At 44.8% G+C, this 72089-nt stretch overlaps 2 protein-coding genes and 1 long non-coding RNA gene across 3 annotated transcripts in view; 1 reads left to right on the top strand and 2 right to left on the bottom strand.

Annotated features, from left to right (window-relative positions):
- Positions 1 to 15376, top strand: part of LOC146425271 (Golgi phosphoprotein 3-like) — a 49539-nt gene extending 34163 nt beyond the window's left edge. Inside the window, exon 3 of the mRNA XM_085041413.1 lies at positions 13745 to 15376. Coding sequence (XP_084897539.1) covers positions 13745 to 14169 — 425 coding nt within the window. The 3' untranslated portion in view covers positions 14170 to 15376. The remainder of the gene's footprint in view (positions 1 to 13744) is intronic.
- Positions 15377 to 35247: 19871 nt separating this feature from the next.
- Positions 35248 to 38006, bottom strand: LOC146425270 (uncharacterized). The gene is made up of 2 exons (XM_085041736.1): positions 36358 to 38006; positions 35248 to 35253 (listed from the first exon to the last, which is right to left on the bottom strand). Exons 1-2 carry the CDS (start codon positions 37951 to 37953, stop codon positions 35248 to 35250), a joined length of 1602 nt encoding a protein of 533 aa, XP_084897862.1. The 5' UTR covers positions 37954 to 38006.
- Positions 38007 to 46255: 8249 nt separating this feature from the next.
- On the bottom strand, positions 46256 to 46824 carry LOC146425269 (uncharacterized). The gene is made up of 3 exons (XR_014846563.1): positions 46737 to 46824; positions 46449 to 46538; positions 46256 to 46392 (listed from the first exon to the last, which is right to left on the bottom strand). It is a non-coding gene; the product is annotated as an uncharacterized LOC146425269 (long non-coding RNA).
- Positions 46825 to 72089: the final 25265 nt, after the last annotated feature.

Raw genomic sequence — 72089 nt, 5'->3', positions numbered from 1 at the left:
AGAACTCTATGCAGAGAAACAACATAATTATATACTGCCTGATCCCCTACCACATGCGGGTCTCCTTTTAAAATAGTTGCATGGTAAGGTTTTCCATATAGTATCTCATAGGGGCTCACGCCTAACCTTTCCCTTGGCTTAATTCTAATTCGGAGGAGAGCAAGTGGCAAAGCCTGAGGCCATTGTATTTTGGCTTCTTGACAGATTTTCTTAATTTGGCCCTTTAAAGTTTGATTCATTCTTTCTACTTGCCCACTAGATTGCGGTCTCCAAGGAGTATGGAGATTCCAAGCAATATCTAACATCCGTGCTACATCCTGCACAATATTAGCAATGAAGTGAGGACCCCTATCTGATGACAACCCCAAAGGTACTCCAAATCTAGGTATTATCTCTTTCAAGAGAGTTTTCACTACTTCTTTTGCCTGATTAGTCCTACACGGAAAGGCCTCTGGCCACCCTGAAAAGGTACACACATACACCAGGATATATTTATACCCTTGTGCTTTGGGTAATTCTGAAAAATCCACCTGCCAATAATCTCCCGGTTCTGGTCCTACTTGTAATTTTCCATCTGAATCTGTTTCCTGACAATAGGATTATTCTTTAAACAAACTGGGCACATTGCATTCACCCGTTTTGCCAACGTTAACATCTGATTGGAAATTATTTCATTCTTCAAAAATTTTACCAATGCTTCTGCTCCCCAATGACTTTTGTTATGTTCAGCTATGAGGATGGCTTTCATTATCTGTATGGGAACAACTACTTGTCCTGTATTGGTTATGTACCATCCTGTTGCTCCTTTCCGAGCTTTCAATAACATGGCTAGTTTCTCATCATCCTGTGAATACTTTGGAGCTTGTTGCATATAAGGTGTAACAGGGTTTACCTTAGTTGGTATGAGAGCCATCTGAGTCCATACTTGACGAGCTGCCTGCTTTGCAGTTACATCTGCTAAATGATTACCTTGGTAGATTTTTCCTTCTTCATTCCGATGTCCCCGGACATGCATAACGGCCACTCACTCTGGTCGGTGTACAGCATCCAACAATGCTAACACTTCTGTGCGATGTTTTATTACAGCCCCTTGGGAATTAAGAAGTCCTCTTTCTTTCCATAGTGCTCCGTGAACATGCACCACACCAAAGGCATACTTGGAATCAGTCCAAATATTTACCGTTTTCCCAGTGCTCAATATCAAGGCTCGAGTGAGTCCAATGATCTCAGCCTTTTGGGCTGATGTACCTGGTGGCAAGGCTTGTGCCTCCACAACTCGAGTAACTGTAACCACTGAATATCCCGCATACCTGGTACCGTTTTCCATAAAACTGGAACCATCGGTAAATAATTCCCAGTCTGGAGCATCCAGGGGTTCATCCTTCAAATCCGGTCGGCTCAAATAAACTTGTTCAATCACTTCCACACAGTCATAGGAGAGCTCATGTTCTTCCATCTCACTGTGGAGGAACTCTGCTGGATTAATATGATTAGTCGTTTGGAGTTCTATGTCATCTTGTTCTCTTAGAATAGCTTGATACTGCAGCATTCTACTGGAAGATAGCCAATGACCCCCCTTTTGCTCCAAGACAGCTAGTACCATGTGGGGAACATACACCGTCATTCTTTTTCCCATGGTAAGTTTCCTGGCTTCCTGAATGAGAAGTACCGTAGCCGCAACGGCCCGCAAGCATGACGGCCAACCGGTACTTACAGTGTCCAGTTGTTTGGAGAAATATCCCACAGGCCTCTTCCAGGATCCCAACTTCTGGGTTAGAACTCCCAATGCTAGTTTCTGCCTTTCATTCACATATAATTGAAAGTCTTTGTTTAAATCTGGCAACCCCAAGGCCGGGGCTTCTTTTAATGCTTGTTTCAAATCCTGGAATGCCTTCTCCCTGTTTGTATTCCATTTCAATTGGGATTCTTTTAGAGCCTCATATAGGGGTTTTGCTATCAGGCCGAAATTAGGAATCCATAGCCTGCACCATCCAACCATTCCCAGAAAGGATCTTAACTCCTGGTGATTTCTAGGGAGTGGAATGGAGCATATAGCTTCAATTCTATTAACCCCCAAACGTCTGAGGCCTTGTGTTAGCTCACATCCTAGGTACAGGACGCTTTCTCTGACCAGTTGTACTTTTTCCTTGGATACCTTGTATCCTGCTTGCCCCAACATATTCAATAATGCAACAGTTAATCGGAGGCATACCTTCTTGTCTTCTGTGGCCAAAAGAATACCATCTACATACTGCAATACTACATAAGAATATGGAGATTCTCTCACCTGAGTCGTTTTCCATTCTTCTAATTCCTTTGCCAATTGATTACCAAAGATGGTAGGGCTGTTTTTGAATCCTTGAGGCAGTCTGGTCCAGGTGAGCTGTTTCTTCCTTCCTGTCATTGGTTCTTCCCATTCAAAGGCAAAATACTTCATGCTCTCTATTGCCAGTGGGATGCAGAAGAAGGCATCCTTTAAATCAATCACAGTGAACCATTTAAATCGTTCCGATACAGATGTTAACGATGTGTAAGGGTTGGCAACCACGGGGTGAATGTCTTTAACTATCTCATTTATAGCCCTTAAATCTTGAACTAATCTATACTTACCATTTGGTTTCTTCACCAGGAATATAGGAGTATTATACTCTGATTCACATTCCTTTAATAATCCTTGCACTGTAAACTGTGCTATCAGCAGAGCTACTCCCTGCCGAGCCTCTGCTCTAATGGGATACTGTTTTATCCTAACCGGTTTAGCTCCTTCTTTTAGCTCAACTACCACCGGCTGGGCAACCTTTGATTTTCCCGGAGTTCCCGCCTCCCAAACCCAGGGTACCACTGCATGTTCAATCTCTGTTGGGATCGGTGCCGGGTCCATTTCCTTTATTGCAAATATTTTCCCGATTTCTTCATCCGGAATTTCCAATTTAACTCGACCCTGTTCAAATATAATTTTAGCATTTAATAGAGACAGCAAATCCCATCCAAACAGAGGCTGAGGGCAGTTTGGCATATACAAAAACTGATGATCCAGTTCCTTTCCTCCGAATTTTAAATTAAGGGGTTGTAGAAAAGGCCTTTCCTCCAATTGTCCTGTAGCTCCTATTACCTGTATAGTTGTGTCACTTATGGGTCCCAACCGTTTATTTAAAACTGAGTGAGTAGCCCCTGTATCAACCATAAATTCCTGCTCCTGTCCGCCTATTTCTATTATCACCTTCAGATCCCGGTCTAGTCTGCTTTGATTCTTATAGTTTCCTAACATCATTGCCTGTGCTTGTGTCTGGGCGCCATCTACCGGCGGTACGGGGAAACCTCCCATCAACCCTACATTACTCATCCCAATCCCGTTTCTTATCGGACATTCATTCTTCCAGTGTCCGAATTGACGACAAAATGCACACTGGTTAGAACCCAACTGTTCCTGTCTACCCTGGCTCATCCCTGCGACTAAAAATCCTCCTCTCCCCCGAGCGAATCCTCCCCTTCCCTGTCCAATTCCCCTTCCTCCCCTTCCCCGGCCCCTTAACCCCCCCCGAACCGCAGACTGCTGAATTACCGCAAGAATTCCGGCTTGTTGTCGTTTAGCCGTTTCCTTTTCTCTATTATTATAAACTTTCCAAGCTACCTCCAACAGCTTATCTAAGCGTCGTGTGTCTTCCCCTTCTAATTTCTGCAACTTTTTCCTAATATCCTCTTGTGACTGTCCCATAAACAACAATGCCAATTGTAACTGACCTTCTTCCTTCTCCACATCCAAACTAGTGAAACGCCGTGCTGCCTCTTTAAGTCTCTCTAAAAATGCTGAAGGGGATTCATTCTTTTCTTGTTTTATTGAGTATAGCTTAGACCAATTTAGAGTTTTAGGCATCCCAGTCCGGACACCTTCAATCAATAATTCCTGATACCTTTTTAACCTCTGTAAACCTTCTAACTCATTCGGATCCCACTCTGGATCATCCCCAGGGACCAATTGATCTATGGTTTCCCCCATTATCAATCGTAACCGGAGTTGTTCCCTAGCTCGTTCTTTGGTTGCTCGTAAGACCATCTCTTTTTCTGTAGAATCCATTAATGTATCTAATAACACTTGTAAATCATTCCAATCCGGATTCTGAGTTTTAATTATCATCTTCACCACCCTGGCTACCCGTTCTGGGTCCTCCCGATAACTCCCAGCTGATTGTTTCCAAATCACCAAATCCCCTGGAGAAAAAGGTACTTTAATAATAACTTTCTCACCACGGGGGCCCATGGCTTCCCTTAAGGGGGCTATCATTCGGGGGTTCCTCTTGATTCCGCCTTCCCTGTCTAGTCCGTGCCGCTATGGGGGTTCTTTGTATGCTTCGGGAGCTTGGGGAAGGAGTTTGGGGACAGAGGGTGACTGAGGTATGACTTACTCCAAGTCCTTCCGGGGATTGTATATTATTTTCCTCATTAGTCTCATCCTCATCAGTATCAGTATCATCTATGTCTCCCTCCCCACTTCTGCACGGCGGAGCAGAGGGAACAGGACAAGGGGGGGCAACCATTAAAGATAAATCTTCACCTTGACTAGAAAACCGTACTGCACATTTCACACAGGTTTCACGCGCTTTGCACCCAATACATTCATTTTCATCAGTCCCTGCTTGCAACAATAGCATACCACACTCCTTTTGCCATTCTGTTTTAGACCCCAAATAACGGAACAAATCCAAATAAGGTACCTCATCCCATTTCTCATTATCCCTTAGATAATACATCAATGAATTAATTATGTTCTCATCAACAGTACCATTGACAGGCCATTCCGGTCCACCCTCAGAAGCATAGAGGCCACACATGATTACAAAAATCTATCATTTTTCCTTTGCTTAAGTCTTGGTAAAACCCAGCACTTTTCCATCTTCCCAGCAAGCATCCTAATGGGGTGTTCCCCGGTACTTTACCATTAGCTTGCACCAATGCTTTAAAGGTTCTAAAAGGCATCATAGCAAAACAGAAAGTAACATGCAGAGAATAACAGGTAACATGCAGAGAATACAGATTTCAACAGCACCAAGTATAGAAAGAGGACAGCAACCAAACCAACCAACTTGCCACTTCTCGTCGCCGCGAGGGGCAAGTGCTGAACCTGTGTAGCTTTCGCTCCGTCTTATGGTCAGCGCCTAGGCATCCCCAAGACGTCTATAACCCAACCCTGCGAGGTTCGCCGCCTCGTCTTATGGGCAGGTACCCAGTATTAAACAAATAAAGCACCTTACGGGCTTACCTCCTGCAGTTGTCCGACAGGCGCGGGGGTCGGGCACGAACCGATGACTCCCCGAGAATCACCCAGTGCCGGCGTGGAGTAGATCAGGACGTGAACCGCCCCAGCCACCTTCGGAGTCCTGCCGCGGTCGCCAGAAAACTGTTGCCCGAACCGAGGAAACACAAAACAACCGAAGTTATTTTATGCGGTGCTTTATTGAGGGCCCTGGGGACCTGGGACTCGCGTCCAAAAGTCAGAGCCCCAACCTGCTACAAAATCACTGAGTATATATATGTTTTCTTTCCAAATTGCTTCATCTTAACGAATTTGATTTCTAGACACATCTACCTGATTTATGATTACATTGTGACTTTGTTTTTCGTTAACTGAACATTCTTTATCATCATTAATCTACTACACCCTATTAGATAAGTCACACACTTAGCAGATTACTTAAATAAACAAACTGTTCTATAGCTACATTCCTTAGACAAGTCTTTCTACCCTCATCAGTATGCTCTATTGATCCTTTTGATCGCTACTGGCAACTTCGCTACACAACAGTGTTTACACTCAGGCCTACTGATCCCTCCAAGCCTTAGCATGACTACTACTAAAGTTTTTATTCATGGTTTTGCAACAAAAGAAAACAGAACTAACAAAAAGATTATGCCATCCCTAGCATCCAGAGAGAACTCAATATCCTCAAAAATGGCTGTGCCTGACCTGAAAGGCTGGAAGAAACCGCTCTCTCCTCCTAGCCCCAGAGGGTGGGTGCGATTGCTGAGGAGGTCCCAGACGTAGTGGCTCAGATTAGGCCAGGCAGACAAAACTGAGTATATGTTCCGAATGGTATTCATCGCCTCACAGGTTATCATACAATAGGCATAATAAACCAATAAAGCAATTCTCATGCCATTCCCTGGTCGCAACAGGGCCAATACGACAGGCAGATAGTTTCCCATTTGAGGAAAAATATAGAGAGCGAGATACAGTACCCATGTAGATAAGCTGAGCATCATGGTGATAGGATTTCTGAGTTTCCCCAGGTCATGCCCCACACTGGGCGCCAAAATATGTGTTGGTTTGAAAACAAACTAGTGGGAGATCACAAGTCAGGATTGAAATTAAAAATAAGTGAAATAATACAAGGAAAAGCACTGACAAAGTCAGATACAAACTGACACCCGGTTAGGGTGGTAGTAGCAGTCCAACTGAAGTAGTCCAGTTGAAGTGGTGATCCTGTGAAGGTCTGGTCTCCAGCTGAAGATCCAGTGGTAGCTCTTGTCCTCTGGGAACCCAGTAGACAGGGCTAGCTCAGGCAGGTCCAAGGCCAGGTTATATCCAGGTGGGAACACCTGGCTCCTCCCTCCTGGGCAGAGCATCCCACAACGGGATGAGATAAGTTCATGAGTCACACAGTGGGTCCCTGATGGCCCATTGTCTGTCATCCAGAGTGGGTCATTAGCAGGTGATAGCAGCTAACGGCCCATAACGAGAAACGACGAGAGGGAACTCACGGCAGTCTCAATATGAGATATAAAGTAAGCTCCATTTTATTTCACCAAACGAGAGACATATACTGTTACAGAAGTTACTATTCATAGATACACACACACACCTGCAGTCTGTTCTCACACATTCAGGGATCCTCCCGGTGACTCCCTTTTTCTCTCTCATAACACTTCTGACTCCCTAATCTTTCTCATGACATTCTTCCCACAGAACATTCTCAGGCAAACAAACCACTGTAGCTTGTTGGATTTTTACTGAGGCCTGAGAATTCAGTTAGCATAAGTTTTGCTGGAAAACTGCGTTTTCCAACAGGCCCACAGCTGGTGGTAATAGAATACTTTACATCTATATTGCAACCTAGGACAAATAGGGAAAATACTAGAGTTAGCTAGGAACTATATAATTATTCAACAATGGTCTACAGAGCTACAAATATACATGAAGAATATATAAAAGCAAAAATCATTTTGGCATCACTACCATGTGGGGCACATATCAGCTTTTGTGCTTCCTGGATTCAAAACTCTGCAGCTACCACTGCTCTCAAGCATCTGGGACATCCTTTACTCGCATTTTCTAATTGTTTGGAAAAGTACCTCACAGGCTGCTTCCATGACCCCAAACACTGTGCCAGTACCCCTAGTGCCAGGTGCATCTTTTTGTGCACAAATAACTCAGATGGTTTGGTTCAGTCTGGGAGTCCCCGTGCAGAGATTGCCATTAAGGCTCTTTTTAGGGCTTTAAGGGCCCTCTGACTATCAGGAGTCCATACCAAGTATTTTTCGGTGGAGGATCATACAAGTGTTTCACCAGTACCCCACAGTTGGCAATCCATAACCGACGCCATCCAGCCATATCTAAGAAGGCTTGTAGAACTCTGATAGACCTTGGCTCCGGAGTGTGGCAAATGGCTTCTTTTCAGCTGCTTCCCGAGCTTTTTTTTCCCTGCAAGATCTCAAAACCAAGATATATTACTGCTTCTTTGCCTATTTGTGCCATTTGCTTTGACACCCTGTATCCAGATTGACTCGAAATTTAACAGACTTACAGTAGCACCAAGGCACTTTCAGTCTTGGTTGCTGGCAGAATATCATCTACACATTGTAGCAAAGTTCTGTGCAGATTTTCTTTTTCCAGCTTTCTAATTTATTTTGCCAACTGATTGCCAAATATAGTGGGGCTATTTTGAGGCCCTGGGGTAGCACAGTCCATGTTAGTTGCACCTTCTGCCCAGTGTTTGGATTCTCCCACTCAAAAGCAAAAAATTTCTATCTGGGTCAAGAAGTATTACAGAAAAAGACATCCTTAAGATCCAGCACTGTGAACCATTTGTATTCCCCTTTCAGTTCTGTCAAGGGTGTGTACGGATTAGCTACTACTGAATGAATATCAGGTACTATTTTATTAATGGCCCTTAAATCTTGTACGAAATCAATATTCCCCATTTCGTTTTTTTGCTTTTTAACTTTTAATATTGATGTGTTATATTCTGATTCACACTCTTTCTATAACCCATATTATAAAATTTTTTCCATAAGCTTCTCCAACTTTTCCCTTGCCTCCAAGGAAAAACAATAGGATATTGTTTTTGTGTTACCAGTCTGGATTCAGGTTTGAGAGTAATCCTCACCGGTTTGGCCACCTTTGATCATCCAGGCATCTCAGTTACTCATGCCAGTGGAGTGTGTTGGTTTTGCTTAGCCCAGAACATCAGCAAGGTATCTTTAGCATCTAAGAGAAATTTAAACCCTTCAAAAGCTATTGTGGTAGGCTTGAAGAAGTGTCAGAAGGGTTGGGAGAAAACGCACCATTGGGTTCATGAGTGGGTTTTGCTTAGCCCAGTTTTTGCTAGTGGGTGGGGAGGGTCACAAAGATGGCTCCTGTGTGTTTTGTGTGAATGTTCTAGAAGTTTTTCACCATGTTCAGCAAAGCCAATCTCTGATAGCTCTGAAGGTGATGGACATGCTGCTGGCCAAGCCTGGGTCAATTAGAGATGTTAGTTACACCTCTGTGAAAACATATTTAAGAAGAAATCAAAACAGTGTGAGCACGCACCTCTTTTTAGCCAGAGGAGGAGGAGGTGAGAATATGTGCGGGGAAAACAACATGGAGGTGCCAAGGTGTCGGGGTCTGACCCTCTCTCCTGCCACAGATGTGCGGGAGAGAGAAGAAAAAACTGTTAAACACACACACTGGACTCATGATTTGAGATAAAGCACTGGTGGGAGGAGATGCACCGAGGGGCAGAAACAAGCTGAAAACATAAAGATACAAAGTGATTTATCTACCTAACAGAGTCGGAGGATAAATGAGAAGTAAAAATAAGCTCTTCCGAAGCCGTTCCTTCACTCACTCCCCTCTCCCTCTTAAGACACCATTTCTCTGCTCACTCCCCTCCCTCCTTCCAACCAACAGCTTGGGTACGGGGCAGGGTATGGAGTATTTTCATAGTCCATACATTCATTCATCACTACAATTCTTCTACTACAAACACTCTTTCTCTGGTCACCCCTCTCCCTCTTTCCAACCAACAGCATGGGCAGGGGGCAGGGTAAGAGGTTTTTTCTCTGCTCAGTCCATCAGGGAGAGGGGTCCTCTACTTAGCCATGGGGTTCCTCCCACGAGAGACAGTCCTCTGCGAACTTCTTTGGCATGGGTCCAATCTCATGAGCAGCATCCCACCCAAATTTTTTGCAATGCCGAGTTTTTGCCCATAGGATGCAGACTTCCAAGCCGAGGCCAGGCTGCTTCCATCCCGGGAGCAAGGCCTTTCTCTCTCTTGCAAGGCCTTTGCAGCTTTAACTCTCTATATGGGACTCCCACTGGATCACAGCTTCTTCCAGGCATCCACCTGCTCCTCTGGTGTAGGCACCTCCCCACGGGCTGTGGGTGGATCTCTGCATCTCTGTGGACTCCATGGGCTGCAGGGGGACCTCCTGCTCCCCCCATGGTGTTCACCATAGCTAGCAGAGGTTTTTCAGCTCTGGCACCTGGAGCACCTCCTCCCCCACCTTTTCCACTGACCTTGTGTAAGGGTCAATCAAAGAATCGAGTTCTGTCTCAACATTTCTCATCAGAAACTACAGGTTCAGGACTTACGCAGAGAATGCTTTGTGCCTACCCAAAGCTGGTACGGAGCGAATGCTTTGCACCCGTCGCCCTGACACCCATTATTCACTATTGTGAAAAACCTGCCAACCATGCCTCGGACACTCCTCCCTTGGCCCTGCCAAGTGGAGTTTGGCATATCTCCACAAGAACTAAGGGGGAGCAAAGGCAGATTGCAAGGATGGACCTGGTGTATGGACTAGCATAAAAGACAGCTCTGGAGTGGCTGAACTCCGAAGATCTTCCCCACCGTGAGATCACATTGATCGATGCAGAGGCAAAGGAACGCCTACTGACCGGGACCCCAGGGACACCGGACATCTGTGGACCCGTGGTGGTAGCTATAGCCCCCTTTCCTTCCCTTTCCTCCTTATCTTTCCCCAATTCTCTCTCTCTATCGCAGGCTGCTTTATGGGCCAAATTAATAAAGTTCCTCTTTGGATTGAAATTTAACTCCCTTGACTTGTTGGATTTTTGTGCTTTCTTTTTGCACTCTGAGATCATAGCTGGTACAAACCATCATGCGTCTGCTTATGAGTGGACCATGACACCTTGGTGTCTCCATGTTGTTTTCCCTTCACATATTTTCACCTCCTCCGCCTGTACATAAAAAGAAATGTGTAACTACTTTGAGTTTTTCTTAAATATGTTTTCACAGAGGCGTCACTAGCACCTCTAATTGGCCCAGACTTGGCCAGCAGCATGTCCATCACTTTCAGAACCATCAGAGATTGTTTCTACTGGACATGGTGAAAAACTTCCAAAAGCTTCACATAGGACACACAGGAACCATATTTGTGCCTTTCTCCACCCCTCAGACACTACTTCATGCCTACTACAACAGCTTTTGAAGGGTTTAAATTTCTCTTAGATGTTAAAGATACCTTGCTGATATTCTGGGCTAAGCAAAACCACCACACAAGGTCAGTAGAGAAGGTGGGGGAGAAGGTGCTCTTGGCACCGGAGCCAACAATCCTCTGTCGGCCGTGGTGATGGCTATGGTGAAGCAGGTTGTCCCCCTGCAGCCCATGGGGTCCACGGGGGGTGCAGAGATCCACCCAAAGCCTGTGGCGAGGTGCCCACACCAGAGCGGGTGGATGCCTGGAGGAAGCTGTGATACAGGTCGAGTCCCAGTGGAGAGAAAGCCCTTGCTCCCAAGATGGAAACAGCCTGGCCTTGGCTCGGAGGTCTGCACCCCGTGGATGAGGGACTCATATTGCAGCAGATTCAGGCGAGCTGCTGCTCATGAAATTTGGACCCACAACAAAGAAGTTCACAGAGGACTGTCTCCCATGGGAGGGACCTATGGCAACATAGAGGACTCCTCCCCCTGAGGAGCAGAAGACATTTCGGTGATGGACTGACCAAAAACCCCTTTACTGGCCCCAGACCCCAAGCTGTTGGTGGGAAGGAGGGAGGGTGGTGAGCATAGAAATGGTGTCTTAAGAGATTATTTTACTTCTCATTATCTTCCTCTGACTCTGTCTAGGTTAATAAATCACTTTGCAACTTTAATTTTTCAGCCTGTTTTTCCCTTAGTGCGTCTTTCCTGGTTTCTTATCTCAACTCATGAGGCCTGTGTGTTAACTTTTTTCCTCTCCTCTGCACAGCTGTGGCAGGAGAGAGAGAGAGTGAGCAGATGTCGTAGGTGCCTGGCATTTGGTCAGGGTCAAAGCATGACATGGGGTTACAGCATTGTCTACCTCCTCTGGCATTTCTTCCACCTCATTTAATTCCTGTAACAAAAAAAGTCTTTGCTTCAACAGCTTTTGATTTGGGTATTTGAATTTGTATTTTCCCATCCTGGAAAGTTATTTGAGCATTCAATTTTCCCCATAAATCTCTCCCCAACAAGGGGATTGGACATTCAGGCATATACAAGAATTGGTGCATCCCCCACCATTTTCTTAATTTAAATATTAATGTTTGTATAAAAGGCCTGTTCTCTTTCCTCCATGTCGCACCCACAACACTTACAGGTTCCAAGCTAAGTTTTCTTCTGCACGTATTCAGTACCCCAAATAAGTTGCTCCTGTGTCAATTAAAAAATTTACCTTTTCATTCCCCAGCAATAATGCAAGCAGACGCTCAGCTGAGAATGATTCCCTTGATCCCCTTCAGGGAAATTTTTTGTCTTCGCTTCATCTTCTGAGCTTGATGATTTGAAGAGCCAGGTTTTGGTTTCCTGTCTGGTTTCCTCAGCCTTTTTCTATGTCCCCCTTCTTTACAAATTGCCAAAGTGTACTTCAGCCACTGATTATTACAACACAAATTGCCAAAGTATACTTCAGCTACCAACTGTTACAATACTCAACCAATTGTTTCTGAGTGAGGGGTCTTCCCACAATTTTCCCCAATGTTTTAATATGCATACCAGGGGGGATTTTTCCAGAATGTCCCCTCTTCACTAGATGATCCATTCCCCATTTAAACCATGTGGTATTCCAAACCAATTACTATTTAGGAGCTCCTAGAAGGGACCTTCCCTGTTCCCACTTTAGGTACCTTTAAACCTAACCCTGTGAAGCTTTTGCTGCACCTTATGGGCAGGTTAACACCTTTATAGTAAAGAATGCCTTTTTCTTACCAGGGGTCTTGCTCTGATTTCCATTGGTCCAGGAATTGCAGGTTCTCCCTATGAATCCCTCAGTGCTGGCTGGAGGTCCCTCGGATCAGCTGACTCTCAGGAGTAGGTCCTATCTGGGGTCACCAAAACTGTTACCAAAAATCAGTAAAAAAACCCAAAAACTCCTTAACACCAATGTAGCATCAAGAAGCAGGCATTCTTTATTTGGCCAGATGCACAAGGGGATATTTCCTCTGAAAATTGTGCATGCTGAGTACAGAAAAAGCTCCTGTTTATATACTATATTTTACATACATATTCATTGATTTTCCTGGAATAAACACACATATGATAACCATTTCCCCAAAATCATTAACATATTTCCCCTCCCCTTAATGCATGCATTCTTCTGTCCTGGGGGTTTCTTTGGTGGTCCCTGGTGGTCAGCACCCCAAAATCATACCTGACCATCTTGTGAACTGGTAAAAGTTGGCACAACTGGGCTGGTTGCTTTCCAGTTCTTCTTCCTACAGAATAAACATTGTGCGGTACAATAGGCCAGTGGATTTTGAAGAATAAGCATTGTATTAGCCCACCAGGTACAAGCGATTTTTCATCTGGCAACCTTAGCTTTCTCACTAGTTGTTGACGCTGAGTTTGTGCTTTTAAAATTCCCTCCTCCAAGTGCACACATTGAAGTGCCCAGTTCTCCTGCCTTTACAAAAAAAATTAGAAAAAACTTTTATTGAAACATCAAAGCCTGTGCCCAACATGTGCCTGTGTGTAATGCACACACCTACACTCACACAGTGCATGTTACCATTTCATCTGGTGGGGGCAGGAAGGGAAATAAGAATGTAAGCATGAAAAAATAGAGAAGTGAGTAGGACATATAATATAGGTGTTACTTATCTCTGTGGCAGAAAGAATGGCAATGGCGCTTCTTCCAGCTTCTGAATTGATAAAAGCCTGGAAGTGGACAAATGGACAAGACTGGAGGAGATGCTTATTTTTGTTTGTAACTCTTTCTTCATAGCTATGTGTGATGTTTTGTTTGGTGGTTTGTTTTTGGGGTTTGTGGGGTTTTTTCTTTCCCTTCAGTACAAGAGTGGTTATTTGTCATATCCCTAATCAAGACATGGCTTAGTAGCATTTCATCCAAATTTTAAATACTGACATGAGCATAATATCTTAGTGTAATAGTCAGCTATATGAATTTGACAGCTCATTCTGCAGCAGGTAGGGAGGGAGAATCACTGTAGTAATACAGCTTAAACTTTGCCTGACTCTTGGCTTTTTTCTTTTTTTTTTTTTTTTAGGTGAAACATGGAACCCATTGAAGTTGCATTACCAGTTGCGAAATGTCCGTGAACGGTTAGCGAAAAATCTAGTGGAAAAAGGTGTACTGACCACAGAAAAACAAAACTTCCTTCTTTTTGACATGACTACACACCCTCTCACCAACAACAATATCAAACAGCGCCTCATCAAGAAGGTTCAAGAAGCAGTTCTTGACAAATGGGTGAATGACCCTCATCGCATAGACAAGCGCTTGTTGGCACTTATTTATTTAGCCCACGCCTCAGATGTTCTGGAGAATGCTTTTGCCCCCCTTCTGGATGAGCAGTATGATTTAGCCACAAAGAGAGTGCGTCAGCTTCTGGATTTAGACCCTGAGGTTGAATGTATGAAAGCCAACATGAATGAGGTTCTATGGGCTGTTGTAGCAGCTTTCACAAAATAACTGCATTCAGACTGAAGTGTTCTCTCTTCTTTCATGTAAACCAGTTCTTTCTCTTTTATTGACTATTCATGTTTTCTGTAATTTGTACCTTCTCACATGATGAATCAACTCTTGTTTAATAGGAATTATGTGGTGAATTCCCTCCTTCTCTATCTGTATACAGGATTCTGCTGGTACAAAAGACCTTCCCATTTAAAAACAACAGAAAAAGTTTTTCTGCCATATTGGCATTCTAATTCCTATTCAGTTTTGAGTTATCTAAAATACTTTATTTAGTCTATTTTTCATTGTGGTGGTTTTGATTGGCCCAAAACATTAGCAAGGTATTTTTAACATCTAAGAGAAATTTAAACCCCTCAGAAGCTGTTGTAGTAGGCCTGGGGAAGTGTCTGAGGGGTGGGGAGTGGCACAAAGATAGCTCCTGTGTGTCCTGAGTGAAAGTTCTGGAAGTTTTTCACCAAGTCCAGCAGAGCCAATCTCTGATGGCTCTGAAAGTGATGGACATGCTGCCAGCCAAGTGTGGGCCAATTAGAGGTGCTAGTTACGCCTCTGTGAAAACATATTTAAGAAAAATTCAAAACAAAGCAGGCACGTACTTTTTTGTAGTTGGAGGAGGTGGAGGTAAAAATATGTGAAGAGAGAACAACATGGAGACACCAAGGTCAATGAAGAAGGTGGGGGAGGAGGTGTTCCGGGCGCCGAAGCTGAAAACTCTCTGCCAGCCGTGGTGAAGGCCATGGGGGAGCAGGAGGTCCCCCTGCAGCCCATGGAGCCCACAAGGATGCAGAAATTCACCCACAGCCCACGCCAGAGGAGCAGGTGGATGCCTGGAGAAAGCTGTGATCCAGTTGAAGTCTCATCGAAAAAGTTAAAGCTACAAAGGCCTTGCAAGGGAGAGAAAGGCCTTGCTCCTGGGATGAAAGCAGCCTGGCCTCGGCTCGGGAGAGAGTCTGCACCTTATGGACAAAAGAACTCATGTTGCAGCAGAATTCAGGTGGGATGTTGCTTGTGAGATTGGACCCATGCCAAAGAAGTTCCCAGAGGACTGTCTCTCGTGGGAGGGACCCCATGGCTAAGTAGAAGACCCCTCTCCCTGATGGACTGACCCGAGAACACCCCTTACCCTGCCCCCTGCCTGTGTTGTTGGTTTGGAAAGAAAGAAGGGGGGTGAGCGGAGAGACTACTTCTTAAGAGGGAGAGAGTAAGAGCAGAGAAACTGTCTGGAGAGAGAGAGAGATAAGTAGAGATAAAGAGTATTTGTAGTAGAAAAATTGTAGTAATGAATAGATTTATAAACCTGCTCTGTGGACTGAGAAAATACCCCACACCCTGCCCCCCTACCTGAGCTTGTTGGTTATAAAAGAAAAAAGGGGGTAAATAAAAATGGGTTCGTAAGAAGGAGGAGGTGAGTGAACAAAATAGAGTATGAAAAGTTTATTTTTGCCTTGCATATATCCTCCAACTCTGTTAGGAAATTAAATCACCTTGGAACTTTAAGTTTAGAGCCTGTCTGCCCTTTCTTCCTCCTACCAGTGTCTTATCTCATTTAACTCATGAGATTAGTGTGTGTTTTTACAGTTTTTTTTTCCTTTCCCTTCTCCTGCATGTCTGCAGCCGGAAAAAGCCGGAGTGTCAGCATTTAGTCAAGGTCAAACCCCGACATTCATCTTACTGTTATTGAAGTGGTTGAACATGGAAAGTACCTCAAGAAGGAAATGTGTGTGCAGTTGGATCACTAGTCTCAGCTGACACAGATATGTGCATGCATCAATGCTTTTGCAGTACAACTCTTAACAGATTGAAGAAGGGCCTTTTAAAATCACCAGAGCTTCATGTTGAAGTATCTGTCAGGACATTTTATATACAGATGCTGTTTCAATTATATCTAACAAAATTGCTTTAACAGCAAAAATGCCATTAAGCAGCTTTTTCAATAGTTCCTGTAAAATGCCCCATAAATTTTACTTTTCATGAAAGTCTCTTGTGTACTTATGTTTACATTTAAATGATATCTGAGTCATAAGGCTAGAGCTAAAAGGTCCAATTTTTTCATAAACCCATTTTGGGATGGGATGCATTCCATTATACTGTATATATAGTTCAAATTGTAAATTAACAACTGCCCCATCTTAGTATTTTGCAAGTTTTTCACCTGGTGCCCCTAATTTGCCATCAGCCATTTGATGGAAAGAAAGACCTCCTATAAAGAGCATGTATGTGAAAGCTGTTTGTTTCCAGTGTCAACAGTTTGCCATCCAGGTATTCTAAATCTATGCATTGTCTTTGATAATTACTGTATAGAAAGAGACCACTTTCTATCATCATATCATCATTTGTACTTTTTTTTTCTTCTCTTCTTTTCCCGTCCTGTATGGAAGAGGCTTGTGACTAGTACAATTCTTGACTGCAGCTTTTAATTTTGTTTGTACACAAATTAATATTTGTCTCTTAAACCCCTCAATCTATTTTACACTTTAGAAACAAAAAGTCCGTTCTAGCAGGTATTGCATGTGAATGGTTAGCAAGTAATCACTGCAGTTCAGATGCTTAAAATTTCTATAATGGGATGCTCTGCTATATTTTAATTTTTATATAAAATTATGCTGATTAGCACACTATTGAAAAATATATATGTATAAGACTTTGTCTTTTTAGAAATGTATTGCCTCTGCCACTGCTTGTTATCTTCCATTTGTTTCACAGTGCAAATATGCATTGAACAAATAAGGCATTGATCTATGTATTTTTTTCCTCATAACAATGAAGATTTATGGTGGGGCTTACAGGTGTCTAGAATTTTTTTTTTGTTAATATTCAGAGTAAGAATACTAGATAGTATATAATTTTAGAGTTGAAATTTAAGAGGTCCCTTAGTCTGTACACTAGCTTTTTACCTACAGCAAATAAACTATGATCTTAAAAGTGCCTGAAACAGAGCAAGCATGTAATTTTTTTTGTTGTTTTGCTAATTAGAAGGGTTTTATTGATTAACTGAAAGCTTTAGTTAATAGCCTTCTTAGAGAGTTTATATTAAATAGATCAAACTGACCTAATCAGCAGTGTCACTCAGATCTGCAGGATTCATGGCTGGGACAGACTGAGCTAACTTGAGTGTTCGGTTGTGTCTGCCATAGGTAGGCCTCTTCTCTTTGAGCAGAACTCTACAGCCTCATCTATGACTGGACTTCCAATTTTGCACTTAATTTTAAATAATTTAAATGCTTAAGTAGTTGACTTGAAAATACAACTTAAATTCATCATACCTACAGAACTTTTTTTTAAATAAAGATTTCTAAAATATGGTCCACAACCTTTAGTGGCACACTGTTCTTTCAGTTCTTGAATTATGTTGCTTTATAAAAATTAAAGTATAATGTAAGGTATTTCAAACTTAGGTTTACAAATAAAAAGATAAGCAGTGTTCTCCTAGCTGTAAGATGCTGTGTTTAAAACTTTGAGGAGCTTGGGCATGAACTTTGGACATTTTCTTTTAAACATTTTCAAAATGTGATTGCTTTAAGTGGAGGAAAAATGAAAATTGCTATGCTATTCTTATATTTGAAAGTTTACAGAATACTTTCTGTACTTGATAGTATATGTTAACTCTTTGCTTTCATTCTCTCTCTCTCTCCTGTGATCTGTTTTCTCATTTTCTGTTGCTGTTTAAAAGGAGAGAAAATTAATTAGGTGGAAAAAATCAGAAAGAAATAGTGGAGTATTTGGGAGCAAGTTGAGTGCACAAAACTTTTTAAATGGCTTTGAAAATCTAAGCTACTTGAAACATTCTTCAGACTGAAAGTATTTTTCCTGGTCCCTTTTCTGTCCTCTAATCTTCATTCTGTCATTGTATTGGTTTGAAAACAAACTAGTGGGAGATCACAAGTCAAGATTGAAATTAAAAATAAGTGAAATAATACAAGGAAAAGCACTGACAAAGTCAGATACAACCTAACACCCTGTTAGGGTGGTAGTAGCAGTCCAACTGAAGTAGTCCAGTTGAAGCGGTGATCCTGTGAAGGTCTAGTCTCCAGCTGAAGATCCAGTGGTAGCTCTTGTCCTCTGGGAACCCAGTAGACAGGGCTAGCTCAAGCAGTTCCAAGGCCAGGTTATATCCAGGTGGGAACACCTGGCTCCTCCCTCCTGGGCAGAGCATCCCACAATGGGATAAGTCCATGAGTCACACAGTGGGTCCCTGATGGCCCATTGCCTGTCATCCGGAGTGGGTCATTAGCAGGTGATAGCAGCTAATGGCCCACAGCTGGTGGTAATAGAATACTTAAATACATCCATATTGCAACCTAGGACAGTCATGTTCCTGCTGGTTTCATGTTCCATGTTCATGTTCCTGCTGGTTTCATGTTACATTGTGAAAGATATTGGGGTTTTTTCACCCTTACAGACAACATGGTTTAAAATAAAGTCACTGTTCTTTAATCCCTTCCAGAGAGAGGGTTTTTGTTTTGTTTTGGGGGTTTGTGGTTTCGGTTTTTTTCACATAGAAGATAACCGCCTACAGTATTTATCCATTATTTTGCTTAAAGATAGAACCTCTGTGATGAGGAGAGTTTATATTTGGTGTATCAAAGAATTTTGATGTAAGTAACAAAGAGCTTGTGAAGAGTGACAGTATCTTTTTTTCCTTTATAACACATGGCTTGTTAAGCTGAACAAAACCTGATGTCAATTTACCTTGAAACGTCTCTTTTCTTGCTTCAAAAGCAAGCAGTTGTCCATGCACCAGAGAGGACTTACAGCTGAGAATAATGATTTTGCCAGTTCTCTAATGTAAGTGGATCTTGTTCTGGACTCAATGCCCTAAGGACTTTTTAGCTCTTACTCAAGCTTTTCCCACAATGAGAGCATATATACAAGAACAATTTTCCTTTTTGGGCTCTCTGCTTGTCAAAAAAATGAGTTGAGTTTACTTTGCAGCTCCAGAAGCATCTTCTTTATTTGGCCATTTATTTTTAATGAAGTTGTAAACACTTAAATTGCTTGGAAGGTTTCTTGACTTTTATTTAACTTGATTAAGAGGCTCAAGTGGGAGAAGAAAAAGGCACAGATATACTTACAGTGTGATCACATAAATCCTGTTTACTTGGCAAAGTAGACTAAAATATTACTTGCCAGCCATTCGGGTGAGTGAGAGGCAGTCACGAGGCCATTTGCAGGCGATTTAAAAGGCTCTAGGGAGTGCGAGCTACCTGGGGCACAGCAAACAGGAGGGTGGCACATCAGTGAGGGCGTAGCTTGGCAGTTCATACAGGAAGGGCACAGGCACCCTTCTGGTGGTGGGTTGTGTTAGGTGGGTGTGGTGTTTTGGCTGGTTTGGGTTTTTTTGTTGTGGTTTTTTTTTCCCCAACTTGACTAGATCCAGCAATGGTTTACAAACGGTCAAAAACCATTGCTGCTGCTGCTAGCGAGACCAACCTGATCTCCTTTTATGACCAGGCGACCCGCCTGGTGGATGAAGGGAAGGTTGAGGATGTTGTTTACCTGGACTTCAGCAAAGCCTTTGACACTGTCTCCCGCAGCATATTCCTGGAAAAGCTGGCAGCCCACAGCTTGGACAGGTGCACTCTTTGCTGGGTTAAGAACTGGCTGGATGGCTGGGCCCAGAAAGTCGTGGTGAATGGTGTTGCATCCAGTTGGTGGCCAGTGCCTAGTGGTGTCCCCCAGGGATCAGTGTTGGGCCCAGTCCTGTTTAATATCTTTATTGATGAGCGGGATGAGGGGATTGAGTCTACCATTAGCAAATTTGCAGGTGACACCTGTCGCTGTTGAACCGCTAACAGAGAGAAGTCCAGGTCTTCAGTGTGGCAAATGTCTGTTTTTATTAATTAATTTCAACTTATATAGACTTTCAAAGGTCACCCAGATTGGTCGGTTCAAAACCTCCCCCCAGGCCGATTGGCCAGGCTTGAATCATTCATATCTTGAGACACTGTTTCAACAACATCCAAATTTTATCTTTGTTTATAAAACACAGGAAGAAGAGAGAAAAATTTCTCACGGGAAAGGTCTGTGCTCACCACAGACACCAAGCTGGGTGCAAGTGTTGATTGGCTGGAGGGTGAGAGGGCTCTGCAGAGGGACCTGGACAGGCTGGATACATGGGCTGAATCCAACAATATGAGGTTTAAGAAGACCAAGTGCCAAGTCCTGCACTTTGGTCACAACAATCCCCTGCAGCACTATAGGCTGGGTACAGAGTGGCTGGACAGCAGTCAGGCAGAAAGGGAACTGGGAGTACTGACTGACAGCAGACTGAACATGAGCCAGAAGTATGCCTATATGGCCAAGAAGGCCAATGGCATCCTGGCCTGTATCAGGAGTAGAGTGGCCAGCAGAACTAGGGAAGTGATTCTTCCCTTGTACTCAGCACTGGTTAGGCCGCACCTGGTGGCCAGTTCTGGGCCCCACAATTTAAGAAGGATGTTGAGATGCTCGAATGCGTCCAGAGAAAGGCAACAAGGCTGGTGAAGGGTCTGGAACACAAATCCTATGAGGAGCGGCTGAGGGAGCTAGGGTTGTTTAGCCTGGAGAAAGGGAGGCTCAGGGGAGACCACATCGCTCTCTACAACTCCCTGAAAGGAGGGTGTAGCCAGGTGAGCGTCAGTCTTTTCTCCCAGGCAACCAGTGACAGGATGAGAGGACACAGCCTTAAGCTGTGCCAGGGGAAGTTTAGATTGGACATTAAGAAGCTCTTCACAGAAGGAGTGATTGGGCACTGGAATGGGCTGCCCAGGGAGGTGGTGGAATCACCGTCCCTGGAGGTGTTTAAGAAAAGACTGGATGTGGCACTTAGTGCCATAGTCTAGTTGACAAGGTGGTGTTACTTCATAGGTTGGACTTGATCTCAAAGGTCTTTTCCAACTTAGTTGATTCTGTGATTCTGTGATTCTGTGATTCTGAGACACAGGAAAGAAAATACCAGTTTCAAATTATCAACTGCCAAACAAATATTTCCTATTGGATAGCTGTTTTACAGATTGTAAATAATAATTTGCTCACTGCAGAGAATAACTTTTCAATATAAGCAAGATAATAAGTGATGTAGGACACCTTTATTATTTTTTTAATTATTATATATTTTCATTCGATTCGTGCTTTACAAACTCTGGAGCAATACAAAAATGCAAACCAAAAACTAGTTCCCATGAGTCCTATTGTAAGGACTAGGAACAAGGAAACTCAAGTGTGTCAGATATAAGTAGAACAAAAGAGGAAAGAGAAAAAGAGGCAAGTAAGACACATAAGGTGATTGCCAGAATTCTCTTAGAGAGAGGGGAAGAACCAGGATAAGAGAATTACAAGAAACCCCAGGACATTTTCAAGTTTGCAAGACAACAAAATGCACAGTTTGGAGGCAACTTTTAGGCCACCTGTTCAAGTCACTGGGCACCGGGCCATCTATTTCTAGTGTCTGTTCTGCACACAAGTAGCATTCTTGCAGTATGCAAACACCCAAGTAATAAAGATTATTAAAATTTCATGACAAATGGTGAAAAGCATGTAGAAATTGCTGCTTGCTTCTGAGAAATGAAACTGCTAAATATATCAGTGAATGTAATTCATCAGAGCCTATAATAAATGAAGAAAAAATCCTTTTTTAAACCTGACCAGAGGCCCTATGCTAAAACTTTTTAATGTAATGTGAGTTTTTCAAATACAGCATCCTGGTTTCAGCTGGGATAGAGTTAATTTTCTCAGTAACTGGTACAGTGTGGTCTTTTGGATTCAGTATGAGAATTATGATGATAACACACTGATGTTTTGGCTGTTGCTAACTAGTGCTTACCTTATGTCAAGGACTTTTCAGTGTCTCATGCTCTGCCAGTGAGGAGCTGCACATGAAGCTGGAAGGGAACATGGCCAGGACAGCTGACCCAAACTGGCTAAAGGGATACTTCATATCATACAATGTCATGCTCAGTATATAAACTGGGGGAGTTGGCTGGAAGGGGTGGATTGCTGTTTGGGGATGGGTTGGGCATCAGTCAGCAGGTGGTGAGCACTTGTATTGTCTATCACTTATTTGGTTTTTTATTTCTTTGGCTTTTTATTATTTTTTTCCTTACTATTAGTATTATATTGCATTTACCATTACAGAATCACAGAATATCCTGAGTTAGAAGGGATCCATAAAGATCATCAAACTCCAACTCCTGGCCCTCCACAGGACACCTCTCAGGACAATCTGTTCCAGTGCTCGGTAACCCACACAGTAAAAAAGTTCTTCCTCATATTCAGGTGGAACTTCCTGTGCATCAGTTTCTGCCTGTTGCTTCTTGTCCTATTGGTTGGCACCACTGAGAAGAGCCTATCTCCATCCTCTGACACCCTCCCTACAGATACTGATAGACATTGATGAGGTCCTCTCTCAGTCATCTCTTCTTGAGGCTGAACAGGCCCAACTCTCTCAGACCTTCCTCTTAAGAGAGATGCTCCAGTCCCCTCATCATCTTTTTCACCCTCTGGTGAACCTGCTCTAGGAGCTCAATGTCTCTCTTGCACTGAGGAACCCAGAACTGGACACAGAATTCCAGGTGAGGCCTCACCACGGCTGAGAAGAGGGGCAGGATCACCTCCCTCAACCTGCTGTCAATGCTCTTCCTAATGCACCCCAGGATACCATTGGCCTTCTGTGAGAGACTGAAAAGTTATTGTTTGTCGCTGTTGTACCCACAACAGTGCAATGTAGCACATGAACCCAGTCTCGTGAAAAGCAGCAGAAGAAGTTTATTGTTGTAATTTCTTTTTATATATGGTGAAAACTCATAGGTGATTGGACAGTGGTCACCCACTCCCCAGGGTGATTGGGTGAAGTCCTACAACACCCAATTCCAAACAAGCTCTGTCGTGGATCAAAACAGATCAGGAAAAACAGCAGGTGTTTATTCATTAGCTCATTGTTTGCATATTTTGCATGGGAAAGAAAAAGTTCTCAAGAAAGGGCCTGTGTAGCCATAGTTCCCCCTTTTTGTTTAAAAACCAAAAAGGTATCGCTTGTAATCCTCTGCGGGTCCCTTGCAGAAAGGAGAACAAACACAGCATAAAGGATCTGCTTAGTAATGGCCAGTTACCAAACACAGCCTGTCGCTGTTGTACCGGTAACAGAGAGAAACCCAACCAAAAGCACACGATGTAAGAGGTAAGAAGAAGCAAGTTTATTATCATTACGTCTTTATATAGAAGTGAGAACAATTATTCTGATTGGACAGCAGTCACCCACCCCCCGGGGTGATTGCGTAAGGTGCCTCAATGCCCAATTCCAAACATACTGTGTTCTCATACTCCTAATCTAAGTTTCTTATACCTAATGTGAGAAGAAAAAGTTTCCCAAGAGAGATTCTGTGCAGTCCCAGCTCCCCTTTTTGTTTTAATACCAAAAGGTATTGCTTGTAGTCCTCTGCAAGTCCCTTGAAGAAGGGAGAACAAACTCAGCATAAAGGATCTGCTTAGTAATGGCCAGTTACCAAACAGAGCCTAAATTGAATACCGATAAGGGGTCTCCTCGGTAGTGGCCAGTTACCTAACAGAGCCCAAACCAGATGCTGATTTAAAGTGGACAGAGAGACCCTCCAGCAATACCATGGGTGATACATCTATCAAACCCAATTCTATATCACAGTCCTATAAAAATTAATTTTAAACATAGCTTTCAAAGTCCTTGCTTTCTGACTTCATAACAAAGGAAACTTAAAGTTCAGTCTCTGCTTGTGGAAGGACTGTCTGCCTGATGGTCGATGTCCTGGCCATCATCAGAAGGATCATTCGGTTGATGTTCTGCATTCTGGTCATCATTTTGAGGTTGCTGGTTCTGCCTCTGGAGCCACAGGTCAGGGCGAATGCATCTTGCAGGCAGCCACCATACCCCAGTATCTGTGGAAATGCAAGCATACCCACGACCCCAAGCAATAAGCTCATGCAGGCCTTCCCAGGTGTTAGTAAGTAGGTTCCATACCCAGACCTTTGCCTGGGTCAGGTGCATCTTGCCTGATCATTGCAATGAGAGAAAATGGTTCAATATCACAGGATTATTTGAATTTGGTGGCACTGTGAGGTGATTAATTGTATACAAAGCTTTTTCCAGTCGGCTCTGTGGGGATACTCCATGCATTCTCCCTTTTAGTTTTTCCAAAACATGCTTCAAAGTACCATGAGCGCGTTCGACAATGGCTTGGACAGTAGGAGAATGCAGAATACCGAATTTATGGTCTACACCCCATAGGTGCAAAAACTTCTGCGAGGTGTAGGCAGGACCATTATCGGTTTTCACAGTAGATGGCACGCCCAGGACCGAGAAAGCCAATTTCCAATGGGCAATGACATCACGGCTCTTTTTTCAAGTATGAGCAGACGCCCACACGACTGAGGAGAAAGTGTCAATAGACACGTGCACATATTTGAATCAGCCAAATTCAGGGATGTGTGTCACATCCGTCTGCCAGAGCTGCAAGGCCTTTAGGCCTCTGGGGTTTACCTCTGGTGGCAGAGGTGCAGCAAGTCCTTGGCAATCAGCACAAGCACTGACAATGTCACAAGCCTCAGTTGGCGTCAATTGAAACTGCTTCTGCAGGGTATGTGCACTCTGATGAAAGAAATTGTGCGATGCCTTGGCTTGTGCAATTTTGTCAGGCTGAGGTGCCACCCATGCAGGGTTGGCTAACATGTCAGCCCTAGAATTGCCTTCTGTTATAAAACCTGGTAACTTGGTGTGGCTTCGAATGTGCAAAATGTAATATGGATGCTCTCGAACTTGAATTGCATTCCACGAAGTTCGCAATAGCGAAAACAGAGCCACATAATTGACTTCTTTTAGAAGTGATCAAATTCAAACATTTGGTTATATCCGCTGCGTAAGCAGAGTCAGTGACCAAATTCAAAGGTACCTGAGAGAACCGCTGAAAAGCCATGGCAACTGCCTTCAATTTGACCAGCCGAGCAGAGCCTGACTCGTGGCCTTTCAGCACCTGCCACTCAGATCCCTCCTTCCAGGTAACAATGGCCTTTCCTGTTTCCCCAGAACCATCTGTGAAGATGGTGGGTTCATGAACTGGCACCCGACTATTCTTTGGCCGCAAAGTGAAACTGGTTGAATTTGCCAACTGCGGCAATTTGTGGCTGGGTAGGTGGTAAGCAATCTGCCCTGAAAAGTTTTGTACTGCACTTTGCAAAGGAGCGCTATTAGCAAGGCTCCATTGAAAGCTGTCCCACGATACCAGAACAACAATCGTTGCAGGATCCGCTGCCATCAATTGTAAACACCGATGATGGCATTTAATTATTAGACAAACGATCAATTTGAACAATGTGGGTGCTGTCTTTTTTGGCTGATGGGGCAAAAAGACCCATTCCAGGATATGCAAAGGGTCATCCCATTGTTTGTTCCACTGGCCAATGATACCTGTAGGATGGAGGTCTGGAGCAGTAATGACAACAGTGATATCAATAGAAGGATCCACTTGATAAGCCTGACGAGCAGAAACAGCCTGCTGCACCTCATTCAGCACTCGTCGTGCCTCAGGAGTCAATTTCCAAGGTGAGTTTAGATAAGAGTCCCCCTTTAAAATATTAAAAAGCGGGGAAAGTTGTGTGATGGTTAGTCCTAAATAAGGATGTAACCAATTGATGACACCCAGCAGTTTCTGGGCATCATTCAGGGTCTTAATAGTCTGAGAATTGCACCTCTTGATGTTGTATAGTTTGATCCAAAATTTTGACTCCCAAATATTTCCAAGGAGGCTGTTGAACTTTCTCCGGAGCCACTTGCAACCCATAGGAATGCAGGGCAGTGAGCAATCGAGGCTGTAACCTCTGCAGCTCGTCCTGGGTGGATGCTGCCACCAGGATATCATCCATATAATGGTAGCAGAGTGCCTCAGGAAACTGCTCTCGGATTCCGGACAAAGCCTGAGCAATGTACCATTGACAGATAGTCGGGCTATTTTTCATGCCCTGAGGTAACACTTTCCATTGAAATCGCTTTACAGGCTCCACATTGTTAATTGCAGGCACAGTAAAGGCAAATTTTGGTCTGTCATTGGGGTGCAAAGGAATTGTGAAAAAACAGTCTTTCAAATCAATGATCAAAATTTCCCACCCTGTGGGGATCATTGTGGGTGAGGGCATGCCAGGCTGCAAGCTCCCCATACTTTCCATCACTGCATTAACTTTCCGGAGTTCTTGCAAGAGTCTCCATTTCCCTGATTTTTTCTTAATTACGAAAATGGGGGTGTTCCAGGGACTGGTAGAAGTCTCAGTGTTTCCCTGTTGCAATTTCTCCTGAACCAGCTGACAAAGGGCGACTAATTTCTCTTTTGGCAGGGGCCTCTGTGGTTCCCGTATAGGTGTTTTGGTCAGCCATCGCAGAGATAGTGTAGAATACAGTGCGCCCTTGCACACAGTGACCCCTATCAAAAATTTGTCCCGATCTGCACCCCCCAGGCTGCCAACACGTCCCGTCCCCAGAGGTTAGCTGGAGCCGAAGCAACATAGGGACGGATTGTGGCCATGTGTCCCTCCGAGTCTTTCACCAACACAGGTCATTCGCTCAGTTGTCTCTGTGTGGTACCTCCTAGCCCCACAATGGCTGATCCCGCAGGGGCTAGAGGTCATGAAGGAGGCCACAAAGAGGAGGAGAGAATCGTTACATCAGCACCCGTATCAATCAAACCTCGGACTCAAATCCGGTGTGGATGAGCTTTCGGCAGAATGAGGGTACATGTCATCTGTGGCCTCTGATTAGAAATGTCTGCAGCCCAGCAGACCAGCAGAAGTCCCAGCGATTCAGTGCTGTTACCTCTGCAAACTAGTTGTTCTCTCCTGGGGACACAAGACTCAAAAGGCACTAATTGAGTAATGTGAATCTTTTCAGCAAAAGTGGCAGAGGGATTTGACGTGGAAACCATAACATTAATCTGGCCTGTAAAATCAGCATCTATAACTTCTGGGTAGACAAAAATCCCTTGGTGGGTGACATCAGGCCTCCCCACAAGCAGCGCACTGAATCCCTGACTTAGGGGTCCATGCGCATCCAAGGGAACCCTATGGGTGCTACCAGATTCTAGGACAACTGTCCTTGTGGTGTAGACGTCAACTAGGGCTGGTCCTTGGGTGCCATCTCCACATTGACTGGATAGGCTTGTGCCATTGCCCTGTTCTGGGGGAACATTTGCGTCAGAGAGCAACAACCCCTTTTTGCACTCCTCTTCACATTTCTCGACAGAGGTCGACCATCTACATGGTACTGAGACCTGCAGTATTCTGAACAGTGACCTGGCCTACCACACCTCCTGCACTGGGGAACCCCATTCCCCAAATTTTCCTTCTGCTTTGATTTAACTAGTTTCCGTTTGTTCCCAGCCTTGGGCTGTTTTTGTCCACGGTCAGGGGGTACCTGACCAGGTGGTAGAAGTGCAGCCAAGGCAGACCTCTTTTGGTTCCCTGATCCCACCTTAGAGCGAGTTTCTACCATTTCTGTGAGTGTAGGTTCCCCTGGTAGGGCATCTATGATCTTTTTACACTCTTCGTTGGCATTGTCTCTTGCCAACTGTTTGCACAATATCTGTCTCAATGAATCATCCTCCACCTGCTTTTCCAGGGCTGCCGCTACCTTCTCTACAAAAGTCAGGAAAAGCTCAGACTGCCCCTGAGATATTTTCGACCGTGTTTTTGGGGTGGCCATGTGTATGGTTTTTTGATGGCTCCCATACTGATCCTTTGGGCCTGTTCCAGGATCCGAGGATCCCAAGTAGCTTGGATGTTGGTGCTAGAAAAAAATTTGTTCCCATAAGGACATCCACCCCAACCACACGTCTAGGGTCGTCAGGAGACAAGTGCATATTCAGCATTGCATGTTTTTCAGCCATTTTTCTCCAGTTATTCTCAAAAACTGCATATTGCACAGGCTGAAACAGAACTTGACCCAAATGCTTAATATCGAATGGAGTAAGCAGGTCATTATTTATCACTGTAATAATTTGCATAACTTCAGGGGATCCAAGGCCATGATGTGCTACCTTCGTTTGCAAGTCTTGCGTCACCTTCCATGCAATGATGTCATGGCTTTGTTCCTGACCCGAATTCAGGGGAGCCTTGAACACAGGAAAGGCTTGGGCATCACATTGCAGGGTGCTAGTATCACCTTGATCTGCTGGTACACCTCCCAGAGGTGCTGTAGCAGCTACCAGATTCCCTTCAGGGTGTCCTGTCAGGTCTGGCAACCCTAGTTTTTCTAAAAGATTCCAATTTCCCGCCTCCAGCACGCCCAACTTTACCGATTCCCAGAAACACTGGGGGTTCCTTAGGCGCACTGTCACCGTACAGTCTGGGAATGTCCAGGGGCAGTTCTGAAGCAGGCGCTTCTTCTGCCACCCTTCCACTGCAGTTTTTTGCCCTGGAGCAGGCACTTCGTCTAATTCTCTGTCTGAGTCATCAGACTGGGGCTTCTCCATGAGCCCTATCACGAATGACGGAGTCTGGCCGGATGCAGACATTGTGCCAAGAGACGGCATGGCGGCGGAGCTCGGAGTGGAGGGCAGAGAAGGCAGCAACACAGGTAGAACATTGGGGGGCCCCACTGGTTGCACTGGCACAGCATCAGTTAAAATTGTCTGCTGCACTGGCACAGAAGCAGCCAGATTGGCGTGCTGCGCTGGGGTCACCTCTGCCACTGTCCCTCTGTAGCCGGGACAGGCATATCCTGCCCGGAATCCATCTGCGTCCCTGCCATCACGTTCGCTGTTGCCGCGGGATGAATCCCGGCCGCCTTCTGGGTTGCCGGAGCAGGCACTTCCGGGCCACCCCGCCCTGGGTGAAGGGGTCTCTCGCAAAAGGGGCTCCGCCAAGTCCTGGCAGATCCCAGTGAGCTTGGTCAGGATATCCATTAAAAGCCAGTTCGAGAGGAGGGGTGACTCCTGCGGAAACCCAGGTTTTTGTGTGGCTGACGTTTGGGTGTTTTGTCCGGGAAGGACCGCTGCCGCTGTCTGGAAGGAACCAAATGGCACATACGCAGCCTATGGGAGGGGATTTCCTTCCAGCCCAGGCGCGGTTGCAGCCTGTAAAAGGCTGCCCGGGGCAGTGGCAGCTTGTGGTTCAGGCTGCACCGTGCCAGGTTGCACGGTTTGTGCTAGCATCAGCATCCATGAGTCTGCGGTTTGAACGGACGGGACCGGGGTCCGTCTGTGCCCAGGCCGCGCTGGCGGCTCTGGGCCAGGGGAGGGGCCGCAGAGTTTTACGGGGGAGCTGGCGGCGGTGTGGAGGCAGTTATGGCAAACACAGACTCCCGTGTGAATTTTTTCTCTTCTTCTTCCTGTGTTCTATAAACAAAGATAAAGTTTAGATGTTACTGAAATGGTCTCTGGAAACATAGGCGGTTCAAGCCTAGCCAATCGGCTTAGGGGGAGGTTTTGAATTGACCCAATCCGGGTGATCTGTGAAAGTCTATATAAGTTGGAACTAATTAATAAAATTAGAATTTTGCCACATTGAAGAGCCTGACTCTTTCTCTCTGCTAGCGGTTCAACAGCGACAGGCAGTAACTGCAGAACCCTGCTGGTTCTGTTCCTGTTTCAACATCTCCGCCAGCTGATCCAGAGGATGTGGGTACTTAGTAGGGACATAGTCCTGTGGCAAGGTATATTTGTGCTGGGTGGATGCATCCGCCATGTCCGGGTCGGCCCAGGGAGGGGACTCCTCAAACCGGCTCTCGTTAGCCGAGAGCAAGGAATCTAGACAGAGAGAGAGAGATCATCTTCCCCTATCCAAGGTTCTTCCTCTCTTAAGGAATCCCAGATCCACCTCCATGTGCGATATAAACGCACAGTTTTTGGATTCCCATACACCAACTCTCTCAAGAGCCACAGCCACAGAGCTGAGTCCACTTCCGCCTCTAACACTTCCGAGAAGCCATGGCTCACAGCCTAGTTTAACAGGGCTCCATCTGACCCTCTGACCGCCCCAGGGGTCCTTCAGGAGGGACAGCAAAAGGCTGTCTTTTGGCAGGAGAAGGTCCATTTTCCTTTCGACCCCCAAGCCGTACGGGCGGGCGGGGGGGAGGTGCGGTCGTACCTCACAGCAGCGCATGTAGTACACGTCGGTGGTCACCAGATGTCGCTGGTGAACCAGTAACGGAGCAAAACTCAGTTAACAGCACACACAAAGTCAAGCGGAGAAGAGACTTTATTATGAAACATCTGAGTTTTATAGTATAGAGAAAGGCATTCGGATTGGCCAACAATCACCCACCCCTCAGGGTGATTGGCAGAGGTGTCTCAACATCCATTCCAAAACATTCTCTGTTCCCATAGTGTTTATCTTATGTTTTCTTATATCTAACGAGAAAAGGGAAAAATTCCCATGAGAGAGAATCTGTACAGTCACAGGCAGACATCTTTGGAAACATTCTATAACTAAATATTAATTCAGCATACAGGTGAACCAGTGCCCTAACATGTCATTTGATTACTGTATTACACATGCAATTTAGTTTTAGTTTGTTTTCCCCCAAATGTTAGGGGAGTTAATTATTCTGTTTGACTAATAGCTCTTGTAGCCTTCTTAATATGTTAGGGAATTTCAGATCATACTTCTGTTCTAGTACAAAATATTACAGCTCTACTAACATTAGAGAGAAATTTATACTTCAGATACTGTTTAAGGTAAAGAAACTTCAGTGGAGTTTAGATTTGATTAACCTAGAAAAAAAGTTTTTTAACCTCTTATCTGCTCTAGGCTATATGTCTCTACACCCATCTTCACTGGGAGCACCAGAAAATGTGCCTAGTCCAATATCTGGACAAGGTTCAACTCCATCTCAGATGAATCCAAGTCAGCCAGGACCCATGATAGCAGAAGACCCACAAGTTTTGAGTCAAGCCAACTGAGGTCCTTCCCTTTTCAGTCCTGTGCAGCTACATCAGCTACAAGCTCAAATTCTAGCATACAAAATGTTAGCTAGAGGTCAGTCTTTACCAGAAAACCTCCAACTTGCTGTTCAAGGAAAGAGGACCCTGCCTGGCATTCAGCAACAACAGGTTCCTGCTGCCTATAGCAGGCAATCAAGTAAGTGAATGTAAGCACCATGTCATCGGCAAGATGCTTCTTTAAGTTTTACCTGTGGAAAATAACAGAAATTGTTGTGCAGGCATGTAATTTGAAGCCATCTGCGGATATGTATATGAACAATGACCTATGGTTTTAAGTTGGAGTAAGTACATAAAGCACATTATTATTAGGATACTAATTATTTTTAAAAATAGACATAAAAATAATGTATATACTACCTGTCCTGATTATGCTTGTCATTTTTGCAAATGTTTGTAACGATTTCCCAATTAAATTTTACTGCTCTTCTTAGAATCCATATTCGCTCCCCTGTTGCCATGCAGAAAAATATATTTAAAATCTAGAAACTGACTGATTATACAGATCATGAAAATTGAAACTATATGCAGTATGCTTTCAAGTGCATAACGTAGGGAAAAGAGTTTCTCATAATAATAATAATACATGTTATAATGCAGTATGCAAACTTATTTCAGTCTTAAACAGCTGTGTTACTTTAAATGGCTTACACCTGTTATGTTTTCTGAACAAGTCCAATCCTAAAATAAATTTAATGGGGCGGAAGGGAAAGGAAGAGAGTTTTCTGTTGTTGAAGTTTGGTTTTGTTTGTAAGTTCATTAATCTGTATGACAATTGTTTTTAACTGTTTTCCTCCTCCACAATTTCAAGGAAATAAAGAAATGCTTTATCTAGCCATTTGGATAGTATATTGATCCCACTGTGATATCTTAATAACAGTATTATGTGCATATGTTTTGACTTTGCTTTCAACATCAGACCTTTTAGAGTTTTTTCCCATTGGGAAAAAAGATATTCCAGTTTATTTAAAGACACTTTTAAATATCCTTTTTGTCTTTCTTTTGTCTTTTCTGTTTTGTAAATTTTTTTACCAACGGTATGAAAATGTGATCTTTATTTTTAAAAATTAATCTCCTCTTGCTGTTTATTACTCACTTGAAATAATAATCCTGCCTTTGTGATATCACAATACAAATTATTTGGACACAAAATTAGGTTCAAGAACAGATTAAAAATATGCTGATTGTATTAAAGATTATATTAATTAAAGATTATATTAAATATATTATACTATATTATATTTATTAATTTCTGTAAATTGTTATTTAGGTTTAGAAGTTGAGGGTAAAGATGATCCTGTTTTCTTATAAAAATGATTTGAAGAACTCTGGTCACTTAATTTCAGTGCATGTGACTGTCATCAAGTATTTTAAAAGATGTGATTTTATTAAGCCTCATTACATTAATTTTTTGCTCAGTGGAATCTACTTAAATCTGTATTTAATGCACAAAATATTTGCATACACTAGCATATTGGAATGCAGAGTCATTTTTAAATGTATAGTAACATTTTATATTTTAATAATTTTCTTTCCTCTGTTAAATTGTAGGTATTGGGTCACATACAATGAGTGGTCCTACAGCTGGCCCAGGACCAGCTCCAGGAATACCTGGACATATAAGTGCCATTGATGCCTTAAATCACTAGTAAAAAATTTTAGATGCAGACACACAGTATAGGAAAGGGGTATTACCTTGGTTTAATAGGATCCCAGATGCACACCAACGAACAAGCCCCGATGATATCCCCCGTATACAATTTATGGATAGCCTAGATTAGAATACCTATCTAAAAGTCTCCAATGAGAAGTCTAACAAATGAAGTAATTGCCCCCTTATTAAAATTACCTCCCCCCAAAAAGATTACTACTTAGTTTACAAAAAACATCTCAGTGATGGGGGTCCTGTTCAAGGTTGGTACTTCATGCTTTTGAGATTGTGGGGATGTTTCATCTTCCCCAAAGGATTCTGAGCAGGGCAAGGGTACTAGGGTTATAAACATGTAGGGTTAAGATACAGGGAGTAAAAAGTACAGGAATGGGGAAGGGTAAAAGGTTATATATAAAGGATATATATAAAGAGAGTATAAAAGTAAAATAAAAAGGACAAAAACCCATCAGGCATCATTTCCCCCCTTTTTGGAGACTAACAAGCTTTTACCTTGTTTAGTCTCTAAACTACTCTATCTACAACACCGGTTTACACAACTAGCTATGGCAGAAATAATAACTACAATTACAATCATTATAAATGTTTCTTTCACCCAGGCCCAGTCTGGCAACCATGAAGTGAGGGCATGGAAGATTTGGTCAAATTTCAAGGTGTAATTTCTTGAACCCACTTCGTGTAGAATTTGAGTTCCCTTCCAAATTTCCTCCAAATCCTCTCTGATTCTCCCATCCCCTTCCCATTTAGAGGTGGTAATTGAGTACAGATCCAGCAATTGTTCATATTAAGAGTGTTGGATACATTTTGCATCACAGTATTGTGCAACTCCTGGGCTGAGCCCTGAGTCATGGTTACCAGTTGGAAAAACAGCATACATGTAAGGAACAATTTAACCATCATCTTGATTTGTATCAGTCTCTGTTTTCTCGGTAGTCTCAGGAGCAGAAGCTTTCTTCACTCTGGAATAGTGGATCCACGGTCCTTTCCCAGCAACCTTGACAGCAGTGAGGGTGGTCAGCAAGACTTGGAATGGTCCCTTCGACTTGGGTTGCAAGGGGTCACTGTCCCACCACTTGATGTAGACCCAGTCTCCAGGCTGAAACGGGTGGGCAGGTGTCACGGTCCACTCATAAGCAGACGCATGATAGTTTGTACTAGCTATGATCTCAGAGTGCAAAAAGAAAAGAAAACACAAAATGCAACAAGTCAAGGGAGTTAAATTTCAATCTAAGGGGGAACTTTATTAATTTGGCCCGTAAAGCGGCCTGCGATAGAGAGAGAAAGAGAGAAAACTGGGAAAAGATGGGGAGGAAAGGGCAGGAAAGGGGGCTATAGCTACCACCACGGGTCCGCAGACGTCTGGCGTCCCTGGAGTCCCGGTCAGTCGGTGTTCCTTGGCCTCTGCAAAGATCGATATGATCTTTTGGTGGGGAAGATCTTCGGAGTTCAGCCACTCCAGAGCTGTCTTTTATGCTAGTCCATACACCTGGTCCCTCCTTGCGACCCGCCTTTGCTCCCCCTTAATTCTCGTGGAGATTTGCCAAACTCCACTTGGCAGGGCCAAGGGAGGAGTGTCCGAGGCGTGCTCGGCAGGTTTTTCACAATGGGTGTCAGGGCAACGGGTGCAAAGCCTTCATCACATACCCGCATTGGCAGCACAAGGCCTTTGTTCTGCATCAACTCAGGCAGGTGCAAAGTCTTCGCTCCATACCACCTTAGGCAGGTACAAAGCATTCGCTCCGTACCAGCTTTGGGTAGGCACAAAGCATTCTCTGCGTAAGTCCTGCACCTGTAGTTTCTGTTGAGAAATGTTGAGACAGAACTCGATTCTTGGATCGACCCTTACACCACCCGGTGGCTCAACATTTATCTTCAGGACCAGTTGTCTTCTTCATGATGAGTCATCTTCTAGGTGAGTTGTTTTTCTTTATGATGAGGTGTCTTCTGGATGAGTTGTCTTCGGGACCACATGGTGGTAACACTAAGGAAGGGGGAAGGGGAGAGAAGGGAAGGAAGGGAAACAAGATAGGAAAGATTTTTACATTACTTTTTGCCATGCAGCTTGCTCAATATAAATCAATGTGATATCAGATTTCAGATTTTGGTGGGAAGCGACTGGAGCTGAGTAAGAGAAGTCACATCCCACTATTTCAGTAAAATTACAAATATTCGTATGATTACTGGTATAAGCTATTACATTTCTTACTGTGATATTACTACAAACAGTTCTTAAGCATACACAACCTTTGCCAATAGAGATTATTACAGTTTTAGGGTTAACATCAGGACGAACTTCAAAATGGCAAACTTTTTGGTCAGTGTCTAAACAAAAATCCCATGTTCTGATGGTGCTACATTCACAGATAATTCCTAATTGCTCCCGCACAGTGCAGGATTCCAGGTCTATCATTTGCCATTTATCATTCACCTTTTGGGCCCATGCTCTGTGCTCAAAAGGATAGAGTATAGTTCCATTGTGGCTCAAGCCTAATGTGAAAACAGGATAAATCAAAGATACTGAAGCGTTGTGAATAGTTAATACATAAGCTGTAGCAGTGTTACTAACAGGATCATAGGTAAAATTTACTAACTTCCACCATGATTGGAGGTTCCTTTCAAAATTGTTAGCACTATCCCAATTTATTTTACGGATTTCTGCAAGAAAAAATGCCTTCTTAAAGGCTGTTGCATTTTTGTCAGATCAAAAAGTTGCAGTAGCCAATTTATTCAATAATACCTCCGAATCAATGCTTTTTAGAACTCCCAATCTAATTCCTAAAAACACCAGTCAGGTCTCTCGATATTCATCTCCAGGAAAAAGGGAGCAACCTTTTTGAGAGACCATTCTGGTTTAAATAATATTTGCTGTTGGCTGGTATTTCCAATTACAAATGGTATTGAAAACCAGGTTCCACTTTTCTGCATCTCACTTGAATTTTTTCATCAATGATACTGGGTAGGGTTCTAACCCACTCATTTTTATCCCAGACCCAATCAGACAAATGGTGAATTTTGTCATCATGCATTATGACTACAGCCAAATTTGGATGGCTATTTTTGGGGTAATTTCTGGAAGAGCTGGAATATTCTATGAAGGCTTGAGACCAAGGCAATTCATTATTATTTTGGTTATAGGAAGAAGGTGTAATGCAGAAAAGTACAAGCAACCTAATGAAAATTTTGTAGGCCATTTTCAGATTTAAGTCTTCAATTTTTATTCATATTTCTTCTATAGAAATTCTTAAAGTCCCACAAGGTTCCCCTGCAAAAACAAAAATAGAGACCTTGCCCTTTTCAGGCAAAAAGGAATTAAAATGATGGAACAATAAACCAGGCATTTATTGTTTGGTGTTGGGAAAAAGGAGGGGCCACCCAGATGACTGAGGCAGGTTTATCTTGGTTGATATCCAGACTCTCCGTTTCTTGGATAGAAAGGTTCTTTGAGGCTTCTTCTGTTACAGAAAACACATCGCAGAAATGCTCAATCTGTGCATCGACTTCAATGAAAGCCAGGCTTACCATAAACAAGCCTTTCTCCCAAGCAGTATACCTTTTCTCAGCATCCTTAAAACTCCAAAAATAAAATCCCACAATAGCTGTTTTTAACACATCTCCTTTTTCTGTTTTGGTGAGCTGTTTAACATAGATCCATTCTCCATTTCCCTGCCCACCATTAGGAAATGGAGATCCTAGTTTCCCTGTTCTGGAGAAAAAGGTTTGCTTTGATGTCTTGTCTGCACCATCCACGAAAGGGGGGGCACAAGCTGCGACAGGTGCACTTTCTTTCACAGAGGAAGGTGGTTTTGTCACACGCCACTGAGTTACCAGTTTGCACAATTTTTCTAAAGGTAAACCATCCATCAAATCTCTAGGAATTCCTTTTTTAAGTCCTAAACGCCACCAATCAAGTTGGACAGAAAGGGGTTTAGGCTGTGACAGTTCCTTGGCAACATCCATAGTTTTGCTGGGGCAGGGCAGTGCATTTTTAACTCCTACTTGCTGGATACCTCTTGATCTCTCTTCTAAAGGCTCCACAGGACAGTATTTTTTATTGTAATCAACTAATTCTTGTGTTACCTCCACCCATGTCCAGACTTTAGGTCTAGGGTGAGGTCTGTTACTTGGCAGGGCTGGTGTTGAAAAGTCAGAGGAATTTGTGTAAGAGTCTGTATTGGTACTGCCTGTATTTCTGCTATTATCACCTCTGCACATAAAACTTTCCAATCTTTCCACCAGACCCATTGACACTATGGTTCTCTGAAGACTTATCCCCATGGCTTTGAGTGACTCGGGGAGTCCCCTTATTAAAGGAGTCATAATTTCAGGGTTAACAGGTAACATCATTGGTGATTCACATCCAGGAATTAATTTTCTCTCATGTATCATTTGTAGGCAAGCAGCTTTATGTACACTTTCTAGTAATTGGTCAGCTGTGCCTATTATTGCCAAGGGGTCTCCCCTGTCCAGAGGGTTTAACCCTCCAGCCCAGTAAGCAGCACGCTGAGTTAGAGACCATGGGGTCCAGAGATCACCTGTTGTTAAGTAAACTCCGTGGCCCCAGTAACCCTCAGCCTCCTTTTCACTCAATTGTATTTGGTCACCCCCAGTTAAAGACACACACCACACATATTCTGTTTCAGATTCTTTGGTAAGACGCCCATATTCTCTTTTTAACTTTGCCAGTTCAGTGGCAGAATAGGGCGTTTCCTTGGTGGTTATGTGGGGGTCTGTATTTTCATCATTAAGATAAGAAAATTCAGTTTTGATTAAGGGTCTTAAATTAGGAGGATTTTCATCAAGTTTTTTCATCTGTTCCAATTCCTTTTGTGGATATATTGGGTTAATTGATCCCGATGATACTGTGTCTTGTGAGCTAGTGTTCTGTGAATTAGTGGTATTCATAATACGATTAACTTCAAGAGCAACCCTTAATGAATGGTTTTCTTCCTTTTGGCGCTCTAATTCCTTTTCTAGATTGGAGATTATTTCTTGGTGACAATGCATCATGTTTTCTAAGGATTCTATGATTTTCTCTTCATTACTACGCTGCCTATGATGGTCTTCAATGGCTGCGATCAAGCTGGCACCCAAAACAGAACAGACTATTGTCCTGCTTTTTCCTGGTAGTAAAAACTTAACCTTAGCCTCATTCTGTAGCAGAGAAATCCAATCTACTATACTCTGCATATTTTTCCAATTATCTCGAGCCCAATCTTCCCCAATAGGAGAGGGTCGAGCACCATATTTAGCCAAAAATGTAAATAATACATCTTTATCATCCACTAATTGAGAATCTCTCTTCTCCTGTTTGCCAGGCATCTTTTTTCCTTATCCTGACTCAGAAATAAAACCAACAACAAAACCAACAACAAAACCAACAACAAAAACAACAACAAAAACAACTCAAATCCACTTGAGAAACATTTGTCTCTATCCTGATTCAGAAACAAGACAACCTCAAAAGAATATAACAACAAAAAACAGCTCAAAATCTATCCTGAAACAAAACAACTTCAAAAACAATACAAAACAGCTCAAAATTCATTTGAGAAACAAATTCTCAATCCTGAAACAAAACAACTCCAAAGACAACGCAACAACAACAGCTCAAAATTCATTTGAGAAACAAATTCTCAATCCTGAAACAAAACAACTTTAAAAACAACAAAACCAGCTCAAATCTACTAGAGAAAGTTAGATACTTGCCAATGGCCACTCTTACCCTTTCTCAGGTGTCACTAAACAAAAATTTAACTCCCCTTTTTTTTTTTTGTACTCTGAGTTCTGATAGCCGGAATCCCAATAGAGTCCTCAAAAATGAGTTTCGAGGGGTTTTGCCCCTCGGCCTCTATCAGGATCCTGTCCGTGACACCAATTTATGTCACGGTCCACTCATAAGCAGACGCGTGATGGTTCATACCAGCTACGATCTCAGAGTGCAAAAAGAAAAGAAAACACAAAATGCAACAAGTCAAGGGAGTTAAATTTCAATCCAAGGGGGAACTTTATTAATTTGGCCCATAAAGCAGCCTGCGATAGAGAGAGAAAGAGAGAAAATTGGGAAAAGATGGGGAGGAAAAGGAAGGAAAGGGGACTATAGCTACCACCACGGGTCCACAGACGTCTGGCGTCCCTGGCGTCCCGTCCAGTTGGCGTTCCTTGGCCTCTGCAAAGATTGATGTGATCTTTTGGTGGGGAAGATCTTTGGAGTTCAGCCACTCCAGAGCTGTCTTTTATGCTAGTCCATACACCTGGTCCCTCCTTGCGACCCGCCTTTGCTCCCCCTTAATTCTTGTGGAGATATGCCAAACTCCACTTGGCAGGGCCAAGGGAGGAGTGTCCGAGGCATGCTCGGCAGGTTTTTCACAATGGGTGTCAGGGCAAAGCCTTTGTCACATACCCGCTTTGGCAGCACAAGGCCTTTGTTCTGTACCAACTCAGGCAGGTGCAAAGTCTTCGCTCCATACCACCTTAGGCAGGTACAAAGCATTCGCTCCGTACCAGCTTTGGGTAGGCACAAAGCATTCTCTGCGTAAGTCCTGCACCTGTAGTTTCTGTTGAGAAATGTTGAGACAGAACTCGATTCTTGGATCGACCCTTACAGCAGGGATGTCCAATCCTATAGGCTTGGACAGGACAACGAATCTCTGGAGCTTCTGCAAAGTGGAACTCAAAGCGATTAAGTATTTCTGTAAATCAATTTTTCCCCTCATGTGAATTTCACCTGGAATGTGTAGAACTTGATATGGTCTGCCATATAGAATTTCATAGGGACTTATGTTGTCCCTCCGCCTTGGTTGTATGCGGACCCTCAGTAAAGGCTATAGGCAAAGCCTGAACCCATGTCATGGATGTTTCTTGACAAATTTTTCCAATCTGGGTTTTGAGGGTTCCATTCATACGTTCAACCTTGCCACTTGCTTGGGGCCTGTATGGTGTATGCAGGTCCCAAGTAAGTCCCATGATCTTGCTAACTTCCCCGACCACTGTTGCAATAAAATGTGATTCCCTATCTGATGACATTCCCAAGGGAACCCCAAATCTTGGAATTATATGATTGAGCAAGGCTTTTACTACCTCTTTTGCTGCATTGGTGCGACAGGGATAAGCTTCAGGCCATCCACTGAATGTATCAACCAATACCAATACATATTTGTATCTTTCTCTCCATGGCATTTCAGCAAAATCTATTTGCCAGTAATCTCCCGGGAGATGCCCTGTCTTGGTCACTCCTAACACTACTCTTTTAGTTGTGTCAGGGTTGTTTTTGCAGCAGGTTTCACACTTGCTTGTTACAGACTGCACGATATCAGTCATTCCTCTCCCTATCACTACTTTCTTTAGATGTTTTAAAAGGTTTTCTGTTCCCCAGTGTGTACTCTCATGTTCTCTTTGCGCTATTTTTCGAAGGATCGGGGGTGGGACTACAACCTGGCCCATAGGTGTAACAGCCCACCCACTCTCCTTAATTTCAGCCTTAAGAGATTTAATTAACTTTTGGTCACTCTGATCATATTTTGGAGCAAACCCTGTCAGATCTACTTCTTTTTGTGGCACTATTGCAAAAATGCCTTTTTCTGCTATCCCTGTTGCCATTTCATCAGCAAAGCGATTTCCCACTTCAGGAGTTGTCTTTCCCTTTTGATGACTTTTGCAGTGCATGACAGCTACTTCTGTAGGTTTCCAGATGCTCTGCAGGAGTGTTAGGATTTGTTTGGCATGTTTAATGCCATTACCTTGAGCAGTCAGCAGGCCACGTTCTTTCCAAATAGCACCATGGGCATGAACAACACTGAATGCATATTTGGAATCAGTCCATATATTTACCTTCTTTCCCTCGCTCAGTTCTAGAGCTCTGGTCAGTGCAATCAGTTCAGCTTTCTGTGATGATACATCTGAAGGCAAGGCCTTTGCCTCAATTACTTCATCTGTGGTGGTCACTGCGTAGCCTGTCATACGTTTACCATTCCGTATGAAACTGCTTCCATCAGTAAAAAGTTCCCAATCTGGATTCTCCAGAGGCACATCCTTCAGGTCTGGTCTACTGGAGTGGGTTTCTTCTATTGTCTGCAAACAGTCATGCTCAGGTATGTTATCGAGCAGTGTGGATGACAAAAACATTGCGGGATTTACAACAGATGTTGTTTTTAGAGTGACATCATCCTGTTCCAACAACACAGCCTGGTATTTAAGCATTCTGCTAGGGGATAACCAGTGTCCCCCCTTTTGCTCTAGCACAGAAATCACGGCGTGGGGTACATACATGACAATGTGCTGCCCAAGGGTGAATTTCCGAGCTTCCTGGATTAGGATGACAGTTGCTGCCACAGCTTTCAGACACCCTGGCCACTCTTGGCTAACATTGTCTAGCTGTTTTGAAAAATAGGCCACAGCTCTTCGCTGATCCCCAAGATATTGTGCTAGCACCCCAAGAGCTACATTCTGCCGCTCGTATGTAAACAGTTCGAAGGGCTTTGTTAAATCTGGCAGCCCTAAAGCTGGAGCAGACATCAAGGAATGTTTTGTTTAAAGGCAGCTTTCGCTTTCTCTGTCCAGTTTATGGTTCCCTTTTCAGCTGTCTTAAGGGTTTCATACAGAGGCTTTACTAGTATTCCATACCTTGCCACCCAAAGTCAACACCAATCTACCATGCCGAGGAAAGCTTGCATCTCTCTCACCGTGTGGGGCTCTGGAAGCTGACAGATAGCTTCTTTCCGTTCTCTGCTAAGTTGTCGATGACCACGGAAGATTTTCAGCCGCAGGTATACTACAGTTTCTTTGGCAACCTGTGCTTTTTCCTTTGTGACTCGGTATCTGCCCATGCCCAAAAAATTCATAAGACTTACAGTGAGTTGGATGCAGTCATCTTGTGTTTTTGCTGCGATCAGGATGTCATCAACATATTGAAGGATTTCTCCTTTTGATTCTTGTTTTTTCCAGTCTTCCAGTTCCTTTGATAGCTGGTGTCCAACTATTGTTGGGCTGTTCTTGAATTCTTGGGGTAGCACTGTCCAAGTTAGTTGAGTCTTTCTTCCTGTCTCAGGATTTTCCCACTCAAAAGCAAAAAGCTCCTGGCTATCTTTGTGGATTGGAATAGAGAAAAAGGCATCTTTGAGATCTAAGACTGAGAACCACCCTAATTCATTTGTTAGTGTGGTCAGAAAGGTGTAGGGATTTGGTACAACTGAATGTATGTCCTCTGTAATTTTGTTGATTGCCCTCAAATCCTGCACTAGCCTGTAACTCTTACCATCAGCTTTCTTTACTGGCAGGATGGGTGTGTTGTACTTGGACTCACATTCCACTAGCAACCCAAATTTGAGAAATTTCTCAATTACAGGTGCCAGTCCCCTACGACTTTCTAATTTCAGAGGGTGTTGTTTCTGCCTTACCGGTGTTGATCCCGCTTTGAGTGCAATACTCACAGGTTCAGCTCTTTTGGATCTCCCGGGAAAATCACTGGCCCATACTATTGGAATAACCACATCTTCAACTTCTTTAGGAATTTCTCCACAACATTCCTGGATAAGAATAGTAGCTGCTTCGACAAATTTAGATTCAGGAATTATAACTTCCACTCCTTCCTCTTTGGAAAATTTAATTTCTGCCTCCAATTTTTCCAATAAATCTCTGCCCAACAATGGTTTTGGAGAATTTGGCATATATAAAAATTGATGAGTCACCCAATGTTTCCCCAGTTTAAATCTTAAAGGTTGAAAGAAAGGCCTTGTTTCACTTACCCCTGTGGCACCAATTACATCTACAGTATCTTGACTCAGTTTCCACTTTAAAGTATTTAACACAGAATATGTTGCCCCGTATCAACCAAAAATTCAACATCATCTTTCCCCAGCTTAATTATAACCGAAGGCTCCGCTGGGGTGGATAATGCCTTCGGTCCCCGTCAATTCCCATTCACAGCTAATTGAGAAGATGTGGGCGTCTCCTTCGCCCGCATTGGACACTCGTTCTTCCAGTGTCCCTTCTTCTTGCAGATGGCACACTGGTCCTTGGCTAGAGGGGGGTGAGGTGGACCCTTTCTTTTCCCTTGACCCTGTTTCTTCTTGTAGTGGGGTTTACCAGTATCCTTATCTGTTGAATCCCTATTTTGATATACTTTCCAGGCCACATTCAACAACTTATTTAGATCATACTCATCCAATTTTTGCAGCTTTTTCTTTATATCAGGTGTAGATTGGCCTACAAATATGTAGGCTAAATTAGATTGCTGCAATGGGGAATCCAAGTCCAAGTTTGTGTACTTCCGTGCAGCCTCTTTAAGCCTGTTCAGGAAATCTGTGGGGGTCTCATTTAGACCTTACCTAATTTCGTATATTTTGGCCCAATTAATTGCTTTAGGAATGGCACATTTTAGTCCAATAACTATCTACTTTTGATACTGTTTTAATTTGGCCATTTCCTCTGGCACATTGGGATCCCAACCTGGATCTATCAAAGGAAAAATATTACCAACAGGTCCTTGAATGGTTCCAGCTGCAATTTGAGTTTCTACAGCATTTACAGCAGCCTTGATAACTATCTCCTTTTCTGTACTATCCAGTACTTCATCTAACATTACATTTAGGTCACTCTTATCTGGGTTTTGTGCCTTGATAGCTAATTCAAACCGCATGGCTACTTTCTCTGGATTGTCTCTGTATGTTCCGACTGATTCTTTCAATTGTCAGAGTTCTCTGAGGGAGAAAGGAGTTTTGATATAAACCATCCCTTGATTCCCGACAGCCTGCCTTAGAGGCACTTCCAGGACAGGCTTCCCCTTCCTTGATTCATCTCTCTTAGATCTAGTACGTTTTGCTACTGGACTGGCAGCTCTGATAGCTTCCCGGGCTATTTTCCCCCTTTTCTTCTCAGCAGGTTCGCTGCCTGCAGCTTCAGCTTCGGTTTCCCCTTCCTCTTCCGAGCTATCTACATCTACACTGGATTCGTCTGACTCACGCTTGATCTGGGTTTTTCCCCTCTCAGCTCTAGTGGAGCTGTGGAGAAGGTGCTGCCCGCCGCCCCCCCTTTCCCCAGTCTGCGAGGGGCCAGCGGTAGACGTGCTTGCCTCTCCGTCCCGGCCCGTCCCGGTTCCGCCCTTCCCTCCGCCCCGGTCCCCCCCTTTGCCTCTACCCCTGCCTCCACCCCTGCCTCCACCCCTGCCTCCACCCCTGCCTCCACCCTTGTCTCCACCCCTGTCTCCATCCTCATCCTTGTCATCAGACCGGTCGGGGGATGGTGGCAGTGGGGGAGGAGGCGGCCACACCTCCTCTTTTCCCCGTGCTGTATCAAGTAGGTGAAGGGGGGGGCAGACGGCCGGCCGGAATGGCGGTGGGGGAGGAGGAGGAAGAGGGGGGAGGAGAGGGGGCACCGGCCCCTGTTGCGACTGGCGTGATGCCCCCCTTCGTAAATCTGGTGCCACCAAGTCTGTGTCTGTCATGTCTATCTCTTCATCTTTCATCGGAGGCTGTTTCTGTCTATCTTTTTTCTTTTCTAATTTTTGTAAAGCCATCTCAAAGCAGTTCTCTTTCATTTGCTTATACGCTTCTTCTCAATTTAGAAATATAGAAAACAATTCTGCATATTTTAACTCCTTAAACCTGCCCTGAACTCGGAGTTCTACGAGTAACTTTGTAATAAGTTCATTATCTAAACTGCCCAACCGAGGCCATTTACTCTCCCCTTCCAGTTTTAACACAGGCCACACCCACAGCGAGAGTCTGGTTAATTCACCGGAATGTAAATCAACACTTCGTACTGTCAGCAGATTCCAGTTTTTCAAAATCAAACCTAGCGGGGACTCCTGCGGGATGTTTGGGTTGATAGATAACACACCACCAATATCTTACTTATAAACAGAAAGAAACAGTAAGAAAAGGTTCCTAACCTATAGATTAGCACAGAACCAGCAGAGCAAAGAAAGCAAGCCTGAAAACTACGCGTGTTCAGCTTAGAAACCCTGGCGGGATTCGAACTTCGGCAGTCGAACCCACACCCCAACCTGTGGGCTGCAGCCCCCTCTGAGCCACAGCCCCACCATGAGCCCTATGCGGCTCCCTGTGAGTATTAGCAAAGGACGTCCCCTTCTCCTCACAATCCCCCCACCCTGTGGGAGCAGAGTGGTTAAAAAACCCCCTTTTATGGCCCCCCTGGCCACGCTCCCACCCTTGGAGATCTCCCCAGATGCTAGCTAGCTATAAAACCATAAAACAACCCCTTTGATCTTACCTCTCCAGCTGTGTTTCTGGTCTTCGGAAAACTCCTGGATTTCGATCCTGAATTGCCTCTTTCCTCCCCTAGTGCCGGCAAGTGGGGGGCATACAGCAGGGTGTTTCTCGGTCCAAAATCAGAACCCGGGGTTCCTTCTCCTCCTGCCTGGCTCGCTAGAACTGATGCCTTAAATCGCTAGTAAAAAATTTTAGACGCAGACACACAGTATGGGATAGGGGTATTACCTTGGTTTAATAGGATCTCAGATGCACACCGATGAACCAGCTAGCCCCCGACGATATCCCCCATATACAATTTATGGACAGCCTAGATTAGCATACCTATCTAAAAGTCTCCAATGAGAAGTCTAACAAATTAAGTAATTGCCCCCTTATTAAAATTGCCCCCCCCCCCCAAAGATTACTACTTAGTTTACAAAAAACATGTCTCAGTGATGGGGCTCTGTTCAAGGTTGGTGCCTCATGCTCTTGAGATTGTGGGGATGTTTCGTCTTCCCCAATGGATTCTGAGCAGGGCAAGGGGTACTGGGGTGATAGACATGTAGGGTTGAGATACAGGGAGTAAAAAGTACAGGAATGGTGAAGGGTAAAAGGTTATATATAAAGGATATATGTAAAGAGAGTATAAAAGTAAAATAAAAGGACAAAAACCCATCAGGCATCAGCTCAACAGCATCGCTTGAGTCTGCTCTTAGTAGCTTTATTTTCCCTTTCAAGGGCCAATACCAAAGGATCCTGAGGTGGCACAAGCCCACAGTCTCTCTGCCATTCGGGGTGGTTGCGGAGAGAGAAAAACATGTCTGCATAAGACACTTCATCCCACTTTCCCTCTCTCCTCGAAAACAACATTAATTGCAGAAGGGTGTTATAATCTAAAGATCAAAAAAGTGGCCATTTTTCGTCACAATCTAATTTATTTAAAGGCCACCACTGATTGCAATATTAAGTAAGGGTATTCTTATTTTCTGTCCCCCCCTGTCCCAGCTATTTCTTTCCAGTGTACTGAAATGCATCCAAGAGGGCTCTTTGCCATTATTTCTTTACTCTGGCCACTTCCCATTCTGCTTAAAATCTTTATTTAAATATTATATTACCCACTCTAGGTCACCTGTATAATGTATGAACCACTCCTTGGATACGGGGATGTCTCTCGGTTAGTATTCCCCTCTGGTTTTCTTTTCTCTCAGTTTAATAGTTATAGCTTAAACTATCATACACAGTATGCAATTACTCAACACACCGTCACAGCAAAGACGAATTACACAATAAACTTTTATGCACACTATCAAAACAATACACGAAATCTAAATACTCATAACTTACTTCCGGGATCTGGGTTTTCCGGGGCGTCACTTCCACCCCTGGTCTGTGCTTACTTCCGGGATCTGGTTACCAGAAACTGAGCACACACACAGCGACCTTAGGAGCTACACACACACACACACACACACACACACACACACACACACACACAGAGTAATGTTCTGTCTACCCTTTCTCCTGCCTCTTATACAGTCATTGGCAGGTCTATCTTGGCTTCCAAACCTGGAATGCAGCAGAACTCTCGGATTCGCCTCGATCCCCCTCGGCAGACCTTTGTAGAATCCTTTCCCTGCTAGCCCTCAGCTAGCTGCTTGCAAGCCTAAACAGGGACCCTCGCTGTGCACGTAGACGTCTCTAGTGCCTTACCGGCCCTCCCTGGCTACGCGTATGCCTTGTAGACTTGTTGATTGATAAACATACTGTTTCTCCCTAGTGCCAGTAGATACTTCTCTGCCCGGGCAGTGGTCAAGCCAGAAGCGGAAGTCTTCCAGGGAAAAAAAGCTCCGGGGCATGCCAAAGAGTCCGTTTCCGGCCAGCGCCGCACCGGACAGAGGTTCTCCTGCTGGCTCGCCAAATGATTTACGGAAAAAGAGGCAAGACTTCACAACCTATATAATTTTAAGTTGTAAAGCTTAATTTTTAATTAATTTAATTAATTAATTAATGTTTATTGCAGCACCGGGCGCATGGGAGGTAGCCCTCCAAAGACGCGCACCGTCAGTCCCGTATAGCTCAGTATATATGTGGTTACATGTTACACATTCATAGAGTTTCTCAATCTGCTTATACATATGCATAACCTATCCCTGCTTCATATTATAATGAGTTCAAAACTCATTTCCCTATCCTTGCGCCTGCGTAGTTCCGTTTGGTGGGGAGCTTCAGGGGTCTTTTCTGAAAAAGGACAGGAGGTCCTCTTCACTGACCTTTTCACCTTCCTGTTTTACGCATGCGTTCTGAGTCTCTGTCCAAAGGCCAAAACAACAAATTTGATTTTTTGCCAGCATGGAGGTTCCACGAGTATCAACTGGGTCACAGTTCTTGTTTGGCAAACACAATGAATGTTAAGCAAGCAATATATATTGTTTGGTTGTTGCGGTTTAGAGGATGTTACAGCAGACTTTACCCTAGAGCTTCTCTACCCAGCCCAGTTCAGCGCCTCAGTGCTCCAAACCCTCTGTCCCAGGGCTGGACACTGCACTGTCACCGGCCGGGGAGCCATAAGGCTAGCTCTGGTTCGTCTGCTTCTACAACCGGCGATGATAAAGGAGGCGAGGAGGGTCTATGCGTTGTGTCCATGGAAGATGTTTATTCGCATGGTGCAGCAGAGGCCAACGACCTCCCCGAGGCAGAGATGCCTCGAGGGCGAAGGCCTCACATGCACAGCCACATGTGGAGCATAGACACACGTGGAGCATAGACAGCAAGATGGCGGAGGGTAAGGGGTTTTATAGGGAAACAGAGAGGGCAGGGACAGCACACAGGCCCAGTGACCTCTGGGTACAGGGGAGGTACAGGGGCGGAGTTAGGAGTACAGGAACCAATAGGGGAAACCCGAGGGAGTGGCCAGGGCCATGTGGAGTAGGGAAGGCAGGACAATAGGTGACAAGTACAGTCGTTAAGAAAGGGGTGTGGGGAACTTGCAGCTATTATCACAATATTTCCCCATTTTTTACTAAATTAAAGAGGGAAAGGCTTTTCCTAAAAACTTTCATAGCAAATTTTTAAACAACAGGAAAATGGTAAAATAACATAATGTAAAGCAATAACAAAATTAGTTTTGCTGTGAGTATGGGGAAAACGATGATGCAGTTGGCTGATTTTGATGTTGGAGTTTAGTACAGGTTGAATTTTCGGACTGCAGTCATGTTTGTAGTCTGTTTTTCTTTTGCTGGGGCTGCTAAGATGAAGGCAGGGTTTGCAGCAGCAACGGGGTTGTCACCGAAGTCTTTCTCAGCTTAGGAGAGGGAGAAAACTTTGGACGCAGCGCAGCTCCACTGGGTGACACACGGCTCTTCCCTGCTGTGGCTCTGCCGGGTCTGGAACAGTTCCACTAGGCCCCAGCACGGCCGGACGGCAGCACAGCTTCAGGGACTGCTCTGGCGCAGCTCCACTAGGCTCCGGGGGCAGTGTCTGCCGCGGGGAGCTAGAGGTGCAGCCCCACCGGCTCCTCCGAGCCTGCCGCGGGCAACTGGAGGTGCGCCTCCACTCCCAGCCAGGCCATAGCTGCTTCTGGCTGAGAGGGAACACCTGAGAGGATGGGAGGAGAGGCTCGCACTGAAGAGAAACAATCAGATGGGGAGGGATCTGCGACCAAATGGAGCGCCCACCGACGCGGGGGGAGGGGCTACAACGGAACACGAGGGATGCAGGGGGTGGAGCTTCGGCAAGCCCGGGCAAATTTCAAGGGGAAGAAGACAACATGGCGTGCCTGACCATGCGGCCGGCGCCATATTGGAAAACACGTGGAGTCAGCTCGGCTGAGGTTTGGGGCACAGGAAAGGAGGTTAGCAGGGATCTCGAGTTAGAGTGATCAGTTCTAACCCGGGAAAGGGACAGGAGAGGCTGAAAAACGTACGATCAGCTGTCTCCTGAGGGACAGAGGGGGAGCACGAGCTGATGGAGGAGGGGGTGCCACCAACACATGGTCGACATCATGTTGGGGGATACATGCAGGGGAAGGTGCTTATTAGGGAGAGAACAAGGTTTTTTCACTGCCAGATAACTAAATAAAACAAAACATAGATTAGTTTACTTTATCTCTCGCGCGCAAAAACTTCCCACACAACAGCTGATTCCCCATTCCTTATAAAATATGTCTAATTTTATAAGAAAAATTTCTCCCAAAATGGGGGCACAAAACTTAGGTCTCTCCTTGTTAGAAGTGGGTTTTTTCTTGTCGAGATTTCACATGGAGCGCGACTCCCTTCACCTCGACAAGACGCCACCTCTAACCCTCCACCCACCCCGAGGCAAAAAGAACAAACTAAAAAGAAAAAAGGGACCCCCGTACCAAGCCGACCAGGCCTTCACCGGCTCCCCTCCCAAGGGGCTTTCCAGAGGGCTTACCACGCACGGAGAATCAAAAAAAATCACTCGGGATGGTCCACCGCCGTTCGGCCGACCTCCTTGAAAAGCGCGACTTTTTTCCAGAGGCTACCGGCCGCCCCTTCGGTCTTCTCGCTGAATGCAAGCTTCTCGTCAGGGAAATGGCTTCCCAAATGCGACTACTCCCCTGCCGCAGTTGCGGCTGCAGGGGGACGCTTTCCAGGGTGGCTTCTGCCCCATGTTGGGCGCCATTTGTTGCGGTTTAGAGGATGTTGCAGCAGACTTTACCCTAGAGCTTCTCTACCCGGCCCAGTTCAGCGCCTCAGTGCTCCAAACCCTCTGTCCCAGGGCTGGACATTGCACTCTCACCGGCCGGGGAGCCATAAGGCTAGCTCTGGTTCGTCTGCTTCCACAACCGGCGGTGATAAAGGAGGCGAGGAGGGTCTATGCGTTGTGTCCATGGAAGATGTTTATTCGCATGGTGCAGCAGAGGCCAACGACCTCCCCGAGGCAGAGATGCCTCGAGGGCGAAGGCCTCACATGCACAGCCACATGTGGAGCATAGACACACGTGGAGCATAGACAGCAAGATGGCGGAGGGTAAGGGGTTTTATATGGAAACAGAGAGGGCAGGGACAGCACACAGGCCCAGTGACCTCTGGGTACAGGGGAGGTACAGGGGCAGAGTTAGGAGTACAGGAACCAATAGGGGAAACCTGAGGGAGTGGCCAGGGCCACGTGGGGTTAGGGTACAGGAACCAATAGGGAAAACTGGGGGCGTGGCTAGGACTATGTGGAGTAGGGAAGGCAGGACAATAGGTGACAAGTACAGTCGTTAAGAAAGGGGTGTGGGGAACTTGCAGCTATTATCACAATATTTGGTGAGCAGTTTCTGACAAGTTATCTCTTAACTTCTGATTCCTTTGTATCACTATCAAATCCACGTTTATTTTATTTATTTCTTTGGCTCTGGTTAGAGGCTGCTTTTCTTTATGTTTTTTCCTTTTCTTCTTTTGTAAAACTATCTCAAAACAGCCCTTTTTCACTTGTTTTTATGCTTCTTCCCAATTCAGGAATATAGAAAACAATTCCGCATACCTCAACTCAAACTTGCCCTGGGCTCAAAGTTTTACTAGTTATTCTGTGATTAATTCGTTTTCCAAACTACCAAAACGGGGCTACTTCTCTTCCCCTCTCAGTTTTAAAACAGGCCACACCCACGATGATAGTCGCATCAGTTCTCCTGTGTTAAGGGGGGGTTCTCTTTCCTGTTAGAATCTGCCAGTGTTTTAAGATCAGGCTCAACAGGGAATCCCGCGGGATTTTTGAATGTGAGGAAGACACACCACCCATGTTTTGTTAGTAAATGGAAAAGAAACAGCCATAAAGAAAACTCTTAGTTCAGATTCTGGCATGAGAATCGAACCTGCGATTCCCACGCCACAGCAGAGTAAAGAAAGCAAAAGAACGAAAGAGCATGTGCGCAAAGCCATGCCCTGGCTTGGTCCGATCTACTGACCTCCAGCAGTTTAACCTACACCCCTAACCTTTGAGCCACCAGCTACCCTGAACTCTCTGTGAGAGCGTGACTCTCTGTGAGTTGGTAGCGAGAAGCGTCCTTCTCTCCTCACAGCTTCCATGCGGGAGTGGAGCGGGTTGTTAACCCCCCTCTGTTTATGGTCCCCTTTGGCCACACTCCTGCCCTACCCCCTGGAGATCTCCCCTGAATGCTAGCTAGCAATAAAACCGTTTCCCTTTGATCTCACCTCTCCCGCTGTATTTCTGCACTAGGTGCACACTCATCAAAGGTGGAAACACGCCGAGAAGCACACCCTGTGCAACGCATATAGAATTTTGTGGACCTCTAAAATTAGCATATCTACCCCAAATCCTCCAATAAGAAACTTAACAAATGAATTAATTGTCCCCCTATTCTAATTCCCACCCCTCCCATGAGACTACAGCCTAGTTTACAAAAATATGTCCCAGAGAGAAGGCTCCGTCCAAGGTTGGAGCCTCTAGTTCTGAGATAGTATGAATGTTTGGTCTTTCTACTTTGCAAGACCCCAAACTAAGCTAAATATCAGACTACAAGCATTATAAACATGTGGGGCTAAAGTAGAAGCAGTGTGTATAGAGGGTATAAGGGAAGAGAAAGGGTATAAAAATATATAAAAAGGGTATAATTGTGTCAGCCCTGACCCACTTGCAGAGCAGACCTTGGACCACATGCCCAGCTTCCCAAGGACAGCCAGCTCTACGACTGGGGCAACAGGAGGGCTCTGTGATCCCTGCACATTCTGGCCACCCCCATGGGAAGGGACATGTGCAGGGCCTACAAGAGTCAGCAGGAATCCAGCAGAGTGTCACAGGAGTGGCTGTCACAGATGAAGCAAAGGCAGGTGCTGCCTCCTCTCCAAGAGACACCACAGTGGCAATGTCCCACATTGATCCAAACCCTGCCCAACCAGTTCTCACTGCTGCTCTGCCCTCAGCTCAGGCAGAGCTTCCAGAATGTTGCAGATCTCAGCCTGCCAAGATGCACAAACCAGCAGCTGGGCTGTGTGGAGGGAGCTATGTGCTGGGACATGCAGTCCCTGCCAGGGTCCCACAGCTCACTTACAGAAAAACCTGCATTATATGAATTGCTGCTATGAAATAAGGCAGCAGCAAGGCTTTACAAGATAACCTATTCCTCCAGGTTCTCAACTCCTTTCTGAAACCGAGCACAGCCAAAAGCAGCTCTAGTACTGTCACACTGAGAGTCTTCTCTGGTTTCACCGGCCAGAGCTTGTTCACCTGTGTATGTTATCAAGTTTGCCAAGACTCTCCTTTGCATCAGGGTTCAATCCTGCTAACAATCTCGATGAAGATCCAACTGTAGAAGTGGCAGCTGCCCAGCCTGCTCGGGCTGCTGGTGATGCCAGATGATTTTTGCCTTTTATTCTTTTATATATTTGTAGCCTTCCCAGTACTTTTCCCTACCCTTTTCCCCAGCTTAGAAAGACCAAACACATTCCAAAGCTTCAAGCTCTAGGGGGAACAAGGTCCCTATCTGACATCGCGGCGAGAGGGAAACTCACAGCACTCTCAATATGAGATATAAAGTAAGCTCCATTTTATTTCACCAAACGAGAGACTTATATACTGTTACAGAAGTTACTATTCATAGTTACACACACACCTGCAGCTGTTCTCACACATTCAGGGATCCTCCTGTTAACTGCCTTATTCTTTTCTCATAACACTTCTGACTCCCTAATCTTTCTCCTGACATTCTTCCCACAGAACATTCTCAGGTAAACAAGCCACTGTAGCTTGTTGGAATTTTACTGAGGCCTGAGAATGCTGAAGCCCTGCTCAGGTTTATTCAGTTAGCATAAGTTTTGCTGGAAAACTGCGTTTTCCAACACCTATCCTATCTTGGTTTTTCCTGGGAACCAAGGTTGAGAACGTCTTGATGCCTATATAACTTGGGTCAGAGTTACAAGGTGCCTATATAGCTTTAGTTATAAGATATCAACATAACCTGAATTATAACTTTTCTAGATCAATATAACCTGAATCATAGCTTTTATACCTATATAACCTGAATCATAACTTTTTATACTAATATAACTTCAATTATAACTTTCTATAAAATGTAATGGCTATTATATAGTTAACTAGTTGCTAAATGTTGAATAGACAAAAGCCTCACCAGGTGGATAGCTTCAAAGGTGGACAAGTATGGTACTAATGAGAAACTGGCAAATATAAAGCCAGTTAGCCACAGAATACAGAATTTAAACCAGTTAGAACCAGAAAGACCAAGGAATACCATAACTGTGCATGCTCTGAAGACGAAGGTGAAAAGTTCAAATGCAAAGAAGACTCTGGAAGCCTTCATCAGGGAGACCCCCACGACCACTGAACTGGGGAAGCGCAAGCTCGGTGCAAAAGTACTATTTATAACCATGAGATCATGTTATGTAAATTAGTTCCGGGGCATATATGATGATGTTATAGTGACATAGTAACACTAAGTAAAATTTACTGTATAAATAAACCACAGCACTTGACAAAGGTGGGTGAGTTAGGTGGAGAGATCCCCCTCACCTCCAGTGCTGCAATAAACAAATACCCGCTCTATAGACACTGGTCTATGGGGTTTTATTTCAAGCCTATCTTTTGGGGCATCAGTCTTCAAGACATATTTTCATAAACAAGTACAGCTAGTACCAAGGGTGGGGGGCTTCAGAGGAGGAGTTTGACCTGGGGGGAATTGCATGACCACTTGTCCTCCTAATTGGTGTTTTTTACCAATTATGCTAATTTCCTAAAACATATAAAACTGTATTTACCCCCGTGGGGGTGGACTTTTGTGGATATTCTTCCATAACTGGCCCTGGAGCTCCAATAAAGATCCACTTTTATATTACTTCCTACATTAAAATTATCTTGAGTTTCATTTCTAGGCTGAAAAAGGCAACAGTTATTCTGGAACACCCAGATGGGACAAAGGGACCTAGTAGCCTGCCTGTGGACCAGACTTGAAAAATATTGCAAAGAATTCTTTCCTGCCGGCAACCCTAAGAATTCCTCTGCTACGGCCTGAGGGCCAAGGAAGCCATGGTTCCAAGACCCTGCAGGAGGCAATATAAAGGTAGCTCTTTTCGTTGTGTAGTGTGTAGTGTGTCTCGTGTATTGTGTGTCTGTTGTGTATTGTGTCTGTGTAAGGTCGGTAATTGCTAGCAGTCCCAAAAAAACCCGGCGTGGTCAGATGGGGGAAATTGCTTTTGGAGTAGTTTCTCAAAGTTTTTTCCTTCGCCGCTTTTCCAACCCGCCCCAGCAAGGCTGAGGGGGGGAGGCGGGGTATGTGTGTGCCACCGGCTCATTGGTGAAGGAAAGCAAATTACAATGCGAAAGTTTCTTGCGTGTTTAACACGCACGGGTTTTGAATGGGGGGGTTCGCCTGGGGACGCCTGGGCACGGAGCGGCCGGGGAGGGCCTGGCTCACTCCATGGGGGGGAAGAGGGGGGAAAGGCCCCCGCTTTCTACAGGTTCCACGGAGCGGCCGGGGAAAGCTCAGATTGCGCTACGGCGGGAGATTGTGAGAAATTAAGCTCACTATTGTAAAATTTTAAGCACTTATTAACAAAAAGACAATAGGGGACAAAACGAAAAACTCGTTCCACCAAGTAGAGGGAACAGCACTGCGTGCTTAGCCACCGATGGGGGTAGCGAGAGGCACACCTTGCTAGGGGATACAGTTTTTATAACCCCTAACCCCGCCTCCTTAAGGTGCTCCGATTGGCTCGTTGTCTTCAGTCCTCCTTGGCTCGTCATTTCTAGGGTCTTCTGATAGCTTAGCTGCTTGCCCAGCTCTCCCCTTATGCTAATTAACACCCACTTCTCTCCCCTTTCTTAACCGTAACATTTAACAGTTAGTCATAACAAATTAGCAGAGGTAACCATAACATATACACAACCATTAACAAATAACCATAAGAAATACCCCATAACCCTTTACAAAAGCCGACTCCATGACTTCATTTATAACAAAGTGGAGGAACGGCCCCTGCTTCCTACATTCCGTCCGTGGAAAGGGAGGTCTTGGACCTCGGGGGGTTGAAGTGGACCGGTTCAGAAAGGGGCCCAGCTTCTGCTGTGAGCAAGGAAGGGATTTTGTAGCCTTCTATCCGAAGTTTTAGAGCAGGGCGGGCTCCAGAACTGCCGGGCCAGCGCCTGGAAGCCATGCCCCCGGTGACGGAAGGGGGGGGTAACAGCCACTGTAACAGCTGTGGCTGAGGTGGCCCCGGCCGTTGCCCTGGTAACGGCCGGGAGAAGCGGCAGAGAGGCGGCGGTGCCGGGCCCCGGTAAAGGGCCGGGACCGCCATGGCAGCTCGCGTCTGGGCAGCCGGGGGGCCCGCCACCACTGCGCGGCCATGGCCCGGCCAGCCCGCCGCCCCTGGGCCCGGGAGGGCCGGTCTGCCTGCTCGCTCTGGCCCAGGGCGGGCTGGGGGTGCGGGACTCGAGGGCGGCGACGTCATTGCCCTGGGCAGTGCCGCTTCTGCTGCTGCGGTGTGCGGGGGCAGAGGCGGGGTTGAGCTGCTCGGAAAAGCTGATGTCACCCCTGCGGGCGGGAACACAGCTTCTACGGACGGTTCGATCACGGTTTCCATAGTAACGAGTTTTGTTTAGGAGCGACACGGAAACGAAAGCGGCTGTGAGCAGCGGCAAGGGGCGAACACAGGAGAAACGGTCGTGCCGAGGGTATCCCCGGGTATATGTATCTCCTGCCCTGCTGCGTGGGTCTGCTGGAGTGGGGCTACTCTAGCTGCCCCTTGTTGCAGTACGACGTGTCAGCTGCGAATTCCAGCAGCTGCGGAAGTCTTTTGTTATCAGTAAATGTGGCAGTTTGGGTGGAAGCAATCTGAGGGTTGCAGCCATCGAGATCTCTAGATATCAGTTAATGTGGGACAATTAAGAGAAATTAACCTGAATAGCCCCTGGCAGGGGCAGGAGACTGATACTGAGGCAAAACTATGTTTACCTTGTGATGGGTGATTAGCAGGGGTGATTGGGAATGATGAAGGTGATCAGTAACCCATTAAGACCAAGCTCTTGTAACGGCTAAAGTTATACTTTGTAACTGTATAAAAACGATGCCTTCTGTACAATAAATCGGACTTTGCATGAACCAGGCTGAGTACCCAAATACATCGCCGACAGCCCCTCTCTTCTTTGCTACCCAAAAAGGAAACATCAAAGGAAAAGGAGCCCTTTCCCAAGCTCCTTTAAAACAGGTTGTAAGCAAAGAAAGTCCTGTTTCAATAAACACCTTAGAAAAGAAACTGAGTCAAGGTACTGTAAGACCTATTAGTGCCACAGGGGTAAGAGATATAAGACCTTTCTTCCAACCTTTGAAATATGGATTCGGGAAACACTGGATGATTCATCAGTTTCTCTATTTGCCAAATTCTCCTAAGAAAGATCTATTGGAATTTTGCAAAAGGAGGAATATAACAGATAGTTTAGGATGGTTTACTGAATTAAATTCCAAAAATACCTTCTCCTGCATCCCTGTGAATAAGAAAGGCCAAGGACTCTTTGCTGTTCAGTGGAAGAATCCTAAAACAGGGAAAAGGGGCCAGCTCATTGAGACAGTCTTATCTGAGAGTATAAAGAACAGCCCAACAATATCCAGAAATCAGCTGGCAAAGGAACTGGAGAACTGGAGAAGGCAGCAGCTAAGAATTGCTGCATCCAACTGTCACCGAATCTGCGGGAAAAAGAAAAACCCTCTAACACTGTATTTGAAGTGATAGAGAATCAGGCATTACTTTATTTGCTGGCCAGGATGTGCCTAGGAAAGTATTCCAAGAACACATGCCTTCAGAGAATTTTCCCCCGAATTTTATACAGTCAAAACCCCATAGAGATACATTGTTTTAAAGTTCATTGGACCAGAGTTGAGTCCCTGGGAACCACCCCTCCTTGGGATTCCCCGATAACCGCCCCTCCCTGGGGTTTCAGGATGACTGCCTCCCCCTGAGGCATCATGAGGACTGTCTCTTTGGCCTCTTATAGCTGCTATGAGTTTAGCATCTCTAATGTCTTCTCTGTTGCTGTAAACTTTCCAGGCTATATCCAGTAATTTGTTTATATTTCTAGAATCTTCCCCCTCCAATTTTTGAAGTTTTACTCTAATGTCTGGAGCAGATTGCCCCACAAATATTGTTGTTAACAGCAATGCATCACATTCTCTTTCAGGATCCAGATTAGTATATTTCCTGGCCACATCTAAAAGTCGCTGATAAAAGTCAGAAGGGGGTTCATCTTTTCCTTGGACTATTTGATACAGCTTTGATATATTTATAGCTTTTGGGATACCATGTCTTATGCCAAATGTAATCAACCTCTGATACCGAGTCAATAGCTCCCTGTGCCCTGGGTTATTGGGGTCCCACCGCGGATCTGTCAGTGGGAAATGCTGATTGTGAAAAACACGCTTCACTCTCCTGTTGAAATTTAAAAGTTTAATAAAAGACAATAGGGGACACCAAACAATAAAGCAAAGAAACGGTGCTGGGTGCTTGGCTCTAAGCCAAGAAGCACACCTGCCATTGAGGGAGTCGTCTTAAATACTCTTTGTATTGCGTCAGCCTCATGCCTATTCATAAGCATTCATGCATATTCAAACTTTTCTCAAAACTATTTTGCATGTTCCAAGAACTGTTTTGCATGGCTCCTCCTTGGTCCCGCCTTTTTAGAGCATTCGCTTTTTTGGCTGTGGTTTCTTCCAGTCTTGGTTATCGTCTCCCAGTTTGGGCTTGGGTCCGTAGTCCTTGCATCTGGTTATAGGCTGATAGTCAGGTATCAGTGGCAGGTCTTCTTTTTGGGTGTTATCCAGTCAAGCAGGTAGTGTGGTTAGTAAAGAAAAGTCTTTTAAACTACTTTTGTTAGTTTTTTACTACAATATCGAAATCTAGTTCATAACAGAAATTAAAACATTGGTTATATACCTCTATCTTTATGACAAGACTACTTCTGTAAAAAAAGAATAAAACCATACACACAATGAATATCTACGAAAAGCCAACACTATATTAATATATATATTTATCACACTGATCTAAGGTTCCTGGCTGAGCATTCTGAGCATGGAGTCTCTCTACTTCTTCTCTTGCTTTTGCCAACACCATAACTTTCTCTCCCTGGGTTAGCAAAGAATCCAATACCACTTGAATGTCTAACCAGTCTGGGTCCTGCGTTCTAATAATAGTCTCGAAAATCTTAGTCACTTTCTCAGGATCTTCCCTGTATGATCCTGCAAGCTCTTTCCAGGATTTTAAATCTGCTACTGAAAACGGCACTTTAACAGTAACCGGTCCTTCTGCCCCGGCAGCTTGCCGGAGTGGAGCTTGAATTACCCCCCTTTCCCCATTCCTGTCTCTTATTCCATTTCGGGTTCTACTTGCCACCGGACTCAACATCCCTTCACCTTCAGCATGCCCACTCGTTCCCTCTTCATCCCGTGCTGCGGGAGGCTCCCCAGCGGCTGCCCCCCTTTCCCTTCTTTGAGGGGAAACTAAAAATTCAATCTCTTCCTCTACAGAATCATGCTTCTGACACTTCTTCCCACCACAACATTCTACACAACTATATTCCAGAGATTCACTTTTATTGTCCTTCTTTAAAGCCAGTATCACAGACTGCTTTGTTTCCCTAGGTAACAAACCACATTTCTTCTGTAAATCTAAGTCATTTTTCAACTCACAGAACAAATCTATGTAAGGTATTTCATTCCACTTTTCCTTTTTCCAGCAATATAGCATTAACTGCAGGATTGTTTCAGAATCTAAACACCCGTTACAAAGCTATTCTTCCTGATCTAATAGATAACTGGGCCACCAGCGGTTACAGTATTCTATTAACTGTTTACAGGTTAAAGAGGGGCCTTTAAACTTTTTCCAATTTTGCAAAATACAACCCCGGGGTGAACTCCTGGGTATACCTCCTTCCCGAGTAGGTGACGATAACTTTGAACCCATATCGAATTGTGTAGCTACCAAAAATGCCAGTTACACACACACAGGTGTCGCAGAGGTATACTTATTAGCACACACAGAGAACAGTACACACAACGATTCCACAATCACTCAGAATGTTTCAACACTCAGCAAGTTATTTATATTTCACAGGCATCCCCGCGTGGGTTTTTATACCGGTAAAACACACAAGTTAACAGGTAATTTGCACACACACAGTACACTCACACACATTCAAAAATTCAAAAGCACCGGAGCAAACTCTGTTAAAAAAAAACCCTTCTCACTGTAACCTAGGCAGGAGACTTGAACTCCAAGATACTCTGTAATTGCGTTTTAACTAGGTATCGGGACTCAAACCCGAAACCGCGCGGCGGCTGGACACCGAGACTCTAACTCGGAACCGACACAATCCGAGACTCCAATTTGGAACCAAAGCAACTGAGACTCAAACTCACACACCGGGCTCCGAGACTCAAACTTGGAACTGAGACAACCCAGACTCGAACTGGGAACAAACGCGACCGAGACTCGAACTCAGAAACACAGGAAGATGACACCAAGACTTGAACTCGTAACCAAGGCAACCGAGACTTGAACTCGGAAACACAGGGGTTTGGCACCTAGACTCAAACTAGGAAACCGGGACAACATGCATGCATCACTAATGATTTTTCCAGTATCTAATTAAACCGTCACCCTTGTATTTTACCCCAAAGTAATGCCTTAAACAAAAACATGGGATCTTGTGTTGAACTCACCGGATTCCGGGGACCGAGAGGTCTCTCCGGATGAAATCCCCGTGCGCGCTGGGGAGACATTCACGTTCCCGGAGTCCGTGGAGTGATCAACAGCCTCGTCCCGGCGGAGTCGCCAAAAATTGTCACCGAATCTGCGGGAAAAAGAAAAAACCCTCTAACACTGTATTTGAAGTGATAGAGAATCAGGCATTACTTTATTTGCTGGCCAGGATGTGCCTAGGAAAGTATTCCAAGAACACATACCTTCAGGGAATTTTCTCCCGAATTTTATACAGTCAAAGCCCCATAGAGATACATTGTTTAAAGTTTCATTGGACCAGAGTTGAGTAACCTCTGATATTCAGGTTTCTTATTGGATCTGAATCTCTTCGCTTCTGATGCTAATTAGGTATTTCCTTCTTCAGTGTTTCTTATCATTCCTGTTTCGGATCAGATGCCTTCATCCCTGCTGGAGGTGGCATCTGGTAAATGTTTGAGATAACCCCAAGACCTTCGGAAGTTCGGTGGGTGGCCACAATGTCCTGTAGATGTTCTGTTAATGGTCTTTATCTTTCTAGTTATCTTCAGGGTCACTCCCACTCCGTGGTATGTTAATCCCATCTCCTTAGGGTGATACTATATCTCTTAAAAAACTAAAGAAAGCTCCTTTTCCCTAGGTAAAGTTAAGTTAAAACTAACTAGAGAGATACAATAAAATTTCTATAGTTATATTGTTTTCTGACACAACCAGCAGCTGAGAATTGCTGCATTCCACCAGCAGCCAAGAATTGCTGCATCTAAGAGGTGCCTCACCGTAAGTTTGTTCTGTGAACACCAACAGCAGGTACCTCATGCCATGTTATTGGAACAGGGTAATGCTATTCTGAAAACACCTGCTGTGAGCCCTGGTATGTCTGTTCTCAACACTGATAATATATCTGAGTGTGACTGTTTGCAGACCGTGGAAGAAGCCTATTCCAGCAGACCAGACCTGAAGGATGTGCCTCCAGAAGATCTAGATTGGGAGTTTAGAGAAGCAGCCTTTATGCATTGCAAGGCTCATCAAGATGGGGAAACAACCCCCGAATTAGAGAATCATCTTGCTCATGAAATAAAAGGGGCAGAAAAGGGCATCTTAACAGTGATGCCACAGAAGGAAATTGGTCTGTCAAGGTTTGCCCCAAAGTGTGAGCAGAAAGATCATCAGTTTTCTGGCAAAAAGGCTGAAATCAAAGTAAGTGAATGGACTATTACACCAGAGGGACAAATTGTAGTCCCACCTCAGCGAGAACATAAAGGCAAACATAGGGGAAACAAATAACCTTTTGGAACATCTGAAGAAGGTAGTAATAGAAAGGGAAATGACTGATATTGTACAGTCTATAACAAGCAAATGTGAAAGCTGCTGTAGAAACAACCCAAACATGCACAAAAGAGTTGTGTTAGAAATAACAGAGGCAGGGGATTTTCCTGGAGATTATTTACAAAGAGTTTTTGCTGAGTTACCATGCAAAAAGGATACAGGTATGTATTGGTGTTGGTTGACACCTTTAGTGGATGGTCTGAAGCTTATCCCTGTCTTTCTAATGCAGCAAGAGAGGTGGTGAAAGTTTAACTCAATCATATAATTCCAAGGTTTGGGGTTCCTTTGGGATTGGTCCCCTAGTGATTGGGGAAGTTAATCAACTTTTGGGAATTGCTTGAGATCTGTAAATTCCCTACTTACTCCAGACAAGTGGTAAGGCTGAATGTGTGAATGGAACCCTCAAAACACAGATTAGTAAAATTTGTCAGAAACATCCATGACATGGGTTCAAGCCTTGCCTATAGCCTTACTGAGAATCTGCATACAATCAAAGCGGAGACAACATAAGTCCTTATGAAATACTGCATGGCAGGCTGTCGCTGTTGAGCCGCTAGCAGAGTAAGAAGACCCAGGTTCAAAAGGTGGCATCCAGAAGAAGCATTTATTATTTAATTCCATCTTATATAGACTTTTCAAAGGTCACTCAGATTGGTCAGTTCGAAACCTCCCCCTAGGCCTGACTGGCCAGGCCTGAACTGTCCACATCCGAGAAACTGTTTTTAATAACATCCAAACTTTATCTTTGTTTATAAAACACAAGAAGAAGAGAGAGAATAATTCTCACGGGGAAGGCCTGTGCTAGCCACAGCAGGCCATATCAAATTTTGTATATTACAGGGGAAATTCATATATGAGGGGCAAATTGACTTACAGAGGTATTTAACAGCTTTAAGTTCCACTTTGCAGAAGCTCCAGAGATTTGTCATGTTATCCAGATGCACTTGCCCATCTATTCCAGCCGGGAAACTGGATCTATGCTAAATGGAGACAGTGACTTTACAAACTAAGTGGAAAGGACCATTCCAAGTCCTGATTACCCTCAATGAAGCCAAAGTTACTGACAGAGAATTTTGAATTCACTGCTGCAAGACCTCTGTTCCTGAAATAACTGGAAAACCGAGACTGATACAAATCAGGGTTGTGAAAAACGAGGTCCAATCTCCTGTTAGGGTTAAAAAGGTTTCATAAAAGACAATAGGGGACAGATAAAAGCAAAAGGTCAGTGCTGGGTGCTTTGGCATTCAGCCAAAAAAGCACACCTGGTATGGACAGAGACACCCTTTACATACTCTTCAGCCTAATGCATATTCATAAACAGTTATGCATATTCATATTTTCCTCCAAACTCTTTTGCACGTTCTGGGAACTGATCCGCCTCCTGGCAGCATGCGCAGTCGTCTGTCACTGATCTGTTCTCACTCCCAGATTGTGGTTCCTGCAGCGCCAGGAGCTGATAGTTGCAGTGTCAGAGGCAGGGTCCGGCCGGGGGATGGGATCCAGTTCAAGCAGACACTTCAAGCATTCTAACAAAACTATAACAGCTATTTCACTACTAAGTCTAAGCTCAGCTAGCACCAGAAAGAAAGACCTTAGTCATCATTACACTGCAATTTTTCACAGCAAGGCTACCTTTGTAAAAAAAAGAATTAAAATAACACACATAGTATCCATTGTAATATTTGCGAAAAGCCAACATTATGATATGTATTTATCACAGGATGATGTGATTTAAATTGTTCTTTTGTCCCTGTTATCTGCATAGTTGGTAACCATGATTCAAATTCAGTGCCAAAATTTGCATGTGTGGAAGGTTGGGGGGGGGAATGGAATTTTCTCCATCCCTGTTACTAGAGAACCAACGACCAGGTAGGTGCTCAGGGCCATTAACTCTTTTCTAAGAGACAAAGGCTGTGGCTTGGGTGTGGTGACGGGAGGAGGCACTCTGGCCGTGGGGGGAAGTTTCACTTGCTGGCTGGACACCGGCAGCAACAGAGGGAAGCTGCTGCTTTGCTTCTGGCTGCGACCACAACCACGGGACTCCCAACTGTGCACTGCCTTCTGTTCCTGGCTGAGTGAGCTCTTGTTTGGAAAAAAGGTGCAAGATCCCAACCCTTTTTTCTCACCGGGAGCACACGCCTCCCCGGCTGCATTTTTTTGTTTTTTTTTTGAAACTGCGAAGGAGTCCGGCTGTTGCTGCCTCCGCCAAGCTGGCTGGAAGGCACCGCAGTGTCTGCCATAACTGTGGAGTTTCTGCCACCCTTGCTGGCTAGCCCGGGTGAGCCAGCCCTGCTGCTCCAGCTCCCTGCTCTGAGCTCTCTGCTGCACACTGCCTGACTGCCTGGTCTGTCCGCCATTATCAACCAGTGAGACCAACCTGACCTCGCACCACTTGCAGCTGCTCGGGAGTCATCACACCTGCCCTGCCCGGCTGGGAGCTCAACAGCCACCACATGCACCAGTGAATCTGCAAAGGATGTTTGTTGTCACCTTCTCCATGCATTTGCAACAATGGGTCAGCCGCAGGAAATTCACACTGACAATGGCCCTGCATATCAATCTAATTCTGTTGCTCTGTTTTCACAGACCTGGGGTGTTTGCCACTCCTTTGGAATCTCCCACAACCCCTCCTCTCAGGGGCTTGTGGAATGGATGAATCGCACACTCCTACATTAGCAGGTGGAACTATGTATTCCTGTGAATCTTACATGGGAATGGGAAGGAGAATCAAGAGTCGTGTAACTAAACCACTTGTTTTTAAAGGAGTCCAAACAAAGAGATTTATTGCTTGGCTTGTTGCCTACTATTAGCATTGCTGCCTTAACAGAATCAGTAAAAACAGCTCATGAAGTTAGTTCTGTAATGAGTAACTTCACAGAGGAGCTACTGTCTTGGTTTGAAAGACAGGTGGAAACCTCCCTTAAAATAGAGAATATGACCCCCCCCTCCCCTCTGAATTATTATAATTTTGAAATCAAGGGCTTTCAGGCAAAGATATGGGAAAAAGAATAACAGTTCTGTACTAGTATCTATAATGAAGTAAACAAGCAACAACAAGAATAGCAACAACAAACAAAACCCAGAAACCCGGTAACAGATGTCCCTAGTCTGCCAAGCACTTTCCCGTTTGGTGCAGTCACGGTCACAGCCAGCAGGGGCGCTGTTGAGCTCCCAGCCAGGCAGGGCAGGTGCGATGACTCCCACCAGCTTCAGGTGGCGCTGTGGCGCGAGGTCAGGTCTGTCTCACTGGTTGGTAATGGCAGCCAGGCTGGACAGCAGGATGGCGCGCAGCAGGAAGCTCAGAGCAGTGAGCTGGAGCGGCAGGAATGGCTCACCCAGGCTAGCCAGCAAAGGTGGCAGAAACCCCACAGTTATGGCAGACGCTGCAGTGCGTTCCAGCGAGCAGGGCGGGGGCAGCAACAGCTGAGCTCCTTCGCAGTTGTTGCAAAAAATGCAGCCGGGCAGGCATGTGCTCCCGGCGAGGAAAAAGGGTTGGGATGCCGCGCCTTTTCCCAAGCAAGAGCTCACCCAGCCAGGAGGAGAAGGCAGTGCACAGCTGGACGTCCTGCGGTCGCAGCCAGAAGACAGGCAGCAGCTTCCCTCCGTCGCTGCCGGTGCCCAGCGAGCAAGTGCTCGTCCCAAGGGTCAGAATGCCTTTCCCCTCACCACACCCAGCCACAGCAACCACAGCCTTTGTCTCTCACAAAAGAGTTAATGTTGGAAACTAGCTTGCAGAACAAAGCCACATGAATATGTTTCTTAAGCTTAATTCAACTGTGTGACTGGCTCTAAGGTGCCTTTCCCAGGAGATAGCAGAATGTAAGGAGCCAAGAAATGTGAGCATCATAAAAAAATGCAAACAAGATAAAGCAGTTACCTAGACAGAACATTAGCTAATACTTAGAGAGCATGATAAAGAGCCTCAGCCAATTAGCAGAGTAGATTAGACACATGAACAGGGCATTTTTGTATATAAAAATGCTTGCTTCCTGAAAATAAAGTGACATGACACCAATACTTCTGTGAAGATGCGTGAATCATAGTCGGGCGACCCCCAAATTTTGGTGCCCTGGAACAGGGATTCCGGACACTGTGTTTCGAACACGTCTGTACTCAGAGTACGAAATTGCGACGCCGCCAGAAGATTGTATCGGTTGAGTGGTGAGAGCGGGGGGGAGGTCGCAGCGGAGACGCCGGCTGGAGACGAGAAGTCACAGTCAAGGTGAGGAGTGTCGCACCCTTGCTCTGCACCGCGAGCATGGACTTATTTTCAGCAGCTCAGCAATTACTGCTTAACATTCTCGCCAGGCGAGACGGAGCAGTAAAAGATAAAGAACTAGATAAACTTGTTTCCTATGCTAGAAAGAACAATTTTCTAAATACATCCCCTCTGCTATTTACCGTATCGGAGTGGCAAGAGGTGGGCGGGATGCTCTTTGACCAAATGATACAAAACAAAGGAAACAAAGAAATTGCAGCTCTAGCAACAACCTGGCAGTCAGTATTTAATACCTTAGAAACTATGAAAGCAGAATTAAACGTAGCTGCCGCGGCGATCCAGGCGCTCTCAGCATCCGCAGTCTCCCCCGCGGCAAACAGCGCAGCCGCGTCCGAGCCCGCCCCGCTGCCGCCGCCACGCGAACAATCCGCAAAAGAGATGAAGAGTTTGTTTAGTGAGTCAAAAGCGATAAAAGGGCAAAAGGCAGAATCATGTTCAACCGTCTCTGAACTCCTGAAAAAATAGGAGAATCCCAACCTGAAAGACCCTGCAGAAAAAGCCGCTCCTGCCACGCGCCGTGATCCGGGAGCAAAAGCGGAAATTATTCCGACCCCGGTTTCCTGTCAACTGGCAGAGAAAGCGGAAATCGTGGAAGGTAGCCTGGTAGGCGGTGCTGTGAGCCGTCCATGCCCCCCCTTCTCCGCCCCACCTGCTCACGTCAGCAATAACGCCTGAAACGCAGCCCCTCCCCAAAGATGACGAAGTGAGTGACAGCTCCGACAGCGAACCAGAACCAACCAACAGCATTAGACAGCAAAACACAGCCGCCGAAAACCAAAAGCAACTTGAAAACAATATAGAAAAGCTAAAAACTCAATTCAAACAAGCAATGAAGCAATTAGAACGACAAATGAGCACTGCCATCCAAGAAATAGTACAGCCAGCAACTAGCCCCTTAAAACCACAGCAAATACCGCAACTAATACAGCAACTACAACAACAGTCCCAGCCAGAAACAGCAGTGCAGCGCTGAAACAAAACATCTCCAGGGAGCGGCGAAAGCCCAGAGCTCCCCCCCCCCCGAGCATCCTGTGCTGGCGCTCCCAGCCCTCAGACAAAGGGAGCCCCGGTCCTGCCCGGTCCAGCCCAGCTCCCCTGCACCAGACTGTGACAATTGTTCCCCGAGAAAGCAGAAGAAGCTGCCCAGAAGCAGCGCCGGGAGCAGCGGCGCCGCTCCCCCCACCCCCCCCACTCTCCCTTCCGGCCCCCGCGTGAGCCCAGCGGGGTGGGGAGAAGTCAGTAGCAAGACCACAGCCAGACGAAACGTGAGAAAAGAGAAAAAATGCCAGCTTCTCTAAGAAAACTGCAGCAAATAGCTGTTTTTATAGCACTGTTCAGTGACGGAGAACGCTTTGTGAATGTATTTTCAAAGTACCCTATTAATTAGTGCAACTAAGTTATATTTTAAACTTGTTTTTACCTTTTCAGAATGACAAAGCCTTACAGTAAAATATTTGTCCTGATAAGTAATAACACCTTAATTGATGAAACCTTGAACAAAAGCTAAATTCCTTGCTAAAGCAATTTTAAAAGTGTTTATCTTAAGTATACCTCAGCAAAGTTAATTTTTAAGCTATCTCCTCAAAGCATCATTTATCGTTATGTGCATAATATCTTAGTTTATGAACCAGCTCAGTGTCTCAGACAAATTCAGTAAAGCCCTTTTTAGAATATTTAAAGTGAATATTAACTGAACAAAATATAGAACTACAGCAATTAACCTTAAATCCTTATGTCAAACCATCGAATAATTTACAAAAAGTTATTAAGTGCAATTAACTGTGTGAAGCTCACACTAAGCTTAACTCCGTGTATGTTATTTGCAAAAGCATCCAAAGTATCTACCTCACTAAATTTAGAGAAATGTTTTTGTTTACAAATATTACTTAAAACAATGTCTGTGTGTATGTGAGTGTGACAGTACTACAGCAAACATGCTAAGAATGCTGTTCTAACTTCTTAAGTATTTTAAATTTGTAAATTAGGCCTATAAGTGAAGCTATACTGTATTATAGTAAATTTTACATAAATCAGCTACTAGTTTGTTACCTGTTAAGTGCCATTGAAATTAAGTTCAAATCATACCTTAATGAGCTTACCTAAGACAAAAGCTGAACAAAGTTAAGAAAATTAAAAAAACATTTTAATTTATTAAAAAGCCTTCAAAGTGCATTTAAAGCAAACAAAGTCTAAGTGAAAAGCTACACCCGAAATAAAAAACTCCCGAGTTTTTCATATTTTATGTTATATTAATTTAAATATCGAGTTTTAATCCTCCAATTACAGCTTCAAGCAATTATGTCAATTACTGCAAGTTTGCTCCCTACAATTAACTGTTGTTTACATATCTTGTAGCCTGAGTCAGTAAGCTGTCCTTGAAGTTCAAGTTTAAAAGAATTGTTTTATCTAAAAATGCTGAGAACAAGAGTTCTAACATCCTATATGGTGTCCAAAGTTATACACGAAAATCACAAGTACACCAAAAACATAAAAGCTAAAAGTCCCAAAGCATCACAAATTATGTTCATTTTAAATTCTGTTAAGTTTAAATTCTGTTAGAGTTAAGTTCTGTTAAAGTTAAATGAGTTTAAGTTTTATTACAAGTACATTATGTTAAGTTTGAGTCAAGTTAAGTTTAGGCAATTGTTATTTTAAATTCCATTGAGTTTTGGTTCAATTAAGAATAAGTCTGTTCAATTTGAGTGTTGCTGTTTGATGTTTGTTGGTTTTTAAGTTCTGTGAGTTTTATCTTCTGTTAAATTCTGTTGGGATTGGGTTCTATTCATTTGTGGTGATGTTGACTTTGAGTTTTGTCCAGTTTACATTTTATTACATTTTGCTCATTTATTTTAAAGAACACAGTTCTGCAGCTGTAAAAATAAGATGAAAATTTACAACAGAAATTTTCCTAATTTAACCGTGTGTCCTAGGTTGCAATATAGATGTAGTTAAGTATTCTATTACCACCAGCTGTGGGCCGTTAGCTGTTACCAGCTGCTAATGACCCACCCCGCATGACAGACAATGGGCCATCAGGGACCCACCGTGTGACTCATAGACTTATCTCATCCCATTGTGGGATGTTCTGCCCAGGAGGGAGGAACCAGGTGTTCCCACCTGGATATAACCTGGCCTTGGAACTGCCTGAGCTAGCCCTGTCTACTGGGTTCCCAGAGGACAAGAGCTACCACTGGATCTTCAGCTGGAGACTAGACCTTCACAGGATCACCGCTTCAACTGGACTACTTCAGTTGGACTGCTACTACCACCCTAACAGGGTGTTAGGTTGTATCTGACTTTGTCAGTGCTTTTCCTTGTATTATTTCACTTATTTTTAATTTCAATCTTGACGTGTGATCTCCCACTGGTTTGTTTTCAAACCAACACACCGTGTAAACACACAGTCTGTAAGATGCTTACTGTCATCAAAACCTCTAAATATCCAGTTGTTTTAAATTTGTTAGTTAATATTACTATTCACAGAAACCTTTGCAGTTTTATCTTCCACAGGTGAAACAGAAGAATGAGTGAGAGTTTCAAACAATGCTGCACATGCACAATTCAGTTATTTAAAATTTGTCTATACTACCATTGTTTAGTTAAAGTTAAATGATAATACCTGCTACTTTCAAATATTTCAGATTACTTTGTGTAGTTATCTGCAAAAACTATCATTTTAAGACACTTTCCTAATTAATATTAATAAAAGTTTATTTATAAAATGTTCTAGAGAAACCCTCCCAGTTAAGGCCTGGGATCTGGCCAAGCCCTAGTCCTAACTGGTTGGGAAATATGCCATCAGTCCCAGTTGTTTCTGCACTAAAAATGTGATCAAGTCACTTTGACTTGCTAAATTAAGCTTATAAAAGCTGGACTCTCTTCCAGGTAAACTTGGAATCCTTGCTCGAGAAAGGTTCTCCAAGCCCTGCCTATTGTTGGGGGTTGAGAATTCCTTCCCATTCCTGTTGCCAGGTTACAAATGGTCCGATGTTCAGAGTGATCAAGCCTTTTGTAAAAGACAATGGCTAGGTTTTGGGCAGGGATAGGTAAGGGAGAGCCTGCTGGGGAACACTCTCTCTCGTGGTTCGGACGCTGAGGGGAGAGGCTGCTGCCTCCTGGCTTTCCAGCTGCTACCAGAGGAGATCCAACTGTGCCCTGTTTCTCTTCCCTCCTGGCTGGGTGAGCTTTGATTCAACTTTTCTCCTCACGGGGAAGGGCACGTTTCCCCCCCCCCCGGGCTGCGTTCCCTCGTGGCTGCTGCCGGGAGAGTCCCGCGGCCTCTGCTGCCTGCCCCCGCCCTCTGCCGCACGAGACCGCGGCGTTTGCTGTAACTGCAGAAATTCTCGCTGGCCGGAGAGAGAGAGAGAGCGCCCGCTCCTGCTGCCCTGTTCCCTCGCTGCCCTGAGCTGTTTCCTGCTGCGCTGCGTGTTCCTCAGCCCGTCGCCATTGCAGTTGCCGGACAGTGACCTGACCCTGCGCCACAGCGCCACCTGCAGCCGCTCGGGAGTCATCGCTCCTGCCCTGGCCGGCCGGGAGCTCAACAGCGCCCCTGCTGCTTGCAACCGTGATTACACCACACGGGAAAAGGTTCAGCAGCTCACGTTATCTGCTGTTTGGTTTTCTGGTTCTAGTTGTGGCTTGCTATTATTGTTATTGTTTGTTTATAGATACTAGTAAAGAACTGATACTCCTTCTTCCCATACCTTTGCCTGAAAGCCCTTGATTTACAAAATTAAATAATTCGGAGGGAGGAGGGGAAGGAAAATCACATCCTCTGCTCTAGGGGAGGGTTCAGCCTCTCTTGGCAGACACCTGTCTTTCAAACCAAGACAGATCTTGGCACCCAACGTGGGGCACGAAGGCATTGGAAGAAAAAGGAATAACAGTTTCTGTGAGACCTATTTTAGTGTGGTGAACATGAAAACCTCATTAAGTGGTACTATGCTGAGTATACCCTGGTTTGGTTGGCACATAATTGTGACCACATTTTTCCCATTTGCAGCTCCCTACCTAAACATGGGTCCTATAACTAAGGTTATTGTGGCTGTCATCCAGTTTGCACAATGGGCCAATAGGGTGAAGAATTTCTGGATCTTTCAGTTCATTTTAACGGCAGGCACATGGCTACAGTTTTTTGACACCGTCAGTACATGTTTTTGGAGTTTATTTGGTAATGGTACTTTTTGTGAGGAGATAACGCCAGGAGAAGGTTCCTCTCAACCTTTTATTCATTACTTTGGGCCTACCCAACTAATGCTCGAAAGGTTTGGAAATTCTCTAAATGCTTATGATATCATACAGTGGCTGATGTTGCTGTAGCTGATAAGTTTATCCTACCTTGCATTCCGGGATAAGGTGAAAATACCCTGGGTAACCATTCCAACACCTGTGCCAGGGAATAGGGATGCAGCCACAGAGCCCAAGGCTGTCGCAGAGCCTGGGGATACCCCACAGCCTGACCCTGTCCAACAGCCTGCCTCAGAAACAAACCGTCCAGAATGGGTGGGGGTGCTAGTGGAAGAGATGATACACAGAATACACCAGCTGCTGAAGGAATACATCTCCCTAGCAGGTATAAAACCCTCTTCTCGCCCCAAAGGGAAAGAGTCTGATGGTGCAGCAGTGGAACCTACAGATGTTATGACCATCCAGGTTCCAGCTGAATCCCAAGAGCAGCCACAGCCAGCCAAAGTTGCCCCTCTGGTGCGTACAAAGTATAAGACCAAATCAGTACGCCCAGTTAATGATGATGGGGAGCCATTGCCCTCACAACCAGCAGTAGAATCCGAGCCCATAATCATCACTGAGTCCTTCAACTTTGATACTCTCCGTAATCTGCGGGATGATGTTAAGCGATGGGCGCACGAAGCTTTCCTAACCTGGTTACTTCGGGTTTGGGACCTTATGGGCCCAGGTGTGCAGTTGGATAATAATGAAGAAAGGAATTTGGGACCCTTGGCCCAAGACCCGGCTGTTGACAAAGTGTTCGTGAGGGAGACAGGGCCCCTTTCTCTCTGGGAGAGGCTTTTAATGGGTGTAAGAGAGAAGTTTGACAACAAAGACCAAATGCAGGATCCCTACCGTAAATTGACCTGGAAGACCATTGAGGAAGGGATCCAACGGCTGAGAGAAGCAGCCATAATGGAGATGCTCTTTGGGGGGGATGGACAGCACGAAAATGACCCTGATAAGGTCAGGTGCACCACGCCAATGATGTGGAACTTTATAAGGCGAGGGCCAGACCATCATGCCCCTTACCTTGCAACTATTAATGTTGATGGCAATCGAGAGACGGTGGGTTCAGTAGTTGACAGGCTCAGGTATTATGCAAGTGTGATCAGTGACCCAACGCAGGCTCAGGTCTCTGCTGTGGTTAAAGACCTCAGCAAGGAGATTAAAGAGGAGATGAAGGACCTGAGGGAGGAGATTAGGGACGAGATGAGGAGGATCAATGTGGCACCAGTGAGAGTCACAGGCCCCAATACCAGAGCCCGACGTCCCCCAGCTAGAGAGAGAGGGTACACCCCACGAGCTGAGTTGTGGTTTTTTCTGCATGACCATGGGGAAGACATGAGGAGGTGGGATAGGAAGCCCACTACTGCCCTGGCAGCACAGGTGCGTCAGCTTAAGGAGGGAAATGCTGGCCGAGGGGGCTCTGCCAAAGCGAAGGTAGCCTCAGCTTCCCGTGGCCGACCTGCTAGGTACAATAGAAGGGAAGATGATGGGTCAGATCCCCTTGAAGGAACCTCTGAAATGTATGACCAGGAAGGGAATGATGACCAGTGCTAGAGGGGCCCTGCCTCTAGCCAG

This window comes from Lichenostomus cassidix, chromosome W, assembly GCF_008360975.1.
Source record: "Lichenostomus cassidix isolate B80296 chromosome W, HeHo_3.0, whole genome shotgun sequence".
Classification (NCBI taxonomy): Eukaryota; Metazoa; Chordata; class Aves; order Passeriformes; family Meliphagidae; genus Lichenostomus; species Lichenostomus cassidix.
The sequence above is the reverse complement of the archived record's forward strand: the minus strand, read 5'-3'. Positions and strand labels throughout refer to the sequence as shown.

What these genes read in the sequence shown, in the direction of transcription:
- LOC146425270 (XM_085041736.1), bottom strand. Translation starts at nt 37,953, where the DNA reads ATGCAGAGTATAGTAGATTGGATTTCTCTGCTACAGAATGAGGCTAAG.